This window comes from Carassius gibelio, chromosome B5 (assembly GCF_023724105.1).
Source record: "Carassius gibelio isolate Cgi1373 ecotype wild population from Czech Republic chromosome B5, carGib1.2-hapl.c, whole genome shotgun sequence".
Lineage (NCBI taxonomy): Eukaryota > Metazoa > Chordata > Actinopteri > Cypriniformes > Cyprinidae > Carassius > Carassius gibelio.
Window position 1 is genome coordinate 955,905 of NC_068400.1, and position 72,089 is coordinate 1,027,993.

The 72,089-nt window shown below is 37.4% G+C and overlaps 1 protein-coding gene and 1 long non-coding RNA gene across 2 annotated transcripts; both read left to right on the top strand.

Annotated features, from left to right (window-relative positions):
- The first annotated feature begins 3,813 nt into the window (after positions 1-3,813).
- Positions 3,814-4,789, top strand: LOC127957848 (uncharacterized). Its single transcript, XR_008153869.1, has 3 exons — positions 3,814-3,932; positions 4,076-4,110; positions 4,764-4,789. It is a non-coding gene; the product is annotated as an uncharacterized LOC127957848 (long non-coding RNA).
- Positions 4,790-14,647: 9,858 nt separating this feature from the next.
- Positions 14,648-56,387, top strand: LOC127957822 (60 kDa lysophospholipase-like). The gene is made up of 18 exons (XM_052556518.1): positions 14,648-14,796; positions 20,905-20,959; positions 22,769-22,916; positions 26,589-26,718; positions 30,087-30,198; positions 30,859-30,984; positions 31,107-31,190; positions 31,666-31,792; positions 32,020-32,132; positions 37,848-38,033; positions 38,107-38,220; positions 38,313-38,432; positions 38,566-38,661; positions 39,120-39,283; positions 51,564-51,650; positions 52,376-52,475; positions 52,762-52,824; positions 56,041-56,387. The coding sequence occupies exons 2-17, from the start codon at positions 20,942-20,944 to the stop codon at positions 52,810-52,812; spliced, it is 1,776 nt and encodes a 591-aa protein (XP_052412478.1). The 5' UTR covers positions 14,648-14,796; positions 20,905-20,941; the 3' UTR covers positions 52,813-52,824; positions 56,041-56,387.
- Positions 56,388-72,089: the final 15,702 nt, after the last annotated feature.

Consider the following 72,089-nt stretch of genomic DNA (forward strand, 5'->3'; position numbering starts at 1 on the left):
ACCCTTTTTCGCCATGTTTTTGTTCGTTTTTTGTTTATATTTCACACTCTCAAACTTTCAAACCTGCTGCGCTCTGTATCTCCCGCTTCAAATCCGCCCTTCCCCCTCTCCCTGAAAGCGGCTGTGATTTGCTGCTGGAAAGCATGCAGTTACCGTATTAAGCTGTATATTGTCTTAAAGCGCAAGCTGTCTTCTATCAGACGCAATTTGATTTTTTTTTTCATAGTGCAAACGGTTGCTGAGTTATGAAAACATTAATACCGCATGGTAAATTGTGTCGGCGCCGACACGTTCGGTTTTAAAGGGTTAAAAAGCTAAAAAAAAGGCATGTTCTGAGAAGCTCAAAAGTCATGCGGCTGCCCTTAAAAGCTTCACCTAGTGACAAAATCAACTGTGTAAACGTAGTTCTCGTGTCATAAACGTAGTTCTCGTGTCATTAAGTATGTAAACAGGAAACCAAAGCCAACCCAGCCGGCACATGACCGACCTTCAACGTTGAAATATGGTTGAAATAAGGTCAGTTGGGGTTTCAACGTTGAAACAACGTTGATTCAACGTTTAAAGATGAACGGTTGAAAAACTTCCAGCACATGACCAACTTTCAACATTGAAATATGGTTGAAATAAGGTCCGTTGTTTTAATGAAACAACGTTAAAAATGTTTAATGCTAAATGGTAGAAAAAGGTTAACAAGCTTTTAAATTATTTATATTAAATTATTTAAATTAATTAATTAATTATTTTAATAGCATTTTAAAATATTTTAGTAATGATACCTATTCTAAAATCTAAAGGTATATGTTAAATATTATCATCATTAACAACAATAAAACTATATACATTTCGCTGCTTTATCAAACTGAAACAACTCCCATTGGTAGTTTTATTTTATTACTTCTATCATGATTGGTTAAACTGGCTGTCATTCAGGAAACTGGACAATGAATCGGTGCGCCTTTCTACATTTAAAAATATGACCGTTATTGTCGTCTTTCTGTGAGTGAGGCGGCTAACTGTGAGCTGCTGCTCGTTATAACTGACTGCTGGGTCGGTTCCGAATTATTTCATATTTGCCTGTACTAGTGATGGGAAGTTCGGATCATTTTACCGACTCAGACTTTTGAGTCTCGTTCAGCAAAATGAACGAATCTTTTTTCGAGTCATTTCGTTCATTTTAGCAAAATGTTATTAAAATATTAAGTGCTACCTCCCCAACACATCTAGTACTTACGCAAAAGTTGATCACACTACAAACAATACAAAACTAAAATGCTATGAGATAAAGAAAAAAATACTCATTCTTTACCTGGGTCTTCAGTCTGTGATTAGCTCATCTCACCTCTTATCTGACAAGAAGTCTTCGGGTTCAAGTCATTCCTTAATCACGTGACAGACCCATACGCAAAACCAACGCGGTCTTGAGCCGGAAAGAGAATTGATTAGTTCATCTCATGAGTCTTTCGGGTCGAGTTTGACTCGTTCCTTAATCACGTGACAGCCCCATACGCAAAACTAACGCGGTCTCGAGCCGGAAAGAGAATTGATTAGTTCATCTCATGAGTCTTTCGGGTCTCGGGTCGAGTTTGACTCGTTCCTTAATCACGTGACAGCCCCATACGCGAAACCAACGCGGTCTCGAGCCGGAAAGAGAATTGATTAGTTCATCTCATGAGTCTTTCGGGTCTCGGGTCGAGTTTGACTCGTTCCTTAATCACGTGACAGCCCCATACGCAAAACTAACGCAGTCTTGAGCCGGAAAGAGAATTGATTAGTTCATCTCATGAGTCTTTCGGGTCGAGTTTGACTCGTTCCTTAATCACGTGACAGCCCCATTCGCTATTTCTGACATTTCTGTCACTGTGTTTTTGTTACTGTTTGTTGAGGATCTGTGGTTTGTTATTATTTTATAAATAAATAAAACCCTGTTATAAATAAAATTTTGATTAATTTGTCTTCTTGACTGTCTATCGGTAAATAAACACTATTTTAATTTATTTTGGAATAGTTGTCCTCTGTTACAAAGCTTTTCTGTAATAAACAATAAACAACTATTCAAAAGTATGTACAGTGTTTTTAATGTTTATAAAGTGTCATATGTTACAAAAGTATGGTGCACAACTAAACAAAAACAAACAAACAGACAGAAAAAAAGATCAACATTTTAAGCATACCCAACTCTTTATTTCCACATTCAGTGTTATGGAAAAGTACCACCATGACAGAAATTAAAAACAACAATTTGAAACCAGAAATGCATCAAGTTACTGTAAGAGTAAATAATACTAATAATAAATAAGTACTACGCACCCATTTTGTAAGGAAAGTTGTAAATGAACTAATTACTCTAGCCAATGTTGTCACATCACAGTACAAAAGAACGAAAAACCCGAAGAACCGAAAGATGAACTATTCAATTCTCTGCATTCTTTTACTGTCTATGGTTTTAGCGTATGGGTCTGTCACGTGATTAAGGAACGACTCGACCCGAAGACTCATGAGATGAACTAATCTTCTTCTTCTTCTTCTTCTTCTAGTGTTTAATGGCGGTTTGGCAGACCAACATAAATGGTGCATTTCCGCCACCTACTGATCTGGAGTGTGGAGTGTACTTGGCTTTGGAAGGAAATATATATATATATATATAAAAAATAAATAAAAAAAAATAATAATAATAATAAAAAAATATTTTTTTTTTAAAAAAAATACAAAATTAAATTCTTTTTACTATTCCTGTTTTATTTAGATATTTAAATAATAATTCATGAATTCTTGATTGTCTTGTCCCATTTCCTAGTAATACTTTTATTGAAATTGTATCAACTCCCATCCTTCCTAACTCTTGACTTAACTGTTGTCTCTCCCTTTCATATGCAGCACATTCTAAAAGAATATGCTGCACTGTTTCTAACTCCCGGCAATTATCACAGTTTCCTGTATCATGCTTCCCTATTTTATAAAGACTATAATTTAATGCAGTGTGACCAATTCTTAACCTTGTGATAATTACATCTTTTTCCTATTTCCATATCTTTTCCTCTCATTTCCAACCCGTTCCTGAATTTGATAAAGATGTCTTCCTTTAGAGTCATTATTCCATATCTTTTGCCATTTTTTACTAATTTCAATTGCTATTAATCTCTTGATTTCTGATTTACTTAATGATACATTAATTTCTATTTGTGGATGCTTTAATGCTTTCTTTGCCAACTTGTCTACCTCCTCATTACCATCCACACCCACATGTGCTGGCACCCAGAGGAAGAACACCAATACCCCTAACTGCCTTGCTCTAAATAAACCTTGCAAAAGATGAACTAATCAATTCTCTTTCCGGCTCATATTGCATTGGGTTTAACGTATTGGGCTGTCACGTGATTGAGGAACGAGTCAAAAACCCGATAGACTCGAACTATGAACTAATCAATTCTCTTTCCGGCTCATGCTGCATTGGGTTTTACGTATTGGGCTGTCACGTGATTGAGGAACGAGTCAAAAACCCGATAGACCCGAACTATGAACTAATCAATTCTCTTTCCGGCTCAGACTGCATTGGGTAAGCGTATGGGGCTGTCACGTGATCGAGGAACGAGTCAAAAACCCGATAGACCCGAACTATGAACTAATCAATTCTCTTTCCGGCTCAAGACTGCATTGACTGACAGGTGAATTACTACTACTAGAACAAAACCCATAGAATAATGCGCATGCGCGACTGAACGAATCACTCCCCGAGACGACTCGTTCTTCCCGAGTCACATTAAAGATTCGTTCAAAATGAACGAATCGTTCAAGAACGACACATCACTAGCCTGTAAATTTTTTATTTATTTTGAGCGAATTTGAGTCGTGACATGTCAATGGAGAACAAAAACTGTGAACACAAGAAGGGTCAGGTGTTCTGCGAGGTCCTGAAAACATACTGGCAAAATGAGGTAAGAAAATCGCTAACATTATCTTTATTATCTTTTGAAAATAGTAAAGTATTACCAGAGTTTACAAATGGGTAGTTTAAAGGACATGTAACCTGCAGATAAATAAATAGCCGTGTGTCTATTTTTGCATTGCTTTATCACAGATGATCAAGTTAGATGCTCACCCAATGTGTTGCTGGTAAGTTATGTGTTAATGTCTGTCTTTTAGAGATTTTCCCATATTTTCCTGATATGAATCCCATGCATTAGGTGTGTTATATATGTTTGTATTCTTATAATAGTTTCAAAGTGTTTTCTGAAACATATAAGTGCAAATGTCGGTATTTAAATAATATAATTTTAATGAATTAATAAAAAAAGGATTGTTTAAAGCCATGGTTCTCAAAGTGTCAGGCCCCCTCTAGTTGTTATGCAGGTGAAACACTAAATTAAACTAATTAATGTTAATACATTTTAACTTAATCTTTGAGTAAGTTTTTTTTTGCACATTTAAGTATGTTACAGTTAAAGTACAGTACAGTTTTGTAACTTTTGTTACATAATTATTGTGTACATAATAATAATAATAATTTGTTACATAATAAATATTCTTATTAGAATAAAACTGCCTCATTTTTTAACTGTAGAGCTGTAGCTGAATAGTTTGGCCTACTACGCTGCTGAAATGTAATGTTGGTCATTATGGTGGAACTTAATATTTAATAACAAATATTTTCTGAAGTGGTACTTGGTATAAAAAGTTTGAGAACCAATGGTTTAAAGAAATGGTATAATATGAAATCCTGCTTTTTAAGAACTTTTCAGTAAACTCTTTCTTCTTTCCCCTTGTAGAGTCATCAAGGATCCAGCTTGTTCTTGAAACATTGGTAAGAAATTGTTCATCTGCTACATTGCACTGTCACTTCTGCTAGAGATGCTTTGACCTTTTGTGATAGGTTTTGATTATACTTAGTTTATTAAAAATTTACTGAATTAGATTTTATTTGTTTTACTACACTGTATTGCTAGGGTTCTGATTAAAACAGTGTAACTGGGGGCTCTGAAAACACTGCTTGTGAATATTTTGTTAATATTGTACATTTTCATCTGAATACATTAAATAAGTGTTTAATGAATAGTGTTGTCCACTTTGTTTCCAACCTCACTGTTACTGAACTGTAAAGTGAAAATATTGTGTGATTTATTTTGTATTCAGTTTTCAGTTAAATATATTTCACAATATCAAAGTTATTGTGAAACATTGTGAACATACCTAAACTCATTGTTTAAATCTTATGTGCCCTCCAGAAGTTTGTGCTCTGCAAGTGAACGACGCCTTGTGGTGCCATCCCAAAGAAGTTCAAAATCACTCTCAAGGACCTTTTCCTGGACTGTGTCCAGCTGGTGGAATGACCTCCCAATCTCAATCCGAACTGCTGAGTCTTTACTCATTTTCAAGAAACATTAAGACTCATCTTTTTCACCGGAACTTAACCAACTAATGCTAGCACGTTTCCTTCATATCTTGTCTTTCATATAAAAAAAAACCTGGCTATGCGTTCTGTGCTAGACTAACTGAGACTTGTCATGGCACTTGTATACTGTTGTTGTTCGCTTGTTGACCTGACTGCTTCTGTTGTTCCTATTTGTAAGTCGCCTTGGATAAAATCGTCTGTTAAATGATTAAATGTAAATGTTTATACAGGACGGTACAGAAAATGCACAAGTGGGAGAGAGTGGAGGGGATGGCATCAGAAAGGACCTAGCGCTGGGACACTTTCAAGGATCCCCCGAAGCACAACCACACTATATACACGAGGCTGCTGGTTCTAACATTTTAGAGTGCCCTGCGGTAGAAATCTCATTCTGCATTCCCCACGGTAAAGACGGCACAGTCCGGGGGGTTCCCATTAGAAATCAACTGGTTGAAGGTTCCCTGCTCGTCCTGTGCAACACATTTTCCCTGCACAAATGTACACAACTCTTGTAATGAGACACATTACTAAAACATGTTTTTGACAGAAACTGTAGTTTTCCACCCAAATAAAAGATCCACTGGTTTCAGTCCTAAAGGTACAAGGGTTTGTCTTGTAAGTGCTGCAAAAAATATGCATTTATGTGCCAAATTATTTTAAAAAAACCTTTAAATATTATTGTATTTGGATTGTTCTACTACATGTTTTTAGCATTACCTCCATGCATAGGCTACTCTGCATAATAAAGTGTGGGATTATTTTCATCTGTTTTATACTGTATGTTTCCAAAATTAAACTGCTGTTTGACAATTTTGAGCATGTGGTAGTTTATTGAAGTTGTTTGTAAAGCCATTGCTGCCAGTCATTAGATTTTTAGCCTTGCATGTACCGTGTTGATCTAAATGCCCACTAGGATCTAGGTGTATTTATACACGGTGCAAGGTACGACGGGGAAACAACGTTGATTAACTTTTTAAAATAAACACCTCATTCAGCTTTCATCCCAGGTCTGCAGCACGACCCTAATTCACCCATAATGCAGGTAAGACGGTGAAACAGCGTCGCGATTTCAAGGGTGAATCCACGTCGTGATTTCAACGTTGATCCAATTTGCAAAATCGAAAGGTAATTCAACGTTGATTCAACGTCGGGATTTCAACGGTGAATCAGCGTCGTGATTTCAACCGTACATCAACGTCACGATTTCAACGGTGAATCAACGTCGTGATTTCAACGTTGATCCAATTTGCAAAATCGAAAGGTTATTCAACGTTGATTCAACCATGGTACCTGACGTTGTTTCAACGTTGAATCAATGTTGAAATGCCGGCTGGGAAAACATGGATATTTTAGGCAATATAGAAATCCTGGGCAGGACATGTCACGAATGGCCACCCTAGCCAGTACCTATATCAAACACATTAATTTTGGGCAGACCGGATATTGCTTGTTTAAATTAGTAAACAGTAATTTCCTGTCGCCAGCAGGCGGCGGTATGATTATAACTGAAATATTGGCCTTGAGATTGGTTGAGACCAGGAATCTTATCAAACATGTGAAGTTTAGGGCAGATCAGACATTTCATTTTTAAAGGGGGGGTGAAATGCCATTTCATGCAGTTTTTTACACTGTTAAAGAGTTGGATTCCCATGCTAAACATGGACAAAGTTTCAAAAATTAAGTTGTATGTTTGAAGGAGTATTTCTGTTCCGGTTTGTCACAAGTTTCGAAAAGTTTTTTTCGAGTATGGCTCTGTGTGACGTTAGATGGAGCGTAATTTCCTTATATGGGTGCTAAGTCACCTCTGCCGGAAGAGCGCGCGCTCCCGTATAGCAGAGCAGAGAGAGGCTGTGCACAGACAATCACTGATCAGAGCAAGAGTGTCGCGAAATGTCACAAAAGGAGTGTTTTTGGTTGCCAGGGCAAGACAACCCTGCACAGATTACCAAAGAAAAAACAGCATTAAGGGACCAGTGGATGGAGTTTATTTTTACAGAGCATCGAGTTTTTTTGTTTGTTCCCTGCATTTCGAAGATGCTTGTTTTACAAACAAGACCCAGTTTGACGACGGATTTGCGTATCGTTTATTTCTTAAGGATGATGCAATCCCAACGAAAAGGGTCACGATCGTGTCTTTGAACCGCAGGCGGTGAGTAAAACTGCTTAAAATATCTCTGCCTCCTTGTTAGTGCGTCCGCCTCCCATCGGAGACCTGGGTTCAAGCCCCGCTTGGAGCGAGTCGTTGCTGCTGCTGCTCTCGTTCAGTTTCAGCCTCGGGATCTGATTCTGGATCATAAATAAACGGCTGAATCTGACTGTTAGCCACGGTTTATTTTGGATGATGGTTTTTTCCTCAAGGTAATGTCAGAGCTGTTAAATATGTTTTTCAACGGCTCTGGGTAATGTCACAGCTTCCAAACGCTCTCAACGCAAAAGCCTACTGGCGCTTGTGATTCTTTAGCTCCGCCCACACGTCACGCCTCCAGTCGGTCGTGTTTTTCCGGGAAAAATCGGTACAGACTATCTTTTTCTTATGAATATAATAAAACTAAAGACTTTTTGGAGTTATGAAGGATGCAGTACTACTCTATAGGTACTCAAGATTAACAGGATATTGAGTGAAAACCAGCATTTCACCCCTCCTTTAAGTTAATTTAAAATAAGTAATTTCCTGTTGCCATCAGGTGGCACTATAATTATAATTGAATATGACCTTTAGATGTATTCAGGCCTGGACTCAATCAAATCAAACTTGTGATGTCTGAGGCAGATAGGACATTTAATTAACACGTAGCTAAGTGATGCTAGCATGTTTTAGCATGCTTCTAGAATGTTGCCAGCCTATTTAACAATTGTTGATGCTTTTTATTATGTTGCTAGGAGTCCATAACAGTGTTAATTATGACACTTCCTTTTGCCAGCAGGTGGCGCTAAGACTATAATAGAAAATTAAAATGTAGGTGTGTTAAGGACGGGAATCTTATCAAACTTGTTAAATTTGTGGCAGATTGGACCCTGCATGCCTGAGTTACAGTAACTTCCTGCTTCACTGCATTCATAGCATGGTTTTACACTTAGCTAAGTGTTGCTAGCATGTTTTAGTATGTTTTGAGAATGTTGCCAGTGTATTTAGCACTTGCTGACACTTTTTAATATGTTGCTAGGAGTCCATAACAGTGTTAAACATGACACTTCCTGTTGCCAGTATGTGGCGCTATGACTATAACCAAATAAGGGTGTTCAGGACAGGACTCTTGTCAAACGTTTGAAGTTTGAGGCAGATCAATCATTGCTTGCCTGAGTTACAGCAACTTTCTTTTTCACTGCATTAGTAACATGCTTTAACACTTAGCTAAGTGCTAAAAGCATGTATACGTATGTTTCTAGCATGTTGCCAGCCTATTTAACACTTGTTGACACTTTTTATTACGTTTGTAGGAGTCTATTACAGTGTAAACCATGTCACTTCCTGTTACAAGCAGGTGGCGCTTTGACTATAACTGAATTTGGGAATGTGTATTTGTTCAGGGCATAACACCTATCAAACATGTGACGTTTGGGGCAGATCGGACATTACTTGCCTGAGTTACAACAACTTCCTCTTCCATAGTATTAATAGCATGCTTTAGCTTAAAGCTTCAAAACGAATCCAGACACACCAAACACATAATAAAAGTAGCCAAAATAAAAGTAGCCACAATTGTCCAAGTTATACAATAGATTTATTTAACAAATGGACCAAACTTTAAAGGGTTAGCTGAATGCAAAGAGTGAATTCTAGGAGAATGTTTGTGTCATGATGATGAGCATGAATAGGAGTTGCTAAATGAAGAGCTGCTGCACACAGTTTTATTGTTTCAACAGAGAATCAGTCGCAGTATTGGTTGAAATCCCCAAACTGTTATATTTAAATATTAAATTAATAAATTACATCAAAATAAATGTACTCACTGGTAATCTAAAATACATTGCAGATGTAACTGTAATATGATTACCTCCTATTTAAAATGTAATTACAACGAAATACAGTTACTCATATTTTGTATTTTAAATACGTAACGCTGTTACATGTATTTCGTGACTCCCCAGCCCTGTCATAGCACCACCTGTTGCCAGCGTGAAATGTGGCACAAATGTTTACCTTTTTATAAGCACATGGCCCAACATTCGCTGTTCTCCTATGGTGGTGGTGAGCCCGGGTACGAGGGCCCTTTCATCGCTGCTTGCAGCTGTAATTCTGGTATCATTGTTCTTTCCTTCAGTGATTCTCCTTTTTAACAACTGGTGTTCATTGTTGATGCTAAGTGATCACTTATGAAATCACTGAATTATTTCACTAATATTAACACTGCTTTAGCGTTTCATTTTACACTCTAGAGTGTGGTTTATACAAACAATGAGCAGTGCTTATTTAACACCCAATGTGGCCTCTACCAAATGTCAGATAAAAAATGTCTTACCTAACCTTTAATCTCTCTGAAAAATGTATTAGGCTTTTTTTTTTTCGGTATATTTCCAAAACTGACTGACAGCAAAATGCGTATTCACACTTCACTTTTCTGTTGTCAGTTACACAACATTCCACAGAGTAAGTCACCTTGAATAAACAGCTCAATTTTCCCAAGCTTGGAAGATTTCCAGCATTCATTAGAAAGAGACAAATTCTTTAAAATAAGTGATACTGGCTTTTGGACATGTTCCAGCATAAACATACTGAACCGGAAAATAAAGCTCTGTACAGAGCACTGTAAGTTTTCATAAGACCAGAGAAAATGAATCTATTAATATAATTCAAAGACATTGTAATAAAACAAAATGAAATAGAAAAAAAAAAATTGTCATTTATTTTTTTACCCAAATGTAACTCATACTGTACAATAAACTTCTCTTCATTGACATTAGACATTTCTTTAGGTATAAATCTTTTTTCTAGTACATCTTTAACAGTTAAATTACAATTAATCTAACCAGATGTTAAAGAGAGTTCACCCCTGGAGAAAAGTACAAAACTGTAATAGTTTACTCCTCCTCATATTTTTACAAATCTGTATGCATTTCTTTGTTGAGCAGAACACAAAATGACAAATTTTGGAAACCAAACAACACTGGAGCCCATTTATTTCAATGGTTTGGACAAAAAACAAAAGTGTTTCACAGAAGAAGAAAAATTATACATATTTGGAATGAAATGAGGGAGAGTAAATGTTTACAGAATTTGCATTTTAGTAATAGACTTTTTTAAATTGCTTTATCTATATACTGTTTATATATATATATCTATATATATATATATATATATATATATATATATATATATATATATAGATATATAGATATATCTATATATATCTATAAATCTATATATATATATATATATATATATATATAAGGAGCTCTTTTCCAAAACGCTATAAATCCATTTTAATCGTTTTCATGAAAATGACTTTTTTTTTTTTTACCTAGACCCATACATTTTGTTAATATTTAATTAATCCTGTTAAAAAGGTATATTGACTCAGTCTGAATATGTTAAAAAATGATTGCTAAATGAAACAACAGTATTGTTGATTATAAATTCAAAGTTTATTTACTTTTTTCTCAAAACGCTACAAATCCATATTATTTTTCCAAAACGCTACAAATCCATTTTTTTTAAATTGTTGGTTTTATGTCTTTTTTATAAAAAAACAACAACAACAACAACAAAAGAACATGCAACATATGACAACAGGGACTCATACTATAAATTTATATAAATCAAATAAATCCAAATTCATGAAATAAATAGCAGCCAAATAAATAATAACATTTTAATAAAATAAATATTGTAAATAATGTTTCAATATTGTCCACCACATAAAACAAATAATTTAAAAATAACAAACATACATATACTACCAATTAAATAAACCTACAACAATGTTAACATTACATTCAAATCATTTAGTAACACATTTAGGTTAATAGTCATTCAGTGCTGAACCTGTAAAATGTAATGATAGTAGTGATAACAATCCTCAATAGGCAAGTAATTTAGAAATACATTAAAAGCCTTTTTTTGTAAAGTGTCAAACCTGTAACACGTAGAACAATTTGTCCACTATATATGTATGAAAAAAACTAATAATGATAACGATATTCATAGGCAAGTCATTCAGTAACACATTGGAATTCAGTAGTGTCAAACTTGTAAACAGTAGGACCATTGTCCGCTATACATAAAACTAACCACATAGTGTGTGAAATGTGCTTTGAGTGTGTGAGAGGGGAGAGAGAGTGTGTGTGTGTGTATGAGAGAGAATGAGTGAGTGAGTGAGTATAGATCACTCTGCATCTTCATCACTATGGCCTGCGTTGTCAGTCACATGATACAGTGCATCATCATAAAAAGCCCTCACTACATCAGACACACCTACTGTTCCTAATAGTGCCAGCACATCGCGCTTCTTTGCTGCCTTCACAGAGGTTCGCTTTGGAAGTAACTCAGGTTTAAGGTCAGCCCACCGCTTGCCCCGCTTTAACACACTATGAAAACAATACTCCCCATTGTAAGTAGTCTTCAAACCAACCTTGTTGGTACTCAAGTCAAGCATGCGTGCTTCACTGATTTTAAAGCTCTTCTGAGCCTTAACGCACTCTTTTGAGGCTGACCTATAATCAAATGCCTCCCAGTCTGTGCCATAAATGTGGACATGGCCGAATTGCTGGAGGATGGCATGGCATTCCTGTGGTAGCAGAATTGTGTCAATTTTCCTGATCTTCTGCTCAATTCTGCCAAAGACTCGGTCTGCTGGGAGAAAACTGTGGTCCCTTACTGGAAAGGTATGTTCTGTGCCAAGGTTGGGAAAAAGCTGACGAAATTCCATGAGCATGGACACCATGTTCATGTTTTTGTTTTGCCCAAAACAAGAGACGCTGAACAGCCGAAGTCCCCTGGATCCCCGCTGACTTTGTCCTGAAGTCGAACCTTGAGGCAGTCACTCAGTGCAGAAGCAATCATATTGCTGTCTTTGCTATTCTCATTCTCCTGCCACACATAGAGATGGAAATCATCTTTTTCCTGTTGACTGTTCTCACCATGGTGTACAACAACAACACCAAACAGGTACAGATACATCTGCCGTGAGTAATAGGCCTTTCCTATTGGGGTTTTTGGAAGGACCATGTTTTGCATCATATCATAACCGAGGGTCACATGACCTTCAGCAACCCTGCTTAACAGGTCATAAAACATGCGAGCTCTGCGACGATGCAAGATGAATGATGCAGATTCCATCTTCTTCTCTGTCTCAGTTAGGTTTGGATCTGTAATTCTGATCTTGTACTTGACACAATCAGAGCATGCATCTGTAGCTGGGTGACCGAAGCCAAGATTGAAATCCTTGGAGAACACGAGTAATAGAGGGAGTAGCTGGTCTGAGAATGGTTCTGAGACTCAAAGAGCTCATGCATCTTGTGCACATTCAAGTCACTGGGGACATACTTGCGGCCTGGTGCTCCTCTCCGACCATAATGGCTGGCCCTGCAGGTAAAAGACTGGATGTGCTCAACAATGAGTTGCCTTCTCCTGTTGTGCTCCTTACTGTGCCGTGCACCACCTCTTCACTCTGGGCGAGCCTCAGCAGTCTCAGCATAATATTTAGCAGCCCGGGACACACGGTCTTTGCTGATGCCTGTGAAAGTAAATAGTTAAGATTGAAATAAAGAATTACACACAACTAACTTGCTATTATCCTTGAATTTGAAGTGAGATTGCAAACAGGAAGCTGAATCCGAAGTAGAATTTGAATTCCGTAAAATTCAAATAAATTCATAATAATTAATTAAGGTGCATTTAACAATGAAGCTTTACAATATATATAACATATGATTACAACATGAATTTCATACAGTTATTATTGTATGAACTTTACACACAAATTAACATTAAAACATACTCTATTCAAACAGATTATTAAAATTGTAATACCAAAATTTTTTTTCATTTGATTACTTTGAAATTAAGACATTGCTAATTATTCTACATTAAGTGAATGTATGCTTAATGTTATTGTCTATACTTCAATTAGGAAGAAAAATCAATGTTAAAAGTAACGTATCACATTCTCACTTATATGTGATAATACATTTCTCTGAATTGTTATGAATTCAGTTCCACTTTTTCAAGTGAATTTCGCAATTCCAATTCAAATTCAATTCAACATCCAGTAATGTGAAGTCCATTCAAATTAATTAATTGAACTGAATTAAATTCTGAATTTTGCACAGCCCTGGCAGGGGTCAGGAACCTCTTTTGCATCAGTAGGCTAGTATTATTATCAGTAAGTTAATTTCCATGTCACTTTAGCATGCTTGTTTACAGCAAAAAATCTTTGTCACAAGGGAGAAACCTACAAAACGGTATTAAACTAGGCAAATCTAAAATGAAAATTGTAATTACCGAACACTTTAATGAAGGTCGCCTTGCAAACGGGCACCTTCTCCGGGTGATTGCCGCACAAAAGATTGTACTTGACAGAAATTTTCCGGTCTTTTCATTTGTTAACGTCCAGGACTTTCAGACGCTGCCTTTTCACCCGTGTTATGTCCAGGAGATTAAGAATGGTCCTGTCCTGGTCAACCTTGTATTGGTCTTTCATAAAACTTATTGAAATTCATCATCAAAACAAGATCCCGATTCAGAGCGCCGCCAAGATTGTGTCAATCGCTCGCCGAATTCTGATTGGTCGATAGGATATATCGCATTTAGACTAAAAACAGGTTTGGCGCTTATAGCGTTTTGGAAAAAAACTGCATTTTGCAGTACATTTTAAACAAGGAAATATAGCAATTTAGCATGAAACATTGATGGAGCAGAGAATAGGTTCAGTACACGGCATAATGGCATGATGAACTCATTTTTTTTTTTATTTGGCGTTTATCACGTTTTGGAAAAGAGCTCTTCATATATATATATATATATATATATATATATATATATATATATATATATATATATATATATATATATATATATATATATATATACACACACACACACACACACACACACAAATGTCAGCAATTACTCATTACTTAGCGTTACAACCCGTGAGGTCTGTGTGTGTGTTGTTGGTGTTTTCTGTCTCTATTCAGCAGGTGTCCCATATCTTTAGGTTGACGAAGTGAAAATCCTGCAGCTGAAGCGGATCAGTGGCAATTAGTAAGGGTGTATAAATTGAGCCAGTGAAGTGCTCTTGTGGTTGTTGTTCTTTTTCCCTGGGCAGCTCGTGGCATACTGTATGAATTTCTGTGTGAACTGTGTGGTTTATAGCGGTGTTGATCTTAGTTTTCTCCCCGTACTGTCGGTCAAGGGACTCTGTGGAGGCAGCTGTTGGAACGAGGTTCCTGATTAGCTGGAAGTCAGCATGGTGAGTGGTGGGCAATCTCCACATGTGTTTCAGTAACGCAGTGGGAGCCGTGAAGACCGTATATTGTGTTGTATGGTTTTTATTGAGCTTCGGTTTTTGTAGATCACTTCATATGGGGCTTAAATAAATAGATGAATACATGAAATTGACACATGTTTTGAGTTTTCCTTGGTTTTTCCATCCTGGGTATATATTTGTTAGTCCCACACCCCTAGACAAGCTGGGGACGTAACACTTAGACCAAGGATTGTTAGGGAAGTTGTTTGTAGATAAAATGTTCCAACAAGTCTGCTTGATCAATTTCCAAGGAAGAATGTCAAAATTATTTAAGAAAATACTTTAATTTTCTTATTAAAGTAATAAAAATGTTGTGTTGCCAAAAATGAGTACGCCCTCCTGAAATAAAATAAAATCTAGTTTAGGTTTAAGGTGATTTTTGATCAACAGGTAAGTATATTGGAGCAAAATTTTTAAAGACTAATTTCTTTTTGCAATCAAGTCAACGATATCGCTGTAAATGAAGTGTCCCCAACTAAGCAAGCCAGAGGCGACAGCGGCAAGGAACAAAAACTCCATTGGTGACAGAATGGAGAAAAAAACCTTGGGAGAAACCAGGCTCAGTTGGGGGGCCAGTTCTCCTCTGACCAGACGAAACCAGTAGTTCAATTCCAGGCTGCAGCAAAGTCAGATGTGCAGAAGAATCATCTGTTTCCTGTGGTCTTGTCCTGGTGCTCCTCTGAGACGAGGTCTTTACAGGGGATCTGTATCTGGGGCTCTAGTTGTCCTGGTCTCCGCTGTCTTTCAGGGATGTAGAGGTCCTTTCTAGTTGCTGATCCACCATCTGGTCTGGATACGTACTGGATCCGGGTGACTGCAGTGACCCTCTGATTTGGATACAGACTGGATCTGGTGGCTACGGTGACCTCGGAATAAGAGAGAAACAGACTAATATATTTCATAGATGCCATTTTTCTAATGATGTAGCAAGTACATCAGGTGTTATGCGAAGTTTTCCCGGTTCCAGTTGATCTAATTAAGGAAGCCTTAAAAATCCTTTAACGGATTTGGATATTAGAAGCATATTAGTATGTTATGTGTATGCCAGGTTAAAGAGATGGGTCTTTAATCTAGATTTAAACTGCAAGAGTGTGTCTGCCTCCCGAATAATGTTAGGTAGGTTATTCCAGAGTTTAGGCGTGAAATAAGAAAAGAATCTGCCGCCCGCAGTTGACTTTGATATTCTAGGTATTATCAAATTGCCTGAACTTTTGGAACGCAGCAGACATGGAGGATTATAATGTAACAAGAGCTCATTCAAATACTGAGGTGCTAAACTATTCAGGGCTTTATAAGTAATAAGTAAGATTTTAAAATCTATATGATCTTTAATAGGGAGCCAGTGCAGTGTGGACAGGACCGGGCTAATATGGTCATACTTCCTGGTTCTAGTAAGAACTCTTGCTGCTGCATTTTGGACTAGCTGTAGTTTGTTTACTAGCGTGCAGAACAACCACCCAATAAAGCATTACAGTCTAACTTTGAGGTCATAAATGCATGGATTAACATTTCTGCATTTGACATTGAGAGCATAGGCCATAATTTCGATATATTTTTTAGATGGAAAAATGTTTAACAACGCTAGAAACGTGGCTTTCTAAGGAAAGATTGCGATCAAATAGCACACCTAGGTTCCTAACTGATGATGAAGAATTGACAGAACAGCCGTCAAGTCTTAGACCGCGTTCTTTAGGTCCTATAATTAACCCCTCTATTTTTTCTGAATTTAGCAGTAAGACATTCCTCATCATCCAGTTTTTTTATATCGACTATGCATTCCGTTAGTTTTGTGGTATGTTTCGCCGGGCCATAAAGAAATATAGAGCTGAGTATCAACAGCATAATAGAGAAAGCTAACACCGTGTTTCCTGATATCTCCCAAGGGTAATGTGTAAAGTTTAAAGTGTAACAGCCCTAGTACTGCGCTTTGAGGTACTCCATACTGCACTTCTGATCGAAATGACACCCCTTCATTCACTGCTATGAATTGATGGCCGTCATATACGTACGATTTAAACCATGCTAATGCACTTCCATTGATGCCAACAAAGTGTTCTATGACAGAGACACGCTTTTAAACATAGGTTCCTACATCGCACAACCCAATCCGGACTTTGAGTTCTTGAACGCCGGCACTTTGTTTAGAAACACCACATCAGAGCTCTTTGTCTGGGCTGCACAGTCACGACCAAGGAAACACCTCCGGAAAAGGGGGAAGAGAGCCGCTTTCCTTGTCAGACTCAGAGGTCGTCCCCTCCGACCTCCTATCCCAACCATTTTGATGGCTAACGTTCAGTCACAGGACAACAAACTCTGTGAACTGCGGGCACTTATCTCATACCAATGAAAAACATGGGACTGCGGCATTATTTGCTTCACCGAAACCTTGATGTCTGCAGTGGTTCCAGACTCAGACATCAACCTTACAGGATTCTCAATGAAAGACCTCACAGGGAAAGCAGAGGTAGGGGGTGTTTGTTTCTTTAGTCAAGTCAAGTCACTTTTATTGTCACATCACCACAGCACATGTGGCTTGGTGAGTGAAATTCTTGGGAACGTGCTCCAGAAATTGCAGAACAATTAACATATAACCATACAGACTTAAACAGGTGAAAATGTGCAATTTGGATAAGGTAGAGAAACTCCCATCATGGTGCCAGGACAATTGTCTCTTTATGAATGTGAGTAAAATTAAAGAGCTGATTGTGGGCTTCAGGGAGAGATAGCAGTGGCCCTATACTCATCTTATGATCAGCGGGACACCTGTGGAGAGGGTAAGCAGCTTCAAGTACCTTGATGTAAGCATCTCCGAGGAATTGACTTGGACTTCACACATTCAAACAACCAGGCAAAGACCGTACCATCTGCAACAGCTGAGAAAATTCAGAGTTTTGCCAGCAATCCTGAAAACGTTCTATTCAGGGGCCATAGAAAGTTTATCTCAGTGTGGTATGGGAGCAGCTCCATTCAAGACTGCAAAGCCCTGCGGAGAGATGTGCGCTTAGCTGAGCGCATCTCAGGGTTTGCTCTCCCTTCTCTGCAGGACAACCACCTCAAACGCTTCAAAAGCAGAGCTGTTAAAATCTTAACTTCCATAGCCTGATGGCAAAAACTGAGAGACTTGGGAGGATCTTCTTCCATCAGGCCATCAGGCTCCTAAACTCAAACTCAGCCTCTTGACTTCTACGTGACTTCACTTAATTATCAGTAAGATACTTAATATACTGACATTGTCAATTGCACACAGCAATTTCTGTAATTTATTTATTCACTTTTTTTACCTCTATTGCTGCTATGAAACCTATGTTATTCTGTGGGCACCTCTTAGACATCCAGCCATTGAGTGACGACAGTCTGCTATGCATCTTATCATCATGGTAAGCAGGGAGGGGACCAGACCATATTACAGTGTCTGACATAGTTCACACACCTCTTTAATGTTATATTTAGTGATTTCTGACTGGCAAAGTCGTACATCATGAGCGCCAGTGTAAAAAACAATCTTACTGTATTTACATTTAGCATTAGCCAGCACTTTTAAATTTGGCAAGATGTCAGGCGCTCTGTCTCCGAGTAAACATTGGACTATGGTGGCTGGTGTTTCTATATTCACGTTCTGTACAATAGAATCACCAATAACTAGAGCACTTTCATCAGGTTTCTCAGGTGGAGCATCACTGAGTGGGGAGAACCTGTTTAATGTTGATCAGAACAGAAGAGCCGTGTTTTGACCTGTGACTATGCCGCCTCACTGCACCCAGTTGCCCTGCTGCAGGGGTGCTAAGTCAGACCAAAGAGTTGGGGCAGGAAGTGGAACAAGTTAAATCCTTAACATATTTATTTAACTTGTTTGACAGTCAACTGTTTTTGGCTCAAGGTGTGAATTGTGTCTACAAGAACAACAGCGTTTATTTTTTTCTGAGGCATTTGCAGAGATTTCTTGTTAGACAGTATGTAATGATAACAGTGTCTCGGTCACTTGTGGAATCGGCGTAATATTGTATATTGGTATGGGTTACTTTCAGCTGGAAAAAAGAAGAAATGATCAATAATTATTAAGCGGATACCTAGAATTATTAGAATCTCACAGTTCCAGCTCTCAGACCTTTGTAATATGACAGTAAAGAGGAAAGCAGCTTCCATTAGTACAGACATCACTCTATGATTCTTTTCAGCTACTTCCATCGAGTTGCTGGTTCAAAACATGCAGTACCTATTTTAGACAAGGTTAAATTATTGTGTGGGGGTTTGAAGGATTATGCTTGATAGTTTTTTTTTTTTTTTAGACAGTTTTTTTTTTTTTAATTCTGATGCAAGCATGAAACTATTACATTAAACTGAATGTACTATTGAAATCGATTTCTTGATATCATAATGTAATTTTTTGGTTTGTTTCGCCAAGTATAATGTTAATGCAGGAAAGTATGTTGTCAAAAAAAAAAAATCTGAATTGGGCATCAAAAGATTGTCGGTGTAAACACGGCCAGTGGATCACCTGTGACAAATATTAACCTGTTAACTGTCACTCACGTTTTTGAAGATAGACTTGAATGTGCATGATACAAACCTAAATTTGAAAACATTTTATAACATGATTTTGATGTGCCATTTACATGGTAATATAATGTCTGATTTTAAAATAGGTTTTAAAGGATTAATTTTGAGATTTTATGTTTTCAAGTGATAAATAACTTCTGATGATTTCTAAAATGTGATAGAGAAAAAGGCAACGAGGAAGTCTTTTTTTAAACAAAGGTCAAAACAAAGATTTCTGAGGGTGCACTATTGTCATAAATTAATCTATTACTTTTCCTACATAATTTTTAACAAAAAATATTGGTAAAATATATATCTGGGAGTCTTAGACCTTTCCAACGATATATAGTTTGTCAAGATTAGATTAGATTTGATTGTAATATAGTATAGTCAACGTAGGCGTCCCGTATTCGGGACGCGGTGACAGTTAACAGGTTAAAAGTTTCAGCTTGTTTTCTTCCTTGTAGTGTTCCTGGGAAAAGGGTGCAGTTCATTATTAACAATCAACAAGGAAATATGTCCCATGCAATAAATCAAACGTCTGAATTGATATAAAACATGTAGAGCAGGTAGAACAGGATTTACAACCGCTGTACCTGGGAAAAAGGGATGGTACTTTTCGTTGTAATATGTATATGACAAATTAGGAGCTGAATAAACATTGCTTTATATTCTGAAATGTAAAATAAATATTTAATTCAATGAATATAAAACATCAATTTATAAATGCACTAGTCTGCAGGGATTTTTCGTGTTTTATATAAAAAAGACAGTAAGAACATGAACAAAGAAACAAACTAAAACAAACTGACAAATAAAATAAAACAAATATACAAATGAAATAAACACTGCTTTAATTTTTCCAAGAAGATCTACTGACATTGTTCTGTTTGGTAAGAGCCTACAAAAGAACAAACAAATGTAAATATCACTTATATAGTGAAAGATCATGACAACCCACTTGTGAGGACATTTGGCTGGTCCTCACTAGTTAAAAAGGCTTATAAATCAGCCAAACGATCTTTTGATGTAGATCTAGTCTTCTGCAGATGTTTCTGTGATGTGTAGGTCTAGGTTAGGTTCGGGTTAGGGGATAGAATATATCATTGACCTGATAGAAAATTAATGAAACTCTATGCAATGTCCTCAACTTAGATAGCAACACAAACATGTGTGCCAGTTACATCAGATTGCTCTGAAAACTTTAATGTGAATTGCAGGTAAAAAAAAAAAAAATAGAATAAAAAGTGTTGACATTAAACATGGTCCCTATCATTTGTTCCTCATTTTTAATTTAACTTTTTATTAACTGGATTGCTTAACGTAGTAGGGACAACACTGAGACAACACTTCTTAACTAGGCAATAGTGGGGTGTCTTGTGATTTCAGTGTTATGCTTACAGTGTTAAGGGTTTTTTCAATTGCTCAGCACTCTCATTGGCTCAAACACAGTTTCACTTCAAGTCTGCCACAAATAAAAGAGCATATTTCAATCTGCTTGATTATCTTCAACAGGAATCCTGTGAATTTGCCTACTTCTACAAGAAAAGACATGGATTTGCATTTTCTGGTAAGATTTGGAAACAATATTTAACATTTGTTTATTTATTTAATGTAATACACATAAAAAATGAATAAAAAATAATAATAATGATACTAATTCAGATTTAATGATACTTTTGTAATGATGCAAGTGTAAAAGTATTTTATTTCACATATTTCCAGTTGCATAAAGTATTAATTTATGGGAATGTATTACACTTAAGAAAAATGGCTCTAAGCAGTACCAGAGAAGAGCTTGTAACAATAGCAGAACCCTTTTTGGTGCTAAATAGAACCCTTTATATAAGGTTCCATTATGAACCATGCATTGGAAATTTTATGTAGGACCTTAATGGTGTGACAAATAACCTTTTTAGTGATCATTTATTTTCATTAATAGTAGTATATTTATATAATGAATAATAGTTGCCCATTATTAATATCATTTGTATATATTGTTTATTAATATTGTTTTTTACCCCTCTATCTGCCTGGTCTTATATTATCTTGTAGCCTTTAGAGTTTTACATTATAAAAACAACAACAGCAGCAACATTTTGTGTCAATTAGGTACCTATTTTTAAAATTCTATACTTATTATTTTATGTTCATTGTAGCAAAAATCTCAGTGCTCTAACAACAGTTATTAGCAAAATACATTTATAAATGACAATTGACGTTGAACATAAATAAATACTTACAAAATAGAAACAGAAAATAGTGTAATGAAGACCAAGTTCCAGTGAAATACTGTATTTTCATAATTCTCTATGATGCCTTTAAGTCCATCATTATGTGCATTTTGGTGTGATTGAATGACAGTTTCTGTCAAGGTTGTGGGATATGATGCACCTGAAACACAAGTTTAGAGTTTAGAGTTACAGTGTGTCCATTTGTTTAAGTAAGGCCAAATGTAGCCAAAAAATGGACAGTAGTGAGCCCTTCACAGTCTTTAAAGAAACAAAATGTAATAAAAAATCTATACTATAGCTTTAATGTTTTTTTGTTGTTGATGCACATTTGTATGCATAAACCCATAATAATCAAACTAAATATATTTATATATATAACAATATGGATTGTTTTAATATGCTTTATACATTCAATGTCTCTGTTACTTTGCTAAGTGGAGAAGAGGATAGAAGTATCCTCAGCTTAACAGAGCTGCTTACTCTTACATGTGACCCAAAAACTAAAAAGAAAAATAAAAGAGAATTTTTGTTCGGAAACCTGATACAATATAAAAAGTACATTTGTATTGAAATTTAAGAATGAAATCATATACCTGTTTGAGAGTGTGTTGACCGTCTGTGTAATCTACGAACTCCAGAATATCAGTAATGAGGTGCTGTGCTTCGCCAGTTACAGATTTGAAGAAAAAAAAAAGTTAGGAATAAAGAACCCTAAACTACAAGGCCGATGAGACCTGAGCAACTTTATGAGCAATTTTTCGTGTGTTGTTTGTGAAGTTTCTCATCCAGAATGGCTAATACATTTCTATCTTGATAATTTAGATTGGTCGTGGGCCTTGTGTCTCACCTGGTTGAGGGCCACATTGTCCAAAGCTCATAAAAGTTGTCCTGTGTATCATCAGCCTAACACAAAGAACCATTTCAGCATAAAAGGGTTCATCAGGATGTTATAGCTCAAAATTGAATCGCTAATATATGTAAGAACCTTTAAAGACCCACCTTTTTTAGAATGTAGTTTAAAATCATTGCATTGCCTCTTTAAGAAACTGTTGGATTGTTGTGGGCGTTGAGACTTAAAATGAACTGGCCTTTCATCAAGCATGATATCGCTGGGTTGGAGGTTAAATCTGTCCGATGTGTTTCAGTCTCAGAAGTCTGTCTGCCAGAGCACCATTGGAATGGGTCGTAGAAGAGTTTCCTACGCTTGTTCGGGGTCTACTGAACAAAGCACCGAGACAAGTGTCCTGGTCATATACACCGGTGGAACCATCGGAATGGTCTTGCATGATGGCGGTAAACATAATTAGCTGAGTTTTCATTCCTGAATGCAAAAGGATTTATAACAGCACTGGCACAGCATTTTATTATTTTTATTATTATTATTATTATAGAATTATGAAGTATATGATATATGTATGCAAACAAACAATGCTAAAAGTTCTTTCATTTATCTTCATAAGTTAATTTACTAATGTAAATTATTATGATTAATGATCCGTCATCAGTTATTCAATTATTCAACCAAATTGTCAAAATAAAAATTTAACCCTTGTGCGTTGTTGGGGACGTTTTCGTCCACTAGGGGGTAAAGTTGAGTCTTATTTTGGCCACAACTTTCTCTGTGTTTGAGCTAATGGAATGATTTTTGGTGACAAATCTTATTTTGACACATATTTTGACTCATATTTTTCAAAAACTCAACGGTACATTGTGGGCAAATTCACGTTCGTGGATGAAAACATCCACTAAATTAAACTGCTGTAAAAATTTATCAGATAAATATTTTTTTCAATTTTTTTTGCATAAATCTATTAATCAACCTCAGTCCTGATCAAAACTACCACCTTTGTAAAAAAAACAAATCCAATATTTTAACTTTTTAATTACCAAGTTCATAAATGATGTCACTGATTTGGGAAAAAACACACAAAATTACATATTTTCAATATAAAAATGATTGTGGACTGGATATTTTTTTTTACTTTTATCACAGTCTTGGGCATGTCAAAGATAAGTAACAAGATTGGCTTTGATGCATTGTTAGTTTTTGTGCAGCATTAGATTAAATTTTTTTCTCCCTAATTTGTAGTTGGTGGCTGTTTTTGCCCCATTGACTTCCATTATAACAACATTTTTTGATTGCAAAGCCATGACACCACGCAATCATGCATTCTTGATTGTTTGTGGTTTTCCCTTTTGGGAAGAGGAAAAAAAAAAAATTTTTACAGTTGATCACTAGGTGGGACCATTAACCCTTTAAATAGGCCTGTGCAAAAAAAGGCTTAGTTTCTGGCTTGTATATGGAGTTATATGGAGTATAAAAGCAAATTATAGTGTTTGTGTGTGTGTGAGATTCTTGATTGTTGGTGGTTTTCCCTGTTGGGAAGAGGTAACATGTGTTATTTTTTACAGTTGATCACTAGGTGGGACCATTAACCCTTTAGATAGGCCTGTGCAAAAAAAGGCTTAGTTTCTGGCTTGTATGGAGTTATATGGAGTATAATAGCAAATTGTAGTGTGTGTGTGTGATAGAGAGAAGGTGTGAGAGAGACCTTTGTGCACTTACCTTGATGTACAGTATCTGAAAAAATCAAAATATGCACCTCATGCTCTCAGAACTACATGGAGTAAACAATAAAAAATGTATGCACCTGCTACCTTTTGATGGTGAAAAGTACGGATGGCCTATGTGTGAAATGCTTGTCTTTTCTTGATAGTAAAGCCAGTTTAAAACCTTAAAATCCTGTAAAAAAATCTACTTCGCATCAAATTTAGGAACTTAATGTATTATGAACCAAAATGCAATACCAACTTTAAATAATCTGCAGCTCACTGGAGGGGTCACGCTACATAATCATTTCTAAAACTTTGGTACAAGTCAAGCCCTTTCTCGTGTTGCTTGCTGCTCTTCTCACCATTAAATATCCAGCACGATGGCATGCAAGTGTTTAAATCCACGTACTTTGCTTTTGTTTAGTCTATTCGCTTGTTAAGTCTGACGTCACGTAGCAGCGCTTCCGTGTCCAAACGCTCTATCAGTTACCACGAGAAAACAACAAAAGGTGCTAATATGAACTCACAATGTGATAGAATACTAGCGAAAAAGTTATAATATTAACCTTTAACTCCATACCGAAGTACCAGATAGCCAGACAATGAAAATATAAATATAAAAAAAAAAAAAAAAAATTATTTGTGTTTGGAACGCTGTGAGCACGGAGACTGTAGTATATATCGTAAGTTTGAAAGCGTTTAACTTAAATTATCAATATCAATAAACAGTGCTCATAAACGGCTGCTGAGGTCATATTCTCAAGTGAAGCGAGTTGAGGCCTGGACCTGGAAACAGCACTTCTTACGTCATCACTTAACAAGCGAATACTTTCACCACCATTAAAAAGGCAGCAGGTGCATAAATACACTTTTGTTTTTCTTCATGTAGTTCTAAGAGCTGAGGTGTACATTAAGGTAAGTGCGCAAAGGTCTCTCTCACACACACACACTCTCTCTCTCTTTCTCACACACACACACACACACACACATACACACTCAATATAATATGCTGTTATACTCCATATAGCTTCATATACAAGTCATAAACTAAACCTTTTTTGCACAGGCCTATCTAAATGGTTAATGGTCCCACCTAGTGATCAACTGTAAAAATAACAAATGTTACCTCTTCCCAACAGGGAGAACCACCAACAATCAAGAATCTCTCACACACACACACACACACAAACACTATAATTTGCTGTTATACTCCATATAACTCCATATACAAGCCAGAAACTAAGCCTTTTTTTGCACAAGCCTATCTAAAGGGTTAATGGTCCCACCTAGTGATCAACTGTAAAATTAACAAATTTTACCTCTTCCCAAAAGGGAAAACCACAAACAATAAAGAATGCATGATTACATGGTGTCATGGCTTTGCAATCAAAAAATGTCGTTATAATGGAAGTCAATGGGGCAAAAACAGCCACCAACAACAAATTAGGGAGAAAAAAAATGTAATCTAATGCTGCACAAAAACTAAAAATGTATCAATGCCAATGTTGCTACTAATCTTTGACATGCCCAAGACTGTTATAAAAAGTAAAAAAAAAAATCCAGCCACAATTACTTTTATATTGAAAATAAGTCATTTTGTGTGTTTTTTTTTTTTTCCCCAAATCAGTGACATCATTTATTAACTTGGCAATTAAAGAGTTAAAATCTTGGATTTTTTTAAAAACATTTGGTAGTTTTGATCAGGACTGAGGTTGATTAACAGATTTATGCAAAACAAGTTGAATGAATGAGTGAATCTGATACATTTTTACAGCAGTTTAATTGAGTGGATGTTTTCATCCCGAACAACTCGAAAGGGTAGTGAATTTGAACAATCCACAAGGGTTAAATAAAATAGTTAATTTCGTATTCTACATTAATGACACTTAAAGTATAGTATATTTAATAATAAGAATAAGAATTATATCAATATGTCGAATTATATCAGTAGCAACAATAAGAATTAAATCATTTTGTAATTACTGAATCACATCCTGTAAGTTTATATGGGTGGGCTTCTTACATTTTGTGCTATAGTAACTAAATTAACGAATGTTTCTATTTATTTTCTATCATAACACATTGGCTGATGCATCATATTTTAATCTTATATTTTAAACTTACATGCTAATATTCTAAACTCTGTTCCTTATATATATCCCTTAAATGCATACATCGGGTCTTTAGCAACCTGTTGCATCATTCTCCACCTTCTCCCTTCTTCATTTTTTAAAGTTAGACATCAACTTTACAATAAACTTACAATAAACTTAACAATAAAAATAGTAAATTATAAAAGTCTAATTATACATGTTTTAATATATGTTTTCTGATTATGTAATGATGTCCCGAATATGTAATAATGATTGGCGAAACATTCATGCATGTAACTTTGCTTTTCTTTATTTACAGTTCTGTCTCCAGAACCTAATGCTCTTTTCGAAAATGTGCGCAAACTCCCCTTCATGCATGATGAGCAGTATGCACAAAACACGAAACTGTATGAACGTTATAAGCCGGAGAAGAAAATACTGGTGTTGCCGTAAGTTCCCACACAAACATGCAGTCAGGTTTGTTATTTAAGGAGGTGGTTCTCAGTTGATTTTGCTTCAGGACTCAGATTTACATTGGAATCAAATGGCAATGCCACAAACTAGCAAAATCATCTTATTATGCAAAAACGTCCTTAAAGACTTTTGATATTGCATTGTTTTCTGCTACTTACTGCGTTCATATTCAGAACAGTATTGCGACCCATTTTTGTGACTTTTCCCACCAGTTTAGAACCACTGATAAACACTTTCTCAGATTGTTAAACAAACCAAGATTAACTTCATATAATATATTTTTTATAAGTTGTATAAATTATTTATTATGATGTACTGTGAATTGTATTATAAAAACATATGAATGAACGATGAATAATTGTAGTTCATAACTAGTTAGTTCCACTAGTTAATTTATATTTATAATATAACACAATGAATAATTTATACAACTTCAGGTGTTAAAAAATATATGAATAAATTATTCTTAATTTAAAGAATATTGCTGTAAGTGTATTGCTGATTGTTAGATCATGATACATATTGTATTAAATAATATCAACATACTGACATACAACATACTTTTTCCTTTTAAATGTTTTACAATTATGTCAGTTGTTCTCTACAGCGCCCTTAAAGTGACTTGTTCGGTTTACTTAGTTTTGTCGTGGCCACAAAATAATAACTCGTGGGAACGTGATAATATGTCTTGGCCACGAGATATTAATTTGTGGGAACGTCATTATGTCGTGGCCACAAGATCATTTTGTCGAGGTAACGACATCCTTGACATCCATTTCTCATGGCCACGACTTATGTTTTTCTTGTGGCCACGAGTTTAATGCGTAAACAAACCTGCGTGACCATAGCAACCCAGGATTATCAGTGATGGATTCATTAATATTTTATTTTGAATTAAGTAATTAGTATATTAACCATGTGATTTGGCTACCGGGCTGTATTACATGCAATCGTCAGCATTCAAATTAAGTTTATCATAAATAAATATGACAAAGTGCATAATAAAAAAAAAAAAAAAAAATGTATTCATCCTACAGTCTTGTCCATTAACTGATAGTATTTCCCACGTAATATGTGTACATTATTATTATTAGCCTATTATTATTGGTTATATTTTTAATTTAGTTTATATTGATTTTTTTGCTTCAATTTCGATCTCTTTAATTAACATTCTGAATACTTTTGTAAATAATAGAACACTGTAAATGCTCGACATTAACATAAAATGTCATAAATTCATAAAATGTAAATAAATACATTTTATATGTATAAATAATATAATAATTTCTTAATTCAAAATAAAATATTAATGAATCCATCACTGATAATCCCGGGTTGCTATGGTCACGCAGGTTTGTTTACGCATTAAACTCGTAGCCACGAGAAAAACATAAGAAGTCGTGGCCATGGGAGATGGATGTTGTTCCCTCAACAGAGCATCTCGAAGCCACGACATAAAGATGTCGTTACCTCGACAAAATGATCTTGTGGCCACGACATATGACGTTCCCACAAATTAATATCCCGTGGCCACGACATATTATCACGTTCCCACGAGTTATTTCGTGGCCAAGACAAAAGTAAACCGAACAAGTCACTTTAAGGGCACTGTAGTTCTCAGCCTCAGCAATCTTTTCTGTCTCTTATTACACTACCATATTAGTAATAAGCCTGACGACTCTTTAGTAACATTATTTTGTAAATGATACACTGACAGTATATCTGTGTGTGTGTGTGTGTGTGTGTGTGTGTGTATAGACCTCTAACACTAGCTTGCTCTATTCTTTTTTTTATTCTATCTGTTTTGTTTTTATTACATTATTTAAAAGCTCATGCTACGTGTACTGTGTTAACCTGACTGAGACTTTTTATAGCACTAATATTTAATTGCTCTTTTTGTTGTTTTTGATTGCTTCCACTATCCTCATTTGTAAGTCGCTTTGGATAAAAATATCTGCTAAAAGAATAAATGTAATGTAATGTAAATGATAGTTGAGCACATTGTAATTTTTATTATGGCACCCTTTCATGATCTCAAACATATGTTTTGACCTGCTCATCTGAGGGGAGGCTAGTTTGATCTGATAGGCCATCTCATGTTCATCATAGAGGAGATGTGTGTTGGGCTGATTTGGCCCCTGCTGTTCTATTGATTCACAGAAGGCCTGGGCTGCAACCTCTTTCACAGGAGAATGTCGTGAGGGTTAGGAGGGATTTCTTTTTTAAAACAGAGAGATTGAAGTAATCTTTTCAACAAGAGCAGCCATATGACTCTCTTAGCACATCTGTGCCCCTAACAAGGGTGGCTCAGTATAACAGCACTATGGGGCCACATGAATATTAATTAGGACATGGCGGATATGCAAATCTGCCCACTTTCTGTGCTTAAAAAGGGCAAATCCCCCAGTGCTCTAGTGCTTTATTACAATAACCCCTGCTAACATGATGTACTCTAAAGCCCCTTTCACACTGCACGTTGGTCCCGGAATATTGCCAGAACATTGCCAGATCGCCTTCTGTGGGAACGCAAACATGTCCCTGGATTTATTCCGGGATTGATCCTGGGTTGGGGACCCGGAACGAGAGCTGTGTGAACAAAAGCCAGAACCAATGCTGTAAAAGCTGTGTCATGATGATGACGATGATGATGATGCACGTTATAGCACGACTCTTTTACTGGTTGTTTTGAAGCCAGATCAACGTTCGCAACGAAACAAATATGTGCAAACTGTAATGAAGAAGAGATCAGTTGGCTCTACACTATCCGTGCTGATGCTGAGATCATTCGTCAGCTTAAGTGAAAGTTAACGTGCCTAGCATTTTCAACTCGAACATTACACGTCACATCCTGAGATCACATGTCCTTACAGGACCTTTATGGGTTGTGTGTGAACGCATGCACATATTCCATGAAATCACTGGCAGTGTGAAAGGGGCAAAATCTAGCAACCCGGGAACAATTGCCGTGTCAAATTAACCATGTATTTTCCGGAATCGCAGTGTGAAAGGGGCTTAAGTAACTCTGAATTCAGCATCTTCACAGCATTTGCTCATTCCACATCCTTCTCTACAAGAACCATGTTCAACCTTCCGGCAACATTCTGCTACTCAGGCACCTAAAACCTCCCCCTATTTATTGATATTTTTTCTTAGAAGCCCATCCAACTCTCACTGTCTACAAATAATCTGTCCCTTAGAAAGTAATAGTTTTTGTCTGTTTTATTTGGTTTAACCTTACTAAATAAGATTCTGATTGATGTTTGTAGCTTGCTGTCATTGTATGAAATGTCAAATGTGTGTGGACATCTCATTTCATTATTTTCTTTTCTTTTGCTCACTTCAGAAAATCTAAACTGGACATGAGGGTTGTGTATATCTTTTTAGAGTACTCTCCCCTGCTTGACTCCAGTAATATAACCCCGGACGACTGGGTCACTATTGGAAAAGACATTGAGGTGCCGTTTTAATCATCTCTATGCATCGTTTTTATGATTTGGAAGTTGGAATATATGAGAATCCTTTCTTGTAAAATTAAAAATATTAAAAATAAAATAAAAAACAACTTATAGTTAATTTAATAAGTGAATGACTAATTCAGGCCATTACCAAATTGTAGAGAACCTTTGATATTTTTTTTATAAACAGGCCCTAGTGAAAGAAAAAATAAATAAAATAATGTATTTGAAATGCATTTATTTTGTGTTAAGTATACTACAAATACATTTACATATTTATGTGGTTAATAAAAACACCCTGCAATTGTACCTTTGGTATACTTAATGTCTACTAAATTGGAATAACTAATTTTTTGCTTAATTAACTTTGATTGTGCTGAAGTAGAGCTGAGTGCCAACCAAAGATATAGTTGAGTATATTTGATTGTGTTGAAGTGGAACAATTGCAGGTATACTTTAGGCATTTGTTGAATATCTTACATTTAAAGATTGATATTATGCAGCGATTGTACTTATTAATAGTGATATTAAAACTCATTTTAGGCATACTATTAACAAATGTACATTATGCAACAAAGAAATACTCCAAATAAAATGTAGACTAGCAAAACAAACCATCAGTCAGTGCTGAGAAATTCAACCTTTTTGTTTCATTCACAGAGAAACTATGAAAAATATGATGGTTTTGTCGTTCTGCATGGCACAGACACAATGGCTTACACTGCCTCTGCCTTATCCTTCATGTGTGAGAATCTGGGAAAGCCCGTCATCGTCACCGGATCACAGGTAACACATTTAAATGCATAGTTCACCCCAAAATGAGATTAGGTAAATATGAATGTACAATAATGAGGGAATTTTCATTTTTAAGTAAACTATTATTTAACTAACCATCTTGTATGTGGCAGCTGCCCATCTTTGAGATGAGGAGTGATGGGAGGGACAACTTTGTGGGGGCGCTGTTGATTGCAGGACAGTTTCATATCCCTGAGGTGAGGGTGATTTTTCTTTACGGAGATGCTTTTATAGCCATTGCAAAAGCAGTATTTATACGATACCATGAAATATTTGTCATATTGCACTTTTTAAACTCAGTTAAGTGTTTTGCAGTAATCAACACTGTATTCAGTGTCATAAAAATATAAATAAATCAGATGATAAGTGTTTTAGAGTATGGATGGTTAATGAATATTAATCATAAATATTGAAGTACATATTTAGCTGTTTAAATTGTCATGTCCAATCCTATTGTTCAGTGATGTATACACAGACAGCACAAATGCGTAAACACCTATACACCATCTATCAAACAAGGTGTTCAAATGAAGGCTAACACGCAGCTAAAATGAATAGAAATGGTATGAAAAGGCTATGAACCACAATAGATAAACATGTACATTTACTGAAAACTGTTTGAATGGAGTAAGGGACGAGAAAATAGCCCACTATCGCTTTGTTTCTTCCCAGGTTTGCCTCTATTTTCATGATAAGCTGTACCGAGGCAATCGTGTCACCAAAGTGGACTCTGGAAGCTTTAAGGCATTTGCGTCTCCAAACCTGCCTCCATTAGCCGATTTGGAAAGCGACATCAAAAGTAATTCCAGTTCTTTCAACATTTATGGGCTGTGATCAGAAATCTGTCTGTTAAGCTATTGCCACAACTGTATATTGTATAATTTATATGAATATATAATAATAAAGCATGGTATTAATTATAATAAGATAAATATTGAAATATGAAGAATAAATAACATATCACACTATTAAAAAATTCTACTAATGTCTTTTCGGATTTAAAAATGAGCACTTCTTATTCTTTAGTTAACTGGGACACTGTGAGGCCACTCAGCCCAAATGGTAAATTCACAGTCTGCAAAGAAATGAACCACAATGTGGGCCTCCTGCGAATCTTTCCAGGGATCACTACTGATACAGTAAGGTTATGTGGTAATCTGCCATGATTTTTGTCGAGCTTCTTTCATCTTGTGTGCATATCTGCATATCTTTTTATGATCTTGTTTGTTTTTTGTTTTATGATGCCTGTTCATGTTCATTTAAAGTCCTTACCGTAATATTCTCTATATTTGGATTTAGATTGAACTATTGGAAATGTGCAAAAAATCAGTGTACATTTTGTTGGGTTATATATTTCCATGAAGTAAGGGATAATGTACATCCAGCCCATTGTTATCTCAGAATAAAGCCCAACAGACTCATCAGCATGTTGTATAAGAAAGAAGAGCTTTATTTTGCAATAACAACCAGCTGGATCTACATTATACCACTTATTACACAGCTACTTGCCACAAAACTAAATACAGTGGGGAAAGAAATTATTTGATTCCCTGCTGATTTGATATGTTTATCTACAGACCATGTTGGCAAAAAGTTATGTAATTTAAGAAGATAAGTCAAACTGTTCTTGAATAACACACAAATTAATTGTACGAAGAGCACACAAAAAATGGATCTGAGGCTATATATCCGCAACGGTTTGGCATATTGAGACCAAACTGGGTGTGTCTTTGTAATAATACATACTCCGTAATCATGGGGAAGAAGGAGGCGGGAACCGGCGGACAATCAAATGAAACTTTAATAATTCAAAATAAACACAAAACAGCGCATCAGCCCCACAAGGACGACTGATGCGCACAAATAAAAACCAAAACATAAAATAACGCCCAGGCCTGGTCCTCTCTCGGCCCTCGGCAGACGGCACGACACTCCTCCGCCGCCCGGTGGACGGCGACGGCTCCTCTGGTTTTGGGCAGCCAGCAGGAGTCCCCCGTTCCCTGCTCCTTCGGATTCCTTCACGGAGGCAGTAGGCTCCGGCCCCCTGGCGAATGGCGCCGACTCCTCCGCTCCCTCACGGACGGCAGCCGCCCCTCCACATCACGGGCGGCCAGCAGCGAGCTCGCCTGTCCCTGGCAACTCACTCCAGCCCACCGCCTCGAGCGTCCATGGCGGCACCCTCCTCGCCTGCTCGATGGCACCGCGGATTCACCACAGCGGCAAGGGATCTTCAGCAGCGCGTCCCTCCTTCTCCTGGGCTTCGGCACCACTGTAATAATAAAATCTCCATAATCATTGGGAAGAAGGAGGCGGGAACCGGTGGACAATCAAATGAAACTTTAATAATTCAAAATAAACACAAAACAGTGCATCAGCCCCTCAAGGACGACTGATGCGCACAAATAAAAAACCAAAACATAAAATAACGCCCAGGCCTGGTCCTCTCTCGTCCTTCACTGTCGTCGCTCCAGTTTTATATCCTTCCATCTCCTCCATGGGACTCGAGACCGGTGGGTCGAACAGGTGTCGCTCATCTCCAATCACTCCACCGGCCTCGTTCCCACGGCCCTCGGCCCCGCCCCACTCATCACAGTCTTATAAAAAGCATAACCTGAGACTACCTGCAGAAAATTATGTTTTTGTACCTATTTGTAATTGGTATGTTTCGCCAGGGCCGTGAAGAAATATAAAGCTGAGTATCATCAGCATAACAGTGAAAGCGAACACTGTGTTTCCTGATGATATCTCCCAAGGGTAACATATAAAGTGTAAAGAGTAACAGCCCTAGTACTGAGCCTTGAGGCACTCTATACTGCACTTGTGATCGATATGATACCCCTTCATTCACTGTTACGAATTGATGGTGGTCATATAAGTACGATTTAAACCGTGCTAATGCACTTCCATTAATGCCAACAAAGTTTCCTAGTCTATGCAAAAGAATGTTGTGGTCAATAGTGTCAAATGCAGCACTAAGATCCAATAGCACTAATAGAAAGCTACAACCACGATCAGATGATAAGAGCAGGTCAATTGTAACTCTAAGGAGAGCAGTCTCAGTACTATGATAGAGTCTAAATCCTGACTGGAAATCCTCACAGATACCATTTTTCTCTAAGAAGGAAAATAATTGTGAGGATACTACCTTTTCTAGTATCTTGGTCTTCAGACCATTCTGGAAAAGTTATGGCAAGTTATGGATTTTGTGTCGATATACCAAACAGTTTTCATTTAGCGCATCAATGAATTTGCTGGAACGATTCAAACTGCATGTGAGGCTTTATGTCAAATTTTGTATGTGCCATTGTCACATCAAACTGACCATGCCACATATTGTGTTACACATATTGTAACCGTGCCACATATTGATTGAGAGTGATAAACTCTCTAGCGCCACCACTTGTCTTAACTTTAAAAGATTTTATGCTAATAACTTTTGAACCGTAAACTACAAAATTAAATTGTTTTTTTCTGATTCCTTGGCTCATGCCGAGTCGAAAGGACACCAAAATTCCAAAATTGCCAGGTTTAGTTATTTCTGTATTTTCAGAAGTTCATAAAAACTACTTTTTAGAACTCGTTCTAGGCCATTGAAACGATTGTCATGGAAATTGAACCAGATCATCTTCAGACCATGCAGGGAATTCAAGTTGATTAGTTATATTTTTTTCTGAATAGTACGTGAACGAATTATACGAAAGGCATGCAAAATGGATATGAGGCTATATGTCTGCAATGGTTTGGCCTATGGGCTAGTTGCATACCTCTGCCATCTTGGATTTCCGGTCTTGCAAGTGTGTGCATAGATACTTTTGGTTGTGCTAAACGCCAGTGCAGAGAACCGAAGAAATCCAAATATTAACTGTTTACAGGATTTTAATATCACTTCAAATGCAAATAAGATCTACACTGCTATTATTACTATAATACTTAAGTGTTACTGAGCCAGTGGATTTTAAACTTGCGTATGCTTGGGTCCGGTGAATGAATTAAATACACTAATGTTAATCCCAACTGTTCACGAAATGAAAGCTGAACTCATGGTGTGTACACAAAGCTACATAATGTATTTTTACTTAACCAATGATGTAAATGTAAAAATGTACTATTTCTCGAACGTTTGTATTACTTTTTTTTTTTTTTTTTTTTATGAAATATTTACATTGTGAGACATTGTTTATCTTCATCCATTTATCAATTGTGCACAAACGTTAGTTTATTTCATCATTATTTTCAAAACATATTTTATTTTATAAGGTTAACTTTGTATCAGACTTTTTTTTTTAATGCAAAAAAACAGCTGTAAAATGTACAACTAATACATGAATAATTTTAATTAGAAGTGCACAATATATATTGGCCAATGATTAAAGGGTTAGTTCACCCAATAATCAAAATTATGTCATTAATAACTCACCCTCATGTCGTTCCAAACCTGTGAGACCTCCTTTTATCTTCGGAACACAGTTTAAGATATTTTAGATTTTGTCTGAGAGCTCTCAGTTCCTCCATTGAAACTGTGTGTATGGTACTGGTCCATGTCCAGAAAGTTAAGAAAAACATCATTAAAGTAGTCCATGTGACATCAGAGGGTCAGTTAGAATTTTTTGATGCATCGAAAATACATTTTGGTCCAAAACGACGACTTTATTCATCATTGTCTTCTCTTCCGTGTCTGTTGTGAGAGAGAGTTCAAAACAAAGCAGTTTGTTATATCCGGTTCGCGAATAAATCATTCGATGTAACCGGATCTTGAACCAGTTCACCAAATCGTTTTAAACGGTCCGCGTCTCCAATACGCATTAATCCACAAATGACTTAAGCTGTTAACTTTTTTTAATGTGGCTGACACTCCCTCTGAGTTTAAACAAACCAATATCCCGGAGTAATTTATTTACTCAAACAGTACACTGACTGAACTGCTGTGAAGAGAGAACTGAAGATGAACACCGAGCCGAGTCATATAACGAACAAAAGATTGACTCCTAACTCTTTGACTCCTAACCCTAGGGTTGACTCGGGCTGGCAATACCACGACTTAGGTGCCCTTGAGCAAGGCATCTTACCCCCAACTGCTCCCCGGGCGGCACAGCATTAATGGCTGCCCACTGCTCCTGGTGTGTGTTCACAGTTTGTGTGTATTCACTGCTGTGTGCACTTTGGATGGGTTAAATGCAGAACAAGAATTCTTAGTATGGGTCACCATACTTGGCTGTGTGTCACGTCACTTTTTTTTTAAAATCAATTTGGTAACAGCGCCACCTACTGGTCAAGAGTAATAAACCAATCATTAGCCATTAATAATTACATTTATAAAAATGCTAATAACTTTTTTATTGCATTAGCCTATTGCAATGAAACTGGTCTCAAAATATTCTGTGGCTTATGCAACATAGATACCAAATATGCCAGAGTAAGCTGAGCTTCCTGTCTGCCATTTTGAGTTATGTTGAAAACCTACTTTTTTAAAACTCCCCATCAAATGTTTGTCCAATTTTCACCAAAATCAAGTCAGATGATCTTCACAATGTGCTGACAAAATGTTATGGATTTTGTGTCGATAGACAAAACCATTTTTGCATACCACAGCAACGAATATGAGGCATGATGCCAAAATGACACTTGAGGCTGTATCTCTACAATGCTTTGGCATATTGACACCAAACTTTGTGTGTGTCATTAACACCTCACACAGAACACACCAAAATGATTTGATAACAGCTCCATCTATTGGTCAAACTTGATAAGCCAATACATCATGCTCCTAGATGTTGTATTTATGATTTTCCAGCCATTTCAATTACAATTATCCTAAAATTGCTGTAATTGCACATTGTTGCATTTGGTATGATGCTCCATGCCATGCTTTGCTCCTCAATTTGCTGGTGGAATGCTTGGCCCCGTAATTGCCCTAGTTCCTTTATTGATGCTAACAGTCCCATACCAGAAATAAAGTGCATTACAATAATCAAGTCTGGAAGAATTAAAAGCGTGAATGACCTTTTCCAAATCTGCCAAAAAAAGGAATGAATTGAGCAAAACAAGACTGCACCACTTTAGTCACCTGAACATCAAAGAACAGTTCTTAGTCAAAAAAAACTACACCTAAGTTGCGAGCCTCTTTTGCGAATGTTATTAGACAAGGCACTCAGACTAGAGGAGATGTTATCAATACTAGCACTACTGGGAACACATGGGGACATACAACTTTTGATTTCGAAGAAGGATGACATAATATGGGATGTATCAATAATAACAGGCTTCACTGGGAGATACAATTGCACTTCATCTGTGTGTGAACATAACCATATTAAGGACTCGGATATGCACTGACAACCATATTCTGTTGCTGTGTGAACATGGCCTTAATGCGTTTGTCAATCCCAAAAACTGACAGTGTGAACATAGTCTATTACTACTGTAATAGCACTTGGCACTTTCTTTGACAAACACACACACACACACACCACTTGTGGACACAAATCGTAGATCACGCTGCTTGCACATTGAGACATACTGTCAAGGCTGCCTCAGTGACTTTTATGAATACAATATCTTTGATACTGAATCTTCTATACTGAATGAACAAATGGTTTTTATTTAAACTTAGAGCTTCATTGCTTGCAATCTGGTTCTGTAAACAGTAAACCCAGCTGACTTTGATTTGAATGGCCATCTTAATTATTTTGACACTGATGAGTGCGGTTAGACTGCAGAGGCAGACCAAGCTTGAAAACTTTTTTATCATGCATCAGATAAGTGTAAGAATTTTAAATATTGGAGGGGGAAAGTTAGGCCATTTTAATTATTTGGGGGGTTTACAGAATTTACAGATGTTTAAATTCTTTAATTAGGTCAAGGCCTTCTTGAAGGCTCCTATGGATGGTGTCATCTTGGAGACCTATGGCTGTGGTAATGCCCCCAGCAATCGCAAGGACCTGCTGGATGAGATCCATAAAGCGACCCAGAGAGGAGTCATCATAGTAAACTGCTCTCAGTGTCTTAGGGGCACGGTCACAATATCATATGCAACTGGCCAGGTATGGGTGTTTGTTTAGGAAAGGCCTCTTGTGTGTTTTCAGGAGTGTGTAATCCTTTAATATTCCCCCACAGGCTCTGAGTCAGGCCGGTGTGATTGTTGGGTTTGATATGACCCAGGAAGCTGCTCTTTCAAAACTCGCACATGTGCTGGCAAAACGAGACCTCAGTTTAGAAGAAAAGAAGAAGGTAATGCAAGCAAATGTTTGTGAAAAATACACATCAGAAGTTTGCGACAATTTCGAGTCTAAAATTTCAAACCATGATATTTGTTTATTTAGATGATGACTAAAAATCTGCGTGGTGAGATGACAGCTGAACCGGAGGGGGCAAAGCTTTCCATCAGCGACAGTCGCTTTATTCAGATTATAGCCAAGACCCTCAGCGTTGGCTGTAAAGAGGTGAGTAGACCATATATGCAGGCATTCTGATTCTAGTATGTTTATTCTGGTCTAGTCTGTATGTTTCTGCATATTCAGAAACAGAAGAGGATTTGGTGAATATAATCCACTATAATATTACTGCTGTCCTTAGGAGCTTGAAGGAATACGAGATGCACTAATGCCCACTCTGGCCTGTGCTGCTGCTAAGAATGGAGACACTGAGGTTTTAGAGGCCATAAGGAATATGGTGAGCATTCGGATGTTTGCTGTAACGGCATGTGCCCATGCGCTGACTGTACTGTTAAAGACACTTCCAGACTAGCATTCTTCAAATTTCATTACAACACAAACTGTCAATCAGGTTGACCCATCTGCAATCCTGCCACTCCTTCCAAACAAAGAAATCAAACCTTCACCAAGAAATCAAAATACCTGCTTTCAGACAAATTTTAAGACCTGGCATAATGGCAGGCAAAATGGCATAATGTATGTTAAGAAAGAGAAGCAAAAAAATAAACTAAGCATCATAAAAATATGTTTTAAATGTATTATTTATTCCTACAGTTCTTAAATAAATTAGATTGTTACCACAAACTGCAGTTTTTACCCTTGATGATTTTGCACCACATTGTACCAGATAAAGTCAGGCAAAAAAAAATAAAGGAAATGATATGATGTTTTTATTATTATAATTTTTTTAAATAGGGAACTGACTTGAATAAACCAGATTATGATGGCCGCACTCCCCTTCACATCGCCGCATGTCAGGGGCATCTGAATATAGTGGACTATCTGCTGGATAAAGGGGCCAGCGTCTTTGCCAAAGATCGCTTTGGTGATACACCCCTTCGCAATGCCATTCTCCTCAGGTAAGACTGGCCAATAGACCGGCTGGCTGGTTAAGCTTATTTATGCATTAGTGTATGTTAACTGAATGTTTTCTTGTAACCAAAAGTTTAGTCACTGTTTTCGCCACAGCTAGCACACGGGTGTGGAGAAGTGTGTGTGGGCATGTTGTAAAACAGATAATTTGTCATGTATCACATATCTTCCCTTTCTTTACAAAGACTGGCACCACTAAAGTGCTTAAAGTTATCTGAAAGTTTCACTTATATGCGGTTATGATTTCAGTTGTCCACCTCATTTATAGAGCCATTTGATACCCAAGTTGTTCTTTTAAACATAAATCATAGTAGGAATGTAACGATTACCAGTTTCCCCACCATTAGTATTTACCATTTCAAATCTTAACTATCAATATAGCTACAAGCAGCAATTACCGGGGTTCAAGCACTTTAAGGATTTTGAGGTGGTCTTGGCTAACCTGGATGTATGGCTGACAGTTAAACATCCAAAATGAAGAATAGGCTCACAGACACGCATACACCCACACTTAAATTAAATAATTAAATTCGAATATTAATACTCTATATGCATATTCACACAGACACATATACAAACAGACACACTTAAACATAGCTATACATGCACACACATTGTTGCAGATAAAGATATTTGACATAAGTGATAGGTGATACAAAACTTATTGCAAGTCGTCTTTTAAGAGTTTAGATGTCATTTTCAGGTTTCACTGTAATCATAATCTGGCAAATCTGTAAAAACTAATATATCTGTATGAACAAAATGGTAAACTTAGAATTAATGTGATTTTAAATGTTTTAACAGTGATTTTATAATGTCTAGCATGAATCCATCAAACCCATGAACAGTACTGTTATAGTTAGTTGAATAAGCCAATTAGTGGTCTTCAGCTGCTTCCGCTGGTTACAAATGCAATTTCATGCACTTATATTTGCATTTCATGCATTTGTATGAGACACTAATAGTTATAAAGGTTAAACACAAAGTATTATTTTGTCTTGCCCAATGTCTCCTAAATTTTGCATTCCTGATTAGAAAAAAGATATGCATGAATTTTGGGACAATTATGGGCCTTTTTTTTTTTTTTAGGCTTTTGGGTACACAATGTAAAGACCATAATATGAAATGGCCAGTTTATAGTTGCACAAATGCAAATGTTAGTTAAAAAAACATGACTAATTCACTAATTCAAATAGTTGTTTTTTTAAATAATCTTAAATATTTAATTAACATTTTTATTGACAACATTGGTACCAGAGGCAAAGTTGTTCACAATCAGGAGATCTATCATATAATATGAAAAAGAAATGTTGTGTTTTTGTGGCTTTTTCAACTGTTATAGTGCCACCTATAGACCGATCTCCATACAACTTTGCATACTTGTTAACAGTCATCTGCCTAATGTTTTCACCAAGTTTCATAAAGTTGACTATTCGTTTTAGTTTTATAGGCTTTGGGGTATATTTGGCCACTCCCCTTTTCTAAATGACCCCTTTAAAGCTAAAATAGGATAAAATACAACATTTTTTCAATAATTATTCATCTAGAGAGTCCACAAAATATTACTCCAGTGGTTTGGTTCCGATCAGGCTAAAAACCTAGGACAGGTTCACAAAAGTATGTTTTTAAAATTTTTGTGAATAATTAATAAACGATTTGACTGACAGGAATGGTTATTGAGGAAAAGTTGTGCATTATGAGGACATCTGTCAAATGATATGCATATTGAGTGGATATGTGAAACACCACGTGATTACAGAGCCAAAAAACTCGTTAGCGCCAAATAGTGATCGATTTCTTTCACATTTTTTTACAGACCTTAAGGGCCATTAGTTGAACATGTCCACCAAGTTTCGTTTCAATCCTCCGATAACCTTGTCTAATAGTTGCTCAAAAATCATTGGCCAATGGTGGCCATGTTTTTTGAGATACGCCCCTTCACACAAAGACACTGCATACCAAATTTCAAGTCGATCGGACCAACAGTTGTCTTGTTATAGCTGTTTTCATTTTTTTTCAAACTTATAGTGCCACCAAGTGGCAGAGGTGCTATTTTCTTAATTTGACCACAGATTGAGCTTTTTTATAATTATTGATATTCAGTTTTCAGAGCATATGTCTGAGGTGATTTGGTTCAGATCGGTTAAAAAACCTAGGACTAGTTTACAAAAGTAGGTTTGGAATATAGGACATCTAGGAATTCTATGGAAAAACTACGGCCAAAAATGTCTGAAAATTGGCCGATTGGGCCAGTTCTTTGCGCCTGAGTGGCGAGCAAGACTACTACCTTTTGACCAAGATTCATCTCTCTGTAAATCCTTACAATAGGGTTTGAGCACTGCCTGCTTGAACCCCTAAAAATCCTAACTGTGCATTCACACCGCCGCCGCCAAGAGCGTCAAAAATCACTCTGTCCGCTCTGCTCACAACGCTGCAGAAAGAATCGTTAGCGCTCTGATGCTCTGACGTAGATCGAATGCTTATAATGTATTTAAAGTTGTCGCATGGCAAACAAGCCTGTTAAACTTGTGCAGACTAACCACAATAGGGGTAACATTATAAGACAACCTCATTAAATACTGTTTCGGACAAAGTATTAAGATCCTTTTCCTAATAATGTATGAAGCACTGTAAAATACTCTGATGCAAGTAATAGTCCTGCATTGAAAATGTTACTTAAGTAAATATAGTAAAGTATAGACATTTCTTAATGCAAGTATAATCAAGGAAATTTGTTTAAAAGAAAACTGGGACTACTGAACTATTATTTATTATATCATTAGATTATTATTCTTATATCGTTACTGCATATCAGTAATTCACCAGGAACATGAACAATCTCAGACACCTTGGTCCACGTATCACTTTTATTTGATTTTTATGTCCCTGTACGCAAACAGGGACACATCATAGATGACTGCAAACCTGCCACAGCAATAATCAACCTGTCTTATATTTCGCTTGAACTAATGTGGTCGGAGCTGCGTTCTCTGGAATCCTCTCAAGCGGTGGACTTCTACGTTCCGATTGGTTCCCACCAAACCGCGTCATAGCTCATTACCATTGAAAATGAATGACTTCCGGCCACTTTGAAACCGTATTTGATTACCACAATATGAACAACTCACTATAATTAAATACTATCCAACATAAAGCACAGTTTTCAGTAACAGTCTCATGTGTGCACCGCATGCAGAGTAGTTTCATTTTGAGTGAAAATAGGGTGACAACGCTGGGAGGTTTTAACCCCCTTTTTTTTTTTAACCCCGTTTCACTTTCACAGCATGTTTAACATCACTCTCTTACTTGATCTGGAGAAACTGTGCATCAGTTGAAAGTGTAAAGCCGCTAGCTTCGATTTTTGACCAATGTTTTGATAAAACATCGTTGCAGTGACAGTTTAGTAATTTGTCAGGAGTGCAAAATAATATGTATTAGATTTTTAGAATAGAAATTCACTAAGCATTCATATTAGAGCTGTAATCGGGCCTTAAGAGTTAGGCCCGACAGGACCCGAGCCCGACAGGTTTCGGCCCGAACCCGAGAAGTACATTTTGATTGACAGCTTTTTAAAAGCCCGAAGCCGTTTACAGCGCGACATTATTCAAATGTGTGCACACACACAGCTCTTTTGCCTTGTCAAGAATGAGTCATTTATACATGTTTTAACATAATTTATTCATAAATAACGTAGACTAGGCCACTTGGAAGTTGGAATAAAGAAATAAAATAAGTCCTCTAAATAGGCTCATTTAGCCTATAAATAGACCAACGCACCAATAAAAACGAGACTTTTTTTTTTTTTACAAATTAAATTAAGATACATTTTAAATTAAGATGGGTATTTGGCAATTACAAAAATCAAGATAGGCTCCGCTGGATTTACTTCGCCACTAGCAGCTGACATTTAATAAAAGAATAATGCCAACATTAGCGTAAATACTCTGTCCAGATTATGCATTTAAGACTCAATGAATATTAAAAAACCTTTACTCACAGAGATTAGGCTAAGCCTACATGTTATTGTGGAGGAAAATGATTGAATCCACTGTAGATGTCTTCAGTGTTCCTGCGCTCACTGATGGTGCGTCATTATTCACTCATTATTTTCATTATAAACATGGTCAAAACTTTTCCACACCTCTGACTTTGCTTTAGTTGCTGGTGCAACCAAAACGTAATCGCCAGAGGCAAGCCTCCGTTACACCTACTCAGCATCCATTTTCGCATCTTTCTCGCATTAATCGAAACACATCTCATGACCGCCCGTTTACCCCGCAAACCGGAGCGCAAGTCCGAGCCCGCTAAGATGATAGAAATTAAGCCCGAACTCGACTGAACCCATTCACACTTACCATAAAGATCTGATTATTCTTTTGTCTATAATATTCTGACCATTGGGGCCCGTCTCACACCTAGATTGCCTACACTTCTTCATTTCATCGTTGTTGTGTTTAGGCCTACACGCGAGCATCACGAGCCAGCAGCACGGGGGTGTCAGAATGTTCGGATACAGTATGCCGTCGCTCAGTCTTTAATCTTTTTTTTGCCCCAAAACGAAGAACAAAAACAAACTTCATTTGAAGTATATCTGGGCCTGTACTGTGTGTCAAGCTCATCCACATATGAAAGTTGTGTGGACACGGCTGTGCACGAGATGGTACGGAACACGGAATGTGAAGTATACCCGGGGCTTATAAGGCAGCCTCCTTAATGCTCATCTAAAATTAGAATGCAACGTTTTTGCATTTGAATGTGGATTTTTATTTTAAAATCGACAAACATTCGAAATTCGATTATTTATTTTGACTGTTGCATTAATTTTATTTTGTTGCATCCATACAGTATTTTTTTTGAATGTGAAATATAAATTCTCACAGAATTTTGCCTATTCATTACCAATATATTGAACCATCTCTTTGTTTTTTCTAAATCCCAAACAGAGTCCAGATATCAGTAAAGTATCCATGAGTTTTTGGGAGACAATATATTTAGTAGACTTTCTGTTATTTACAATACAAAAACCAGAAGCAACAATATCTGCAGAGAAGGGTTGGCCATTCTCAAAACATAAAATATTAATTTTATTTCAGTTTTTGTGTTTTAGAGGAAAAATCAGTGTTAAGGCGTATTTCCATTATGGACCGTTCTGAAAGAATTTATGCAAACATGTATAAAATGCTTTAAAAACTCAGATGATGCCTAGAGGGTATTTAATAGGTCTGCCCCCACGTAAGATTTTTCAAGTTACTAGTCGTTCATTTGTCATTATTCAACTAATCAGAGGTTTATATAAAATTTACATCTATAATCAAGTCTCAATATGTTCCGCTTAAGCACATGCATTAAGTCTGCCACAAAGCACCGGCAGAAGTAACCTAATAATTGTGAAAAAGACATTTTAATTATTTATTAATAAACGAATGTTTTCCTGTTGGCTACAAGATGAAATTCACAGTGCTGATTCTCTCCAAAGGCAAATGCAACCTTCACAGATTACATTTACATTTAACATTTAGCAGACGCTTTTATCCAAAGCGACTTACAAATGAGAACAATAGAAGCAGTCAGGTCAACAAGAGAACAACAACAGTATACAAGTGCCATGACAAGTCTCAGTTAGTCTAGTACAGAACGCATGGCCAGGTTTTTCATTATTTTCATTTTTTTAATGAAAGACAAGAAAAGAAGGAAAAGTGCTAGTATTAGTTGGTTAAGTGCTGGCGAAAAAGATGAGTCTTTAGATGTTTCTGGAAAATGAGTAAAGACTCAGCTGTACGAATTGAGATTGGGAGGTCATTCCACCAGCTGGGCACAGTCCACAGAAGGACTGTGAGAGTGATTTTGAACTTAGTGATTTTGAGTTATGTTTAACGAACCCAGCTGTATAGAGAAGTGGTGATGAAACGATAGGTTAGCTGGAACCACCAGGAGTTCTGTTTTAGTAAGGTTGAGCTGAAGGTGATGGTCATTCATCCAGCTAGAAATGTCACTGAGACAGGCTGAAATGTGAGCAGCTACCGTCGGGTCATCTGGCTGGAATGAGAAGTAGAGTTGGGTGTCATCAGCATAGCAGTGATAAGAAAAGCCATGCTTCTGAATGACAGATCCTCATGATGTCATGTAGATGGAGAAGAGAAGTGCACTATCAGACAACTTTGCAATTACTGTACTGCTCTAATGTTGAATATTTCTCATGGGGATTTAATAATTTTGGATTTTTCAGTCGGAGTTAAACCTCTTTTTTTTGGCCCATTTTATCAGTAAAGGAAGAAATGGCTAATAATTATTCACACTTGAATATAAGGAGTTTTTTTTTTCTTCCAGCTTTCATGGTCAACTACGTATACATCACACTCGTTGCCTTCTCTAGTGCAGCTCAACCAAAGTCTCATCCCATTCATCAATATTTGTGATATCCCAAATCCCAAAAAATATTTGTTGTAGTCCAAAACACTTGTTCGTTGTAGTTTTTAAAATCTGATTTTTGTTAAATAAAATATCTCCTTTTGAATTTGTGCATTGTAACTCTGCAGAACTATTTTATGCTCAAACATAAAAATTCAAAGCATAATAGCACTTTAAATGTGAGGATGTTTTATTAATCAGTCCAATAATAATCATTCCAGTTTCTTGGTTTAATTAGGCATACATAATGGGAGCGAAATGATACAGTGCCTCACGACTTACTAAAATAAAGAAAATGATTTAACACGGAACATTTTTTTAATCAGTGTACAGACAAATATATTTTTATATCAAATATCTTATCTGTCAAAATAAAGGACAGGGAAAGTATAACAAAGTAGTGTGTGACAAGCATTTTGTTTTATTAAAGGAATTTTAAAATGTAAATTAAAATATAGGACTTATACAGTATGTAAGAATATTAACATGTTGCATATAAATCCATGTAGCCTAGCTCATTAAAATAGGCTACCACTTTAAATGCTCCGATGCAAAGCAAACCAACATTTCTTTAAGATAAAATAACACATGATTCATATCATATAAATAATACTGCACACCTATTAAATGTGTCAAATCTAAAATAAGGTGTAATACTGTGTAGCTTAGAGAAAATATAAGCACAGGTTCATAGGCTTGATATTAATCCTGCAAGAATTAATTCTAAGAATCCCACATAACTCAAACCGCAAACCTCTCACGGGCATCTTCATCAGATTTCTCATGCAGGCCATTGATAAGAGATTCCATCACCTCTTGTAACTCTTCTTTTCCTCAATTTGGTGACAGTTTTATTAGGGGTTCGAGCACGCAGTGCTGAAACCCTATTGTAATTGTTAGGATTTTTATTATTATTATTCCGCCCTAGAACTGATGGTGCAGCCCAAACCGTAAGGCCTAGAGAGCTGAAATTTGGACAGATCGTAGAGCTCAATATGGGGAGAACTTATCAAAGTCTCAGCCCAATCAGCCAAACGGGGGCGCTATAGTGCAAAAAACTAAAATTTTAGACATTTTTGGCCTCAGGTCGTAAACCGTTAGCCGTAGACTCAAAAACATGCCAACGTTACAATCCTTGGGTTAGCCCGAACAAAAGTGCACACCGCCTTTTTTTGCTCTACGGCGCATGGTTTTCTCGGAAAATTTAGGTATATCTGAAACCTACTTTTTGCGAACTAGTCCTAGGTTTTTCACCCGATCAGAACCAAACCACTGCAGAAATATTCTCTGGACACTGAATATCAATAATTACCTTTGTCTGAAGGTATCTCAAAAAACATGGCCGCCATTGGCCAAACAGATTTAAACACCTATTTGACAGGGTTAACGGAGGTCAATCGGAAAGAAACTCGGTGGGCGTGTTCCACAAATGGCCCTAAAGGTCTGTAAGAATTTTGAAATAAATCAGCCACTAGTTAGCAAGTTTTTTGGCTCTGTAATCACGCGGTGTTTCACATATCAACACAATATGCATATTATTTGATAGATCTCCTCATAATGCACAACTTTGCCTCAAGAATCATTGCTGTCAATCAAATCGTTCATTAATTATTAAAAACCTACTTTTGGGAACTAGTCCTAGGTATTTTGCCCGATCTGAACCAAACCACCATAGTAATATTCTGTGGACTCCGAGATCAATAATTATCGAAAACGTGTTGAATTTTTTCTTCCTATTAGCTTTAAAGGGGTCATTTAGAAAAGGGGAGTGGCCAAACATACCCCAAAGCCTATAAAACCAAAACAAATAGTCAAAACTTTATGAAACTTGGTGAAAACATATGGCAGATGACTCTTAACACATATGCAAAGTTTTATGAAGATCAGTCCATAGGTGGCGCTATAACAGTTGAAAATGTCTCAAAAACACAAATTTTCAATAAAAAAATTAACACAATTTGTAGAACATGTTCATACATTCACACAAACACTAGAGCTTCATATCTTATGATAGATATTTTTAATTTAAATTAAATTTAAGATATCCTTTTTGTGAGCAACTTTGCCTCTTGGAGTGAAGCTGTTAATCAAATCATTCTTTTAAACATTCACAAATATGTAAAAAAATATACTTTTGAGAACTTGTCCTGGGCTTTTCGCCCGATCGGAACTAAACCACTGCAGTAATATTCTGTGGACTCTCTAGATCAATAATTATCGAAGGAAATTATGAATTTTGTCTTTTGGTTAGCTATATTAAACCAAAACAAATGGTCAAAACTTGGTTAAAACGTGGCAGATGACCCTTAACAATCATGCAGAGTTTCATGGGGTTCGGACTATATGTGGCGCTATAACTGTTCAAAAGACTTCAATAAAACAATATTTCTGTTCTAAATGGCTTCAAACTGCCAATAAAAAAAAAAAAAAAACTCATATTCACACATACCTTAAATTTGCAAACATTCTAAACAAGCATGCACATATTTAGGAAGATTGGGCAAAAAAAAAGCACTATAATAGTGATAAAGCTTAAAAACAAAGTGTTGTATGAGAAATTGCATTCATAACCACTAGATGGCAGTGGAAGACCACTAATGGGCTCACTAAATTAACAAAAATCAGTACTTTTCATTTGTTTGCTTGCACACATTTTAACATCACTGAAATAACATTTGAAATTGGATCAAAGTTTAGCATTTTGTTCAAATATTAGTTTTTACAATTATGCCAGAATTATGCCAATGATATACAAACTTAAAAAGAGAAGACAATCTCTGTATCTTTGTGTGTGTGTGTGTGTGTGTGTAAGCATGCTTAATGATTATTGATATAATATTTTAACCATTTCATTTCTGTGTATATGTATGTGTGTGTATCTATGTGTGTGAGCCTATTCTCCATTTTAGATGTGTTTTACTGTCAGCCATACATCCAGGTTGGCCTAGACCTTAAAACCATAACACATTTTAAGCCCTGGTAAATGCTCGAACCCCGGTAAATGCTGCTTGCACTTTTAAATCAGTTTTGCTATTTCTTTGCTCATTTCTGCATTTTGTCTTTTGCAGTCTTTTATCTACACTTTATCAAACTCAACTGCCTTTGAGATTTAAACAATCATGACCCTATTTTTCCACATCTGATCCATTAAAACTTCCATCTTAGTGAGGTCATTGATAGCTTACAAGAAGACCAGGTTGGAGACCTTTTCTTTGTCAGATTTCTGCTTCTTCATCTCGCTACTTTTTGTTGGAGTGATATCACGCTATTTCTCAGAATTCCCATTACCTTTTTCCATGTTGATTGAAGCGGACTGCTCCCTGCTCCCCGACCTGCTCCCCTACCAGCAGAATAAAGATTTTCGGTGGTTTCGAGTTCTGACGGGTCTTCTGCATCTTTAAGTTTTAAGATGATGTCTTTATAAACTTTACAGAAACAAGCACCTGTACTTTAGAAGTAACAGTTATCAGAACAAAAATCAGAGCTTGAACAAGCAGTATAAAAGGTAAAACATGCGCCTAGCCCGCCATTTGCCCAGAAGTCCTCAATTAATTACCTCATCCGTGAACATGCTCCTTCAAAGCGTCATCAAGCTTCACCTTTAATAGTAATAATTCCTTACATTTATATAGCGCTTTTCTAGACACTCAAAGCACTTACATAGTCAGGGGGTATCTCCTCATCCACCACCAGTGTGCAGTATCCACCTGGATGATGCGACGGCAGCCATAGTGCGCCAGAACGCCCACCACACACCAGCTTACTGATGGAGAGGAGACAGAGCGATGAAGCCAATCAGCAGATATTGGGATTGTTAGGAGGCCATGATGGTCGGAGGCCAATGGGCGAATTTAGCCATGATGCCGAGGTCACACCTCTACTCTTTCCGAAAGACATCCTGGGATTTTTAATGACCACAGAGAGTCAGGACCTTGGTTTAACGTCTCATCCGAAGGACGGTGCTTGTTGACAGTGTAGTGTCCCCATCACTACACTGGGGCGCTAGGACCCACACAGACCACAGGGTTAGCACCCCCTGCTGGCCTCAATAGCACCTCTTCCAGCAGCAACCTAGTTTTCTCAGAGGTCTCCCATCCAGGTACTGACCAGGCTCAGCCCTGCTTAGCTTCAGTGGGCAACCGGTCTTGGGCTCCAGGGTGATATGGCTTTGTTATTGTTTTGAAAATCCAACCTCTAGTGGCAAAACCTTACATATACTGTGACTTAAAAAAAAAAAATCATAGTGAGCGACAGGCTAAAAACCTTACCCTTACCAGCATAAATGCTATTTAACTTAATTAAAATAATATTTAATTTACTTTTTTGATGTAATATTGATGAAAGCATTCATAATATTATGTTTTTTTTTTAATTTACAATTATTTGTTGTTATATTAAATCTGTGTTTGATTATTATTTCGGATGCAAAAGGCACAGATTTCGTGGAATGAACAATATAAAAATCTAGGTGCATTATACTGAAAAGAGCCATAGGACTGTATTCTTGTCTGTACATCCATCGACAGCAAGTTTTGCAATAAATCAGACAAGGTCCATAAGTAATGCTGACTGCACCTCTGCACCCTTATAGTATAGAAATGATAAAGGGATAGATCCATAATACTTCTGTTAATCGTCAAATCACAAATGAAGATATTTTGATTGTAATCTGCGAGATTTTGGTCCTTCCATTGAAGGTCTGCAGGCATGTGTGTGGTGTTGCTCACGCAGGAGCCGGCATTCTGACATTATTATTTTTTATTTATTATTATTCCTTTATTTAACCAGCGGAAATCATATTGAGACGATAGTCTCTTTTTCAAATGGTCCCTGGCCAAGAAAGGCAGCACTTAAAAATGTAAAAAAAAAAAAAAAAAAAAAAAAAAAACATCTAAAACAAACAAAGCATACCAAATTACACAATAACATATCAACACCACATAAACCATACCACAACACATAACAGAGACAAAAGTCAAAGCTCCATACAAGAATCAAAACAGAACAGCAGTCTATATAAAATCACACTTACAGCTGAAGGTTTCTGTGACATATAATTTAAAATCATTAAGTGGGATAATAGTGCTTATCTTCAACTGTTTCTGCAAAGCATTCCATGTTGAAGGAGCATTGTAACGGATGGCGATTTTACCAAATTCAGATTTTACAGCAGGTGTAGTAAAAAGAATGCTATTATTAGACCTAAGATTGTATCTATTGTGTTCTACAAAATAGAAAACTGATAAATAAGAGATAAACATAGAACCCAGATATTCTGTGCCTTGTTTACAATCAGAGGAAGGCATCCTGAAGATTAACAGAGAGGGTGACTTGACTAGGCTTACTTATTTGAACCAGAATACACAGATCATGAACTAAGCGTGATAGATGTTCTACGTCAGAATGATGGCTCCTGAACTTTCAATGGAGGGACAGAAACCCTCATTACAAATGTCTTCATTTTTGTTTACCATAGTACTGTGTACTATGACTTTTTGAAGTTGCTGGGCTCACAATTTTGCGTAATGGATAATAAAAAAAGACAGAACATCCCACAGACATACACTAAAGGAGGAACTCCAGCCACATATTAACACCCAGACCACCCTAGCAACCACATAGCAACACTAAATTCACCTCTGAACACCTTAGCATCTGCATGACAAATTCCTGTCATCAACTGACAAATCCTTAGCATTGAGGCGGCAACTTTTTATAATGATTAAGAACCACTCACATTTTTGTAAGATGTTAATGAAACTTTTAGATAATTTTACACAGAATGTAGAAGGATCTTCCTTTTTAAAGATTTCATATGATTCATATGTTTTTCTTTATGTCACTTTTATCTGTCTAAAGATGTAAGGATGCTGTGGAGATGCTGAATAAGTATGGAGCTCACCTCTCCCGTGATGAATTGCAGGATACTGGAACGGAGCTGTGCCGGTCTCTTTCTCTCTCTCTCTATCACACACACACACACACACACACACGCACTTTATCTCATCCCCCACCCCCCTTATTCTTTAACATGTACTCAGGCAGATATTTTTGGTATTTGGCTCTAAACACGACAACAACTGACTCGTGGCATATCAGACCTTTAGGTACATCAGCTAGTCAATCTACATACACTGAAAACAAAATCACTCAGAAATTTCTAGTAATCTTTATTTCATTTACACCTGTAAAAAAAATATCTCTCCTGGTTTATCGGTGTTGTCAAATCAAACGGTGGAAAAATAAAGAAAGGATTGATAATAATAATGGTATACAAATCGTAATCTTTCACTAAATAATATAGTACTAGTAGTCTGCTAAGCAGTTTGTATGTAGTTTGACAGGCAAGGGTAATGTTTTTAATATCAGTTGATTCAAATTATTAAATTTAATGAATTCTAACTTGGTTTATCTTGTCAGAATTTAGAGTCAGAACTGTCTTATAAAACAAGATTAAACTGCACTCACCCCTAAATGGCAATAATAAATCACCTCCACATTTATAACGGATCAGGAATTAGTTTAAAGCTGCTGTCTTGGTGAAATGAGGTTGCGATCTTCTCATGATTCACAGATCGGCGTATAGAACATATGCCATGACTGAATTTTCAGGGGCTGAAATAATGAGAGTAGCGTCAGTGCTCATGTAGAAATTCTGGTGCATTTCACAGTCTTGCTGCAAGTGGCGACTTGGAGGGACTGAAGATATGGAAGTTAGCTGGGGTTGATATGGCCACGTCTGGGTATGATGGGAAGACACCAGTTGAAGTGGTGAGTTAATGGAGCACTGTGTGTAATAGATAACCATAAGAGAAGAACTAGTGCCTGCAGTGTCCTGTTCTTCATAAAACTGTTTGAGTGGAGTTACGGATATGAAGCATTTATCTGTGATGTTTCTCATTTCTCAAATCAAATTGGAAAAAGTATTTGCAAAATTACTAATTATTCAATGTGACTTTGTTTTTGTCAGCAAAGCAAATATCAAATGTATATGTTAAGAAATGTTGAAAATGTCATGCTTCCTGTAATAATTAATGAATTGGCCTATCAACTACAGGCAAGAGCATTTGGATGTAAGGAGGTTGTGGACTTCCTAGAGGCTGCTTAGGGCCAAATTCAGGTATGGAACATTTACAATAACACACACACACACACACATTTAGATACATGTTTCTAAATGAGAACCTACCAGACTTTTCATGCTTTATTGCATCAAATTAAACTTAGCTTATCAAATAGGTTTCAATGTTTCAGCATTTGTGGGCTGCGTTGCTAACATAGCCTTCTTTGAAGAAGTCATATGACATTGCTAAGAACATAATTCTGTGTATTTGGTGTAATGCAATGTTTATGCAGTTTAAGGATCAAAAAAACAGATTATTTTCCACATACTGTATATTATTGTTTCTCCTCTATGCCCCGCCTTCTGAAACAAGTTGATTTTAACGAAGCACATCGATCTGAAGAGTGAGGTGTGCTCTGATTATGGGTTACCATACTAGGCAGATGTCACGACTTTCACTTTCACTTTTACAAACAGGGCATTTGTTGCATCCAGTGGGGACATAATTACTGATTATAATGACTTATACTGCCTCTTTTGCGTCACATTGCATCATGCCACGTTAACATTATCATGTCTGCATTTGTGATCATAGAAACAACAAGTGCTACTCTACACTGCTCAAAATGTGTGTTTTAATAGTCAGTGACAAATTCTTTACAAATGAAAACATACTTACAGGCTGTGAGTCAGAAGCACCAGACTGTCTTTGCAAAGTTGGAACTGCCCCACTTTATAGAAACAGCCTTTGTGTACAGCTGGCACTGTATGCTACTGGTTCAGGTTTCTGGAAACAGTCCTTCTTAAAATGTGCTGCACACACTCTAATATTTGGGATAAACTGTTCTGGAACAGTGTTGTAAATACAGTTTAACCACTGATTTCTAGTCGTGTCCTCTTTTGAAAGCCCAAATAAAGTAGTTTTGCTTTCACTAGAAAAACACAGCATCTCCAAGACATGGCGGCGGCAACAACACTACAGTGAGAATAACAGTTCCGCCTTCTTTCTTTTCTGTATACATTTGGGTGTTGTAATTCAAAGCTTCCCACACAGTGAGGTAATCATTTGGGGGCGTGTTTTAATGGACCATTTTAGGATGGCCTTGTTGAGTCTTAACCTTTTAAAAAAATATTTATTTGGGTTTGAGATTTATTCTTTGCAGCTTTAGGGATCTTATCTACGCACAAACGGCTTGTAATACTCCAAAGAGAAAGGAAAACTTGAAAAATTTGCATCATATGACCCCTTTAAAGGATTACTCCACTTCCAGAATAAAAATGTCCTGAATAATTTACTCACCCCTATGTCATCCAAGATATTTATGTCTTTCTTTCTTCAGTCGCAAAGAAATGAAGAAATGAAGTCTTTTGAGGAAAACATTCCAGGATTTGTATCCATATAGTGGACTTCAGTGGTGCTCAATGGTTTAAAGGTTAAGAATGCAGCAACATCGATAGACTCTAAACGATCCCAGCCAAGGAATAAATTGCTTATCTAGCGAAAGTCATTTTCTTAAAAACAAAATACATATATTTATACACTTTTTAAACACAAATGCTTGTCTTGTCTAGCTTTGCAATGCATACACTGTGCACTGGAATGTTTTCTTCTAAAAACTTAATTTCCATGTGACTGAATATATATATATATATATATATCTATTATATATTATATATATATACACAGGTGCTGGTAATATAATTAGAATATCATCAAAAAGTTGATTTATTTCACTAATTCCATTAAAAAAGTGAAACTTGTATATTCATTCGTTACACAGAGACTGATATATTTCAAATGTTTATTTTTTTTATTTTGATGATTATAACTGTCAACTAAGGAAAATCCCAAATTCAGTGTCTCAGAAAATTTGAATATTGTGAAAAGGTTGAATACTGAAGACAACACACTCACTTATCAGCTAATTAACTCAAAACACCTGCAAAGCCTTTAAATGGTCTCTCAGTCTAGTTCAGTAGGCTACACAATCATGGGGAAGACTGCTGACTTGACAGTTGTCCAAAAGACGACCATTGACACCTTGCACAAGGAGGGCAAGACACAAAATGTTAATGCAAAAGAGGCTGGCTGTTCACAGAGCTCTGTGTCCAAGCACATTAATACAGAGGTGAAAGGAAGGAAAAGATGTGTTAGAAAAGTGTACAAGCAATAGGGATAACCGCACCCTGGAGAGGATTGTGAAACAAAACCCATTCAAAAATGTGGGGGAGATTCACAAAGAGTGGACTGCAGCTGGAGTCAGTGCTTCAAGAACCACTACACACAGACGTATGCAAGACATTGGTTTCAGCTTCGCATTCCTTGTGTCAAGCCACTCTTGAACAACAGACAGCGTCAGATGCTGGTGTTGGTCCACTGTGTTTTCTGAGGTCCAAGGTCAATGCAGCCGTACACCAGGAAGTTTTAGAGCACTTCATGCTTCCTGCTGCTGACCAAGTTTATGGAGATGCAGATTTCATTTTCCAACAGGACTTGGCACCTGCTCACAGTGCCAAAGCTACCAGAACCTGGTTTTAGGACCATGGTATCCCTGTTCTTAATTGGCCAGCAAACTCGCCTGACCTTAACCCCATAGAAAATCTATCAGCGCAACCTGGGCTCTCATAACACCTGAGCAGTGCCACAGACTGATCGACTCCATGCGACGCCGCATTGCTGCAGTAATTCAGACAAAAGGAGCCTCAACTAAGTATTGAGTGATGTACATGCTCATACTTTTTAGTTGGCCAAGATTTCTAAAAATCCTTTCTTTGTATTATTGGTCTTAAGTAATATTCTAATTTTCTGAGATACTGAATTTGGGATTTTCCTTAGTTGTCAGTTCTAATCATCAAAATTTAAGGAAATGAATATATGAAATATATCAGTCTGTGTGTAATGAATGAATATAATACACAAGTTTCATTTTTGGAATGGAATTAGTGAAATAAATCAACTTTTTGATGATATTCTAATTATATGACCAGCACCTGTGTGTGTGTGTATGTGTGTATGTATGTATGTATGTGTATATATATATATATATATATATATATATATATATATATATACACACACACACACACACACACACACACACACAGGTGCTGGTTATATATATATATATATATATATATATATATATATATATACACAGCTCATCATGATTTGTTAAAGCTTAAGACTGTTAATCAAATGACCTCTAAACTGCAGTCACATTGAATGCAGAGCAATACAGAAGTGTGCTTACATCTGTTCTGTTTGTTCTCTAGAATGGGGAGTTTATCAGATGAATTCTTTTCCAACAAGAATCCTGAGGAGGCTAGCTGTCACTTCCAGCAATTATCATCTGTCCACTTTCTCATCTCATTCAATAGTAGTTAAAAAATATTAATAATAATCCATTGTGCTTTAACAGTATACTTTTAGATTTGAATGCATTGTTCATAAGGGATCATCATTTCTGCATATGCTAATTTTCTGAGAATTGTACAGTACAGGATATGGTAACTGCTGATTTCAAAACTATCTGAAAATCTTTTTGGGGATAATTATCATTTCTGTGATGGTGTGATGATAACATTTACATTTATTAGTTTAGTAAAAGCTTTTATCCAAATGAGGATTTTTTTTTTCTGTCCATCACATTCTGATTAAGGGCCTTATTTTAACGATCTAAATGCAAAGTTTAAAGCGTACGGCGTAGGTGCACTCAGGGCATGTCCAAAATCGTGTCCAAATCCACTTTTGCTATTTTAACGACTATTAAACTGCTATTAAACTGTTGGCGCGCACGGGCACATGGTCTAAACGGGTTGTCCTTATTCTCTTAATGAGTAATGAGTGTAACATGCAATAAACCAATCAGAGTCTAATCTTCCATTCCCTTTAAGAGCCAGTTGCGTTCGTGCCATGACGGATTTGCTATTTACACGGTGGAATTTTGCAAAGACAGAACGCATCTCCGAGATGAAACTGAGCTGCTCATGTGCAAGAAAATAGATAGCCTAATTCTGATACATTCGACAAAAAATCTTATGCATTGCAATCCTTTAACTTTTTATATTTGGCATGTTTCTGTGCTGCTGTGTGTCACTGTGTTTAATAAGCAGTGAGTACGCTCTTTAAAAGAAAAAACATTTTAGACTTTAGACCAGGTTTGAGCTGGTCTATGGTGCAGTCTATTTTCAGCTCCTTAAAATAACAATGCGCCTAAACATACCTCTTTTTTAGACCAGCACGCCCATGGGGCAAAAATGAGCACAAATGCATTTGCTAATTAAACGATGTGATGCTGGACGGGAAAATGCGAACTGAAACTAGCAAACACACTTGTGCTGCGCCTTGCGTCACATTGCGCCGGGTGTATTATAGGGCCCTCAATGTGTTGCTTTCATTCATATATGTTTATAAAATGTATACATGCTTTATCTGAAAATCATTAAAACTTCCAATATCTCACTGTTCAACCATATATAAAAAGAACATAAGCACTTGATCGTTGTGGCTGACTGAAAAAAAAAGAGAGAAAACTTTGATGTTCCAAAAATGCTGAATGTTTCATTTAAATTCTCCTTGAAAATTAAATTAACAAATTGATCTATTGGCATTTAAAGATGTGTTTCTAAATAAAAATAAATAGTTTTTTCTTTCTTAAATGTCGTTTTATTCTTCAGCAAATCTGTATTTCTTCTAATTGTTTGAATTTTTGTTCACCAGGAAAAATCTACTTAATTAAACTGCCACATCAATAAAATTCTCTTAAAATACCTACTTTTAAATATATGTCTGTATGTCTCAGTCACGGAAAATGAGAGAAAAACACTATAGTCAAAATATTTAATATATTTAATATGTAATATTCACAGATGAAAGTTTGGTACTTAAGTTTGGAAGTTATGTGCATTTCTTAGAACGAATTCAAGCAGGATAAATGTCAAGCCTGTGTCTGAGCCTGTGCTTATATTTTTTCTCTAAGCTACATGGTATTAAACCATATTTTAGATTTGATACATTTAAAAGGTGTGCAGTATTATTTATATTATATGACGTATGTGTTATATTATTCAAAAGAAACTGGTTTACTTTGCATCTGAGCATTAAAAGTGGTAGCCTTTTAGGGGGGTAGGCTACATGGATTAATATGCAATGTCAGTATTTTCATATAGTATGCCTATATTTTAATTTATATTTTAAAATTCCTTTAATAAAACAACATGCATTTTTGTTATTCGTTACCTGTCCTTTATTTTGACAGATAACTTCTTGGGAAAAAGACATTTGTCTGTAAACTGATTAAGAAATTGTTGCATGTTTAAACGTGAAGCACTGTATAATTTCGTTCACATTATGCTTAATTAGCCTAAAACAAGAAATGAATAAATTAAACCTGCACGATTTAGCTAAATCTTTGAAACTCTAAAGAATGGACGGATTAATAAACCGTCCTCTCACGATTAAACTCATGTTCTCTCATTATAATCAACAAAATGCACACAATGTAAAAATAACTTTATTAATTGACAACTTAAGTGATTTTAAAAGGAACCTTCTTTACTTGCTTTTAGTTCTGGGCGATAGCATATGGCCTAAAACAAATCTGATTTATGATTTAAATCGTTTTTAAAATCAATATTCAAATGACAAATAAATTTTTCAAAACAAGTTTTAATATAGTTATACATTTATAACTGAGACAAGATGATAAAAACTGTAATGTTATTACCTTTAATGCTTGAAAGACCTTTATTTTATTTTATTATTATTTTTTATTTGTTAATACTAGCCCATCATGCATCTAACCATCCACTCAGTGTTAAGAGCTGTTCAGATTCAAACTGCAGCTCCACAGTGAGTCAGTGTCATGGACACTGAGCAAGTGTAAATATATTTTCTAGTCTATATTTCCATCTCGTTATGCCTATGGTTTAGTTTTTTTTTTTTTTTTTTTGATGTTCTTATATAACTTATTTGTAAATAGAGCAGTCACCGGACACGAGAGTTGTCATCCGTGACCTGCTGTGCTAAAAGTGTGTCTAAACTTGATGACATCACACTATTAGTGTCAAATCATCTGAACACAGTGTCAGTACATTTCATCATAAACAGAATGAGCATCAGTTCACTGATGGGGATCGTGTCCAGTGTATCCATCACTGGGTTCTGTTGTCTTTTGTCGGCTCGCGCCACTTGTGTCTGGTGTAGACCTGGCGTGCGTTTTTTTAATGGGTTATGTAACAGCCCTGCTTGTTTTTAATGTTTTTATTAAATATCTGTATTGACTGCATGGTCATACCATCGTATTCTTTACTGCAACGTGACCTACAAAAGTAAGGCTTGGTGAGTCGAGCAACGAGCATTGCTGCAGGTTGCTTTTGGCGGATGTTCTGTGCTTGTGCTGCCGTCTTAATTTCGTCGGGTGAAACATCACTCTTCCTCGGCAGCAGAGTCTGTGAGCAGCAACAACTTCCCCTCCGCGCTCAGAGCATTTAATATTCACTCCGATTTGCACACACTGATACCAGAAACACCTCTCGCCTTCACTCCGTGGATAAAGTATCTCAGTATGTTTGTAATGTTATGTTCATAACGTAGCCTATAAAAAAATAATAATAACAGGAGAGTTTCAAAGTGTCTTAGGCTATTGTGTGTAAACTTTTTTCCCTATCACATGCCAAACTAATAACACTGTAAGCATTAAATATTTAATTGCTGCTGCTGCTGTGCAAATTTTGTTTGTGATGAAAGAACAGTACTTTTTTGTCAGTTATTTTATCCAAACAGATTGATGAAGTTTCTTCAAGATTTCAAAATCAGATAGCCTAATGATAATGTAGCACTGTAAGATTAAATTTGTTTTAATGCATTATTGCTAAAGCGATTGCGTGTGAATGTGCTTTATCTGTTTAACTCATGCTTTAACCCAAAAATAATCAGTAAAAGAAACAGACAAACTCCTTAGCCTTTAACATCCCGCTCGACTCTTGCAGTCATTATAACCTGATCAAGCCATAGCTAAATATGTTTAACATGAATTCTTGCTGAATATATGCAGTTATATTACGGGCTGTTGTGGCATGAATCCAGTCAGAATCACTCCGCTCCGCAGCATGTCTCTGTCTCAGACTCACGGAGAGGGTTGAGCCCTGAGTGGAGCGTTGTGGATTTTAAAAAGGAAACCGATTTTCATAAAATCGATTTATCACCTAGCCCTACACTGTAAAATTTTTCCAGGATTTCAACAGATATAACTGTAATATTTCACAGTTAATTACATTATTACCAATTCACAGGCTTTAACTGTGATAATTCACAATATAATACCGTATTTAGACTTTTACTGTGAAAATAATGCAGGCGCGGGGCTTTTACAAGAAACTACTGTGAATGTCGTCTTTTTTGAGTGGCAACTGCGGCAGCGTCATCAGAGCTCTCTGATCTACGTGGTCTCATTCGGTGGATTCAGACAGCGGTAAGTGTTTAAATGTCAAACTTTATCAATTTTATGTTTTTTTTTTTATATGATAGTGCATGTAATTTAAAAGTATGAACCAAATTAGCGTTAGTTGTAGGTTCTGTTGTCATGTTTTTGTAACTTAGCTGGAGCAGACTCGCGTCGACGTTTAAGCGCGCAAATTTGAATGAAAAGACGTTGGTTGTAGTGTTAATTATACCGTATTAAGTTAACTGTGAGATGTCTGATTAGCTACACCGTCGAACATTTAACTTTAGCTTTACTTAAAGCTTATCTTAGTTACTCTAACAGCGTTCTCTCTTTTACCACAGCATTTTCTACATTGACCGACGATAAATAAAGTTATAAGGTAAGATGTGGCCTTAATGTGGGTATTATGACAGTTAAGATCAACTAAATAAATTATGGTGTTTGTGGATTTGGGCAAAGGTGGATATAATTCATCTCAAATTAGTAACTTTATAATTTTCTTCCCTGCTGTGTGTGTGAAACGGAGCAACCGATGTCTTTCTCGTCAACAGAAAAATGAAGTGCGCATGTCCATGTATTTTTTTTTTTTAATTATCTTGTCTCTGGAATTTTCCACTGCCAAAATAAATGTTTTGCGTGGCAGTTTTCCCGCTGTTAGACCAATGTGCACTTATCTGTGTTTTGCCAGTACATTAATGTTGGTTATAACTAGACAGTCCAAAGTAATTGCAGTGATTTGTATCTGTAGGATATACATTTGTAATTATTGTCTTTTAATCGTCATCTGGTAATGGTGTTTGTATATACAACTTAAATACAAACCGTATAGTTTAGTTTCCAGTAGCCTACAGGATGGTGATGTAGCTTTCTAGCTACACTACACACTGTTCATTTCCAGTGTTGGTGAATGGTCACGTGATCCGCGTTTTCAGTCGTTTTAATGTGGACGGAGATCAATTCTAATATGCAGCTAAAACGCTGGTGTGGACGGAGATCGTATTCGTTTTAATTCTCCGTTTCTAAACGAAAACGCAGTAGTGTGGACGGGGCCTTAATTTGTGTGTCTGTGCTGGAGACCAGACCAGATTAGACCAGAGACAAATCTTTAAAAAAGTCAGAAACAACTAGAAAACTGGGTGCTTTATTGTGAAAAAGATATAAGAAATGAAATGTTTATCACATCATCTGTGAACGGGTAATCATTCTAGGAGGAAGAGTACAAGTAGAAACAGCCATAGGGAGATGGACAGGCAACAGGCTCTTACTCCATCCTCTGCAAACGGAACATGTACATTATGTAAATTGTTGTGTGCGAATGCTTTGCCTAGGTAAATCACACACCTCTACTTTGGTGAAGGTCTATTCTACTGTGTTTGTGATGGAAATGTTTTTCAGTTCAGTTCAATGCATTTTTTTTCTGAATTACAGTACTTACACCTGAATTACACCTTTGTTTAAACTGAGCTAACTTTAGTTTGACTCTGTACTGCAAAAGCAGTGACCCACTGAAGGTGGTGACTGGGAACTGACACCTTTTTCATCAAACGAATTAAACTAACAGTTTTCTTCTGTTAGTCAGAGAGGTCACATGAACCAGCAAGTCTGCACTCTTATCAGGAAGCTCATTGACTTCGAATGGATGTCAATCTAATGTAAGCTGTGTTCCAATTTAAGAACGGACTAATGAAACACAGTATCTGTGTTAAAGGAACATGCTGACATTTTGTGACTTTATCTTATTCCCCGTATCCCCCAGAGTTAGATAAGTCTATACATACCCTTCTCATCTCCGTGCTTGCCGTAAGTCTGTCTGAGGCACCCACCGCTAGCCTAGCTTAGCACAAAGACTGGAGGTAAACGGCTCCAGCTAGCATACTGCTCCCAATAAGTGACAAAATAACGCCAACATTTTCCTATTTACATGTTGTGATTTGTATAGTCACAGTGACTCTAACCATCTTCTAACCGTATACATACTGGGAACTATATTCTCAGAAGGCGAAGCACTGCTACTTGGGGAGTGATTTTCTCACAGCACCTGAGAAGCCCTGTGGTGAGGAGCAGAGAGTTTGCTCAGAATTAGAGTAAATCACTCCAAAGAAGTAGCAGTGCTTCGCCTTCTGAGAATATAGTTCCCAGTATGTATACAGTTAGAAGATGGTTGTGTCTCATATGACCTTGTTATTTGTACACACTGTGACAATACAAATCACAACATGTAAATAGGAAAATGTTGGCGTTATTTTGTCACTTATTGAGAGCAGTATGCTAGCTGGAGCCGTTTACCTCCAGTCTTTGTGCTAAGCTAGGCTAGCGGTGGGTGCGTCAAACAGAGGCACTCAAGGAGATGAGAAGGGTATGTATGGACTTATCTAACTCTGGGGGATACGGTGAATAAGCTAAAGTCCCAAAAAGTTGGCGTGTTCCTTTAAGCTAGATGTAGTTATGCAGTAAGAAGTTTACTGAAGCTATTAAAGGGTTAGTTCACCCAAAATTTAAAAATCTGTCATTAATTACATCCCCCTCATGATGTTCCAAACACAAGAATTTTGTTCTACACAAATTAAGAAAATTAAGCAATCTGAGAGCTTTCTGATCCCACCTATAGACTACTATGTTATAACCATTTTCAAGTCCGAGTAAGGTAGTAAAACCATCGTTAAAATAGTCCATGTGACTACAGTGGTTCAACCTCAATGTTATGATGCGACGAGAATACTTTTTGTGCGCAATGCAATCACATGCATGATCGAGAACACATCACGTGAACAGCATCGGATACTGGCACAGAAAGGAAAAAAATTGTTGAATAAAGTCGGTATTCTATTTTGTTTTGTTTTGTTTCTGCGCAGTAAAAGTATTCTCGTCGCTTCATAACATTAAAGGGGGGGTGAAATGCTATTTCATGCATACTGAGTTTTTTACACTGTTAAAGAGTTGGATTCCCATGCTAAACATGGACAAAGTTTCAAAAATTAAGTTGTACGTTTGAAGGAGTATTTTTGTTCCCAAAATACTCCTTCCGGTTTGTCACAAGTTTCGGAAAGTTTTTTTCGAGTATGGCTCTGTGTGACGTTAGATGGAGCGGAATTTCCTTATATGGGTCCTAAGGCACTTTTGCCGGAAGAGCGCGCGCTCCAGTACAGCGAGGCTGAGCAGCACAGACATTTCACTGATCAGAGCGATTCACTAATCAGAGCGAGAGCGTTGCGAAAAGTCACAAAAGAAGTGTGTTTTTGGTTGCCAGGGCAAGCCAACCCTGCACAGATTACCAATAAAAACAGCATTAAGGGACCAGTGGATGGAGTTTATTTTTACAGAGCATCAACGGAGTTTTGCAAGTGTTTTTGTTTGTTCCCTGCATTTCGAAGATGCTTGTTCACAAGGCCCAGTTTGACGACGGATTTGCGTATCGTTTATTTCTTAAGGATGATGCAATCCCAAGGAAAAAGGGTCACGATCCTGTGTTGGAACCGCAGGCGGTGAGTAAAACTGCTTCAAATATCTCTGCCTCCTTGTTAGTGCGTCCCCTCCCATGCCAGAGACCCGGGTCATTGCTGCTGCTGCTGCTCTCGTTCAGTTTCAGCCTCGGGATCTGATTCTGGATCATAAATAAACGGGTGAATCTGACTGTAAGCCATGGTTTGTTTTGGATGATGGGTTTTCCCTCACGGTAATGTCACAGCTTCCACATGCGCTCAACGCAAAAGCCTATTCGCGCTCGTGACTCTTTAGCTCCGCCCACACGTCACGCCTCCAGCCGGTCGTGTTTTTCCGGGAAAAATCGGTACAGACTATCTTTCTCTTATGAATATAATAAAACTAAAGACTTTTTGGATTTATGAAGGATGCAGTACTACTCTATAGGTACTCAAGATTAACAGGATATTGAGTGAAAACGAGCATTTCACCCCCCCCTTTAAGGTTTAACCACTGTATACATATGGACTATTCTAACAATCTTTCCGGGCCTTGAAAGTAAAATAATTGCTGTCCATGGAGGATACAGAAAGCTTAAAACGTGTCTCCTCTCACTTAAACTGCGTCCTGTGCACTCACAATTCTCTCTATGCTCATGTGTTAGATATTAATTATTTTCGCAGGTTTTTATTTCTAGCCTTTTACAGCATGCAGTGTGAACGCTCTGATCCGTTAACATGGGCTCGAAAAAAAGGCGCATCACAGACAGACAGACTGGAGTTAGGCCGGCGACACACTGGATGCGTGGCGCAAGCGTCTCAGCTGCTTGGCATGTCCGTTTTTTAATTCGGCTCCCATGTTAACAGGTTAGAGCTTGCAGACGGCCTGCGTGAGGCCCGCGCGGAAAACGCGTGCATGCTAGAAATAGAACCGAGGCCTATTTTTCACGCGAAAAGATAATAATAGAATAGGACAATATGTTTATATATCATTTTGAACACAAATGCATATGACACTCTGATGTTTGAAAGTCTATAGGTTGACATATATTCAAATATAAACGTGCTATTTATTTGTGTCACCGGCCTTAGGCACATGCCCAGTCTGTTCTGTTCTCGTGCCGTTCTAGGCGCGCGCAATGCATTCTGATTGGATCGGATAGCATACTACAGGAGGTCAGGGCCGTGGAAAATTGTGCTATAAAGCGATTTACAAATCGCGGACCACAGGTTGAAAACCACTGGCTTAGGCTAATATTTAGCGTCTCCCGCCCTCTGGATTAAAGGCTTTGGTGCCACAAGGTTCTCCCATTCGGGTTGGCCCTGTCTCCCTGCATCTTTACGAAGGTCGCGGAAGGAGCCCTGGCTCCTCTCAGGGAACAAGGTGTCCGTATCCTCAACTACCTCGACGACTGGCTGATCCTAGCTCACTCTCAAGAGCGGTTGTGCGAGCACAGGGATCTAATGCTCAGACACCTCGCCCGACTGGGTCTTCAGGTCAACTGGGAAAAGAGCAAGCTCTCCCCTGTGCAGAGGATCTCTTTTCTCGGTATGGAAATAGACTCGGTCGCCATGTTCGCATGGCTTACGAAGGAGCGTGCACAGTCACTGCTGAATTGCCTGAGACATTTCGAGGGTAAGAGAGCGGTTCCACTGAAACGGTTTCACAGGCTCCTTGGGCATATGGCGTCCGCGGTGGCGGTCATACCGCTCTGGTTACCCCATATGAGACCGCTTCAGCACTGGCTTCACAACCGAGTCCCAAGATGGGCGTGGCAACAGGGCATGCTCCAAGTGACCATCACTCTGGCCTGCCCCCGAAACTTCACCCCGTGGTTGGTCCCCTCGATTCTATGGGCCGGCGTGCCCCTAGAACCGGTGTCCAGACATCTTGTTGTGTCAACAGATGCCTCTGTCACGGGCTGGGGTGCCATGTGCAACGTGCATGCTGCGTCGGGCTCCTGGACAGGACCCTGACTTCAGTGGCATGTCAATTGCCTCGAGTTGCTAGCAGTACGGCTTGCTCTGCACCACTTCAGGCACGTTCTGGTCCTTACGGACAACACTGCGACCGTAGCGTACATCAACCGTCAGGGTGGTCTACGCTCCCGCCGCATGTCACAACTCGCTCGCCATCTCCTCTTGTGGAGTCACAAGCATCTGAGGTCGCTTCGTGCCATTCACATTCAGGGCAGGCTCAATCGTGCAGCTGACGAGCTCTCACGGCAGCAGTCTCGCCCCGGGGAATGGAGACTCCACCCGAGTCGGTTCAGCTGATTCGGGAATGCTTCTGAGATGCTCAGGTAGACCTGTTTTCCTCTCCAGAAAATTGGTGCCAGTTGTTTTACTCCCTGACCGAAGGCACTCTAGGCACGGACGCCCTGGACCCTGGGCTTGCGCAAGTATGCGTTTCCTCCAGTGAGCCTTCTTGCACAGACGTTGTGCAAGATCAGGGAGGGTGAGGAGCAGGTCCTCATGGTTGAGTTTCAATAAATGTACTACCTCTGAAATGACTCCTCTAGGTATTGGTAGAGGTAGAGGACTACATAGCACATCGGTCCCATTCTCACTGGGTGACAGTCTAGGGGGGCATAAGACATATTTTGGTGAGGATTCTGTCCACAGTCCTTTTAGACATAGGTATATATTGGCACCCGAAAATCAGCCTATGGTTGAGTTACAATCACCACAGTGCACTAGTACATCAGTTCCTAAACCTCGATCTGATGATGTGAGACTGGTTGACCAAATGAGCACCATTGTGCAGCAGATAGGGAAGCAGCTAGCTGATAGCATCATGTCACACCTCAACACATCTAGCCCTACAGCTACTGTGCATACAAGTCCTGAAGAAACAGGCAATACAAAAGCACCTTCCCCCTTTAACACGCTAGATCTATCCCAAGTCCAGTTGATCACTCGGAGAGAAGTCAAAGACCCACCCGTTTTCCGAGGAGAGCGTTCAGATGCACTGGCTGTCTGAATGTGAGCAATTAATGAAAAATTCCGTAAGAAAAAGCAATGTTCAGCTGGAAAATCAAGCTGAGGAAATTATTGGAGCAGTGGTCGAGCACTCTTGGAGCGAGTGAAAACACGACATTCCGACTTGAAAAAAAAAAATCCCTCCTCGCTCAAGTCCAAACTGCTCACATAACTCTGCTCGGCAGCAGAAGATGCGCTGGCAAACGAGCGAGGGAGGGTTGATCCCATTCGGAACTACTGGATCTGAGTGGATCGTGAAACACTGCAAAACACTGTAAATCCCCATAACACAAACAACTAAATAAATTTACTGCAAATACTCACAACAGAGTCTAACAATTCTGTATTTCCTCAGCTTATTTTTGCTAATACTATGCAAAAAAAAAAAAAATCATCTGATCATATGATCAGATCAGTATGTTAAAATTAACAAGAAGCACTAAGATTGCAAAAAGGTCTGTCAAGCGCATAGCTTAGGCCAGTGGTTCCCAACCTTTTTCAACTCGCGGCCCACACAACCACACACGTATGTTTGCGCGGCCCACTTCAAAAGAATTAACTGACCCCAATATTGTTGGGTTAATAACTAAGTACTCAGAAGCTAGACTGTTAACTGTATTTATTGAATGAACTGGGGCTGTGTCATCTGAAACATATTTCCAAAAGAAAACCAATTACAGCTTTATCAAAAACTTGTAACGTCTCCAGAACAGACATAAGTCAAAATTATCACTATAGTAAAGATATAACAAAATGTATAGACTTTTGGCAAAAATAAAAAATAAAAATCCTGTGTACAGGGACTTTTTTATTTTTTGCCATGCATTGTTCATAGTTTATTAATTGTAGCGGTGCCTCAGGTGTTTGCAGTGTGTATACAGTGTGTATGCGGTCAGCAGCGAGAGTGCATATATATAACGCGAAAGCATATTAAAATAATGCACGAGTGCGAATCTCTCTGTTTGCACGCAGATTTCCTTTGCGCTGTCACAAAACCAGACGTGCTTGCTCCGATACACGCTGCTCTGCGCGGAGAGAGTGTGCGCACTTAAAACGTGTCTCCTCTCACTTAAACTGCGTCCTGTGCACTCACAATTCTCTCTATGCTCATGTGTTAGATATTAATTATTTTCGCAGGTTTTTATTTCTAGCCTTTTACAGCATGCAGTGTGAACGCTCTGATCCGTTAACATGGGCTCGAAAAAAAGGCGCATCACAGACAGACAGACTGGAGTTAGGCCGGCGACACACTGGATGCGTGGCGCAAGCGTCTCAGCTGCTTGGCATGTCCGTTTTTTAATTCGGCTCCCATGTTAACAGGTTAGAGCTTGCAGACGGCCTGCGTGAGGCCCGCGCGGAAAACGCGTGCATGCTAGAAATAGAACCGAGGCCTATTTTTCACGCGAAAAGATAATAATAGAATAGGACAATATGTTTATATATCATTTTGAACACAAATGCATATGACACTCTGATGTTTGAAAGTCTATAGGTTGACATATATTCAAATATAAACGTGCTATTTATTTGTGTCACCGGCCTTAGGCACATGCCCAGTCTGTTCTGTTCTCGTGCCGTTCTAGGCGCGCGCAATGCATTCTGATTGGATCGGATAGCATACTACAGGAGGTCAGGGCCGTGGAAAATTGTGCTATAAAGCGATTTACAAATCGCGGACCACAGGTTGAAAACCACTGGCTTAGGCTAATATTTAGCGTCTCCCGCCCTCTGGATTAAAGGCTTTGGTGACAAACATTTAAACAATGCGCCCTTCCCCCATCTCAAACGTGTCAAGTGTTGCAGAGCAAGCACTGTTAGTCTTTGGAGAGAGTCAATGTGGCACATGAAAGAATGGTGCTTTTTCTACACAAAAGATAATGTAAACATTATATACTGAAACATAAATGGAACACAATTGGTTTGTTGTTTTTGTTTGTTTTTCTTTAACATTTTTATTTTATTTCTTTGTCTTTCAGGGATATTTTATGGCAGTAAAGATTCTGTACAGTTATTGTTCTACCAATACGGTGCCATAATGTTAAATATCTTGGTAAATTATTTAGAGCTGCTTTACAGCTTAACCACAGTTTGCAACATAATCAGTTATTAAAAAGAACTGAATCAACAGATATGCTGATATAAATAAATAGGCCCAAATAAATAGCAAAAATTCAAAATTATTTGAACAATAATTTAATAATTTGTCATGATGTTATACAGAATCTTAAACTTCCAATGTTAAACATTTTCTCGTCATTATGCTCTTAACTGCAGTCAAAATACAAATACAAAATATTCATATGCATTCATTGTGGAGAGGCAGATTAGGTGCAAACTATCTATAGCAGAAACTTTTTATCTTAATAGCCTAGCACTTGTTGAATAACAAAATGTTGATTATTGGCATGTTGTTCATAATTGTGTAGTTTATGGCATGACATTACTTTTTGTAATGTTTATGAGCATGTTAATGGATACAAACTGCACAATTGCAGTTCAGATTGTTACATACAATAGCTATAATTGCACGATATAGTTGAAACATTAACACAACCCGATCTCAACCTGCATTAACAAATTAAAATCATCTGATAATCATACAGTAGTTAACATGAACCCTTTGTAAGCGATGTACTACCATTAAACCAATCCTAATGATGTCACACCACTGATGTAAAATACTGTACTAGAACAGAGCTGTAGCCTATACATTAATCGCAGAACGGTCTCTATTTAGTAGACTAAGGAACTCCAACTCTTGGAAAGCAGACTTTCGACGAGACATTTAGTCATGACGAAGATTTCTTTCGAAATGAGCGACAAAATCAGGTCTCTGTGGGGAGCATGGCACTTTCTTTCTGACATCAGGGCTTTCCTGTTGCAGTCAGGTGTGCATGTCTCAGACAAAACTATAAGACGGCACTTGAGTCTTCGTCGTCGTCGAACTCGCGTGACTAAACAACCAACTGTATTGAAAATGAACGGGTACTTTACAAGAGTTTATTATTTATTGTCTGTCTTTAAAGATTATAACATATTGGAATTTTATCAGTCGGCATACTGCAGTTGTATATGTTATATGTTATAATCTTTAAAGACACACATATATATATATATATATATATATATATATATATATATATATATATATATATATATATATATATATATATATATATATATATATATATATATATATATATATATATATATATGTGTGTGTGTGTGTGTGTACTCCAAACACTCCAATCGGTGAAAACAAGATTGTAAATCCTGCTCTGCTTCATTAGTCCATCTTTTTACAGTCCTTAATACAGGTTTAGCTGATTGTAGTGTCTGCCTGTAGGTCGGTATAAGATGAACCAGAAGGTGATCAGAAAGTCCCAAAGATCAGAAAGTCCCAAAGCTGCTCGTGGTACAGAGTGATATGCATCCTTTATTGTGGTTTAACAGTGATCCGATATATTACGGTCTCTTGTGGGACATGTGATGTGCTGTCTGTACAGTGCTGTTTGGCAGTTCACAGGAGAGATTGGCTTTCCCCAAGAATGATTAAAATGGAGTCTGGGTGTTGTTGTTCTGTCTCTGTGATCTGATCAGCGAGTTTCTGTAAAGCCAGACTTACGTGTGCTCGTGGAGGAATGTAAACACTCACCAGAATAAACGAGTGAAACTCCTGCGGCGAATAGAACGGCTTGCAGTTAATGAAGAATGTTTCGAGATTTGAGCAGCACATCTTCTTTAACACAGTTACATCTGTACACCACGGTTCATTGATGTAAAAGAATGTCCCGCTGCCGCGTGATTTCTCCGTTGATTCTGCGTCGTGGTCCACTCTGAACAGCTGAAAGTCCGGCAGATAGAGCGCTGTCCGGTATGGCAGATAGAGCGATAGAGCGCACTGTCCGGTATGGCATCATTCAGCCAAGTTTCCGTGAAACACAGAGCAGCAGAGTGTGAGAAATCCTTATTTGTCCAGGAGAGCAGAAGCAGTTCGTCCATTTTTTTTGGTGTAGAGAGCGGAGATTTGTTTTCCGCTATTTGTTAATCAGTGTTTTCTGAGTCTCACGAGCGCGCCAGCTCTTTTTCCCCGTCTGCGCATCCTCTTAAAATGTGTGATCATCACACCCGCTCCACCGACAAGAATGTCCAGCAAAACCTAAGAATAGTTGAAAACCTGTAATATATCAGGAGATGTGTGTTGCCGAATGTCCAGCAATTCATCCCTGGTGAAACTGATTGCAGGAATATAACTAAAGACAGGACAAACTAACAAAAACGCAACAACTGCAGAGCACGCCACGGAGGCAGACATCCTGTATCGGCACCAACGAGAAGTGACTACTTTGATGATGTTTTTCTTACCTTTCTGGACAGTACACACAGTTTCAATGGAGGAACTGAGAGCTCTCGGACTAAATCTAAAATATCTTAAACTGTGTTCCGAAGATAAACAGAGGTCTCACTGGTTTGGAACGATATGAGGGTGAGTTATTAATTACATAATTTTGATTTATTGGGTGAACTAACCCTTTAAATGCAGCAAACTGGGCCGCCCACCTCTGCTCCACTGCACCAAGTTTAGCTGTATTCAAATACCTCAATGGGTTATTGTTAGTATACACCTTACAAGATGTACCCAACAAGTATTCCCTGAACTTTTCAGAGACTGCCCACTTAAGGGCAAGGAACTCCAGCTTCATAGAGCTGTAGTTCTGCTTTTTTGTCTCAGATGGCCTGAGTCCCCTAATAGCAACAGGAACTGGTCGTAACTTGCCCTCATGCCCTTGTGATAGTACTGCTCCAAGGCCTAAATGGCTGGAATCTATTTCTAAAACAAACGACTTCTGACGATCAGCATAAGCCAAAACTGGAGCCGAAATCAAAGCTTGTTTCAATTGAAAGAATGAATCACCACACTCCACAATCCAATACGAGGCAAGAGGCTTCTTTGGAGTCTTACCTCTTTTTTCTATTACATTTAACTGAGCCACCACCCAATGCAGGGGTGGTGGCATTTGTGCAAAACCTGCAATAAACCTACGATGATAACTGGAATTTCTAAGAAAATATCTTAACTCTGCCAAATTACTTGGAGTTCTCCAATCTCGTACTGCTGCAACCTTATCTGGGTCTGCAGCAACCCTTTCCGTTGAAACAACATGACCGAGGTACGTAACCTAAGTCTGGAAAAAGTGACACTTAGTTTAATCTTCAACTACTGTTTTTGAAGGCGGGAAAACACCTCCTCCAATCTTTCTAAATGCTATTGAACAGAAGGACAAAAAACTAATAAATCATCCAAGCACAACAAAACTGATTGATACCGGCAGTCTCCAAACATGCACTCCATGAGGCGCTGAAAAGTACTAGGAGCATTGCACAACCCATATGGCATCCTATTAAATTCAAAATAACCCAAATGGGGTGCAAAAGCTGTCTTAGCCCTATCCTTTTCAGCAACCTCAACTTGACT

Excerpts from the sequence above, each read along its gene's own strand:
- LOC127957822 (XM_052556518.1), top strand. Across the intron at positions 22,917-26,588 it reads AATGGTCTTGCATGATGGCG|TTCTGTCTCCAGAACCTAAT; the intron begins GTAAACATAATT and ends CTTTATTTACAG. Across the intron at positions 30,985-31,106 it reads TCATCGTCACCGGATCACAG|CTGCCCATCTTTGAGATGAG; the intron begins GTAACACATTTA and ends TGTATGTGGCAG.